The sequence below is a fragment of the Odocoileus virginianus genome, chromosome 12 (genome assembly GCF_023699985.2).
Source record: "Odocoileus virginianus isolate 20LAN1187 ecotype Illinois chromosome 12, Ovbor_1.2, whole genome shotgun sequence".
Classification (NCBI taxonomy): Eukaryota; Metazoa; Chordata; class Mammalia; order Artiodactyla; family Cervidae; genus Odocoileus; species Odocoileus virginianus.
In genome coordinates this window covers 49,551,138-49,615,143 of record NC_069685.1, presented here as the reverse complement: position 1 = coordinate 49,615,143, position 64,006 = coordinate 49,551,138, and the positions used below count along the sequence as shown (strand labels likewise).

At 41.5% G+C, this 64,006-nt stretch overlaps 2 protein-coding genes and 1 long non-coding RNA gene across 3 annotated transcripts in view; 1 reads left to right on the top strand and 2 right to left on the bottom strand.

The window, feature by feature from the left end:
• Positions 1–3,270: 3,270 nt before the first annotated feature.
• Positions 3,271–6,914, bottom strand: LOC139037778 (uncharacterized). The gene is made up of 2 exons (XR_011490679.1): positions 6,081–6,914; positions 3,271–5,461 (listed from the first exon to the last, which is right to left on the bottom strand). It is a non-coding gene; the product is annotated as an uncharacterized lncRNA (long non-coding RNA).
• Positions 6,915–8,137: 1,223 nt separating this feature from the next.
• Positions 8,138–39,380, bottom strand: BRAP (BRCA1 associated protein). The gene is made up of 12 exons (XM_020897490.2): positions 39,103–39,380; positions 37,218–37,379; positions 36,030–36,228; positions 34,405–34,594; positions 29,292–29,405; positions 27,209–27,357; positions 21,711–21,786; positions 20,902–21,040; positions 20,417–20,526; positions 18,395–18,484; positions 12,818–12,921; positions 8,138–10,581 (listed from the first exon to the last, which is right to left on the bottom strand). The coding sequence occupies exons 1-12, from the start codon at positions 39,182–39,184 to the stop codon at positions 10,218–10,220; spliced, it is 1,779 nt and encodes a 592-aa protein (XP_020753149.2). The 5' UTR covers positions 39,185–39,380; the 3' UTR covers positions 8,138–10,217.
• Positions 39,381–44,057: 4,677 nt separating this feature from the next.
• ACAD10 (acyl-CoA dehydrogenase family member 10) overlaps positions 44,058–64,006 on the top strand; it is a 34,299-nt gene continuing 14,350 nt past the window's right edge. Inside the window, 9 exon segments of the mRNA XM_070475171.1 lie at positions 44,058–44,257; positions 49,318–49,335; positions 49,338–49,462; positions 51,269–51,463; positions 55,536–55,694; positions 56,789–56,948; positions 58,287–58,428; positions 59,420–59,488; positions 61,428–61,609. Coding sequence (XP_070331272.1) covers positions 44,071–44,257; positions 49,318–49,335; positions 49,338–49,462; positions 51,269–51,463; positions 55,536–55,694; positions 56,789–56,948; positions 58,287–58,428; positions 59,420–59,488; positions 61,428–61,609 — 1,237 coding nt within the window. The 5' untranslated portion in view covers positions 44,058–44,070.

Sequence of the window (64,006 nt, the reverse complement as noted above, 5' to 3'; positions counted from 1 at the left end):
CCAGCCGACCCCTTTCCACCTGCCAATCTCTGCACTTTAACATCAAGGCTTGTCTCAAATTGCACTTCTTTTTTGTAGCTTCCCTTCACCCCCAAACCAAGTAGAATGAAGCACACCCTTTTTCCATTCCCAGAGCATAGCATTTTATGACAGTGACTCACAGTAGCTAGTTTATATTATCAGATCACTTGTTTGATCACTTGATCAGATCACTGGAAGCCTTTGAAGACTTTTGTTTGATCATTTTTATTGCCCCACGCTCCCAACACATAACTTGTGGCATTTAATAGAGTGCAAAAAATAATATTTGCTGAATCTAACAACTGCTAGTGAAATGCATTAAGATTTCCTAAGTTCGAGCTTGTAGAGGGATGGCTTTATGATGGATGTCAGCTGTTTCATCTACCCAGTGGACATTCCTAACCCCTTCGTTTGCATAACAGCTCCCAGCCAGCCTTCCCGTGGGAAACTCCCTTTCCCCACACAAGGTGGTTACAAGGCCCCACAGACCACAGCACACTGGCACATGGCATAGGTCTGGCCAGTCAGAGCCAGAGTGATCATCTCAGATAGGGGCGTGTGGTCCAGCCCAGGCTAAAGAGAATGAAATCCTGGGATTTTTCATGGAGGCTGGAGAGAGAAGGAGCCCGAGTTGATGTGAGCAGTGCCTGGGGCTCTCTGGGGCCCTGGGGCTCCCATCCGCCTCCACCTGGAAGAAGCCCAGCTGCAGGCAGAAAGCTGTGGGCAGTCAGTGAGATGGTGGCTGTGGAACAACCGTCCCGAAGGTCCGTCCCTGAACCTGGCCTTGGGCTTCCCTGGTGGCCCCGATGGTAAAGAATCTGCCTGCAGTGCGGAAGACCTGGGTTCAATCCTTGGGTTGGGAAGATCCCCTGGAGAAGGGAATGGTAACCCATTCCAGTATTCTTGCCTGGAGAATCCCATGGACAGAGGAGCCTGGTGGGCTACAGTCCACGGGGTCACAAAGAGTTGGACACAACTGAGCGACTAACGCTTTTCAATGCTGGTTTTGCCTCTGTAAGGCTTCATGATGTAATACTCCTCATGCTGTGGAAACCCAGCAAGGTGACTTCTCACTGCCCTGAAGTGCCAGGCATCTCCTCCTTCCAGCTCTCCTGACCTACTTTTGAGGAGGCGATACTGATGATACTGACGGGGGTAGCATTCAGAAGTCTGTAAAGCAGGGATGAGGAGAGAAAGTAGTGAATTCATCTCCCTGACAAATACTTTATGATCATCTGTGATGTGAGGGAAGGCCCTGAAGTGCCACTTCAGGGCACTGTATATTAATCAAGACTCTTTCAGTGACAGAAAATCAAGAGAACCTGGATTGAGAGAATAAATAAATAAGGGAATGGAATTTATTGGCTTATGTAACTGCGAAGTCCAGGAGTAGGGCTGACTTCAGGCACAGCGGATCAAGAGGCTCAGACTATGACATCAGGGACTGACCCCTCTCTCTCTGTCCCCTTTGCTTTTTTCTGCATTGATTTTATTATCAGGTGGTCTCTTTCCACATGGGAGAAAAGACGGTCACCACCAGCCCCAAATGTATTTATTACCAGCAAAGAAGGAATGTGTGATATATAGAGGGCAGTAAGTTTAGACAGAGAGTTGGAGACTCTTATCTATTAGAAATGCATTAGTCTATAAGTAATAGAACACCCTACTAGTGGGACTTAAAAGATCAAGGTTTGTTTATTGCATATGTTAGCTGTCTAAAGATAAGTAATTCCAAGCTTGGTTCTCCCTGCATGCCAGGGGCCCAGGTTTTTTCTCTCATTCTGCTCTGCCATCCTCAGCATGTCAGCAACATTGTCCCTCTGGGTCATAAAGTGGCTGCTGTGAAACCAAGTGTCATATCCTCACACAGAGGCATTCTCAGAAGGAAGGAAGGAAAGAAGGAAGAGGGCAGGAGCAAAAACCGCTTTCTCATTTTCATGCTTTTCATTTCAGAGGGTAAAATCTTTTCCAGAAATCCCGAGCAAATTTCCTTCTCCATCTCACTGGCGAAAATCAAGTCACATGACCATCTCTGACCATCTCTTGCACAGGGGAATAGGATTGATACCATCAACTAGGAGCAATCATGATTTATCTCTTTGCTAAGAGAGCAGCACAATTATCCAGATATTCACCCTGTTGGGAGTTTCTGGGCTGGTGAGGCCTACCCCCAATCTTGGGAGGTAAATCAAGATTGTCTTCAGGGAGTATGGGGGAGTCTCTTGGGAGGGCTTCTGTACCAGTTCTTTGGTGAGGTTGTTGAGCTGCTCATTAACCAATCCAGAACTTGACCTGCCTCCATCCTTGTTCTGTGAAATAATTAATCTCTTATTGTGTAAGCCATTTTGAGTTGAGATAGGCATCCTCATTCTCCTCTAACTCAGACAGAATTTGCTCAAGACAACACTTTCCACACTGGTCTTAGAGCTCCAAGGACAGGGGGTGCGGGGTAGGCCGGCTCTGTCCTTCCAAGGTCCATCTCAACTAAGGCCTTGTCCCTACAGCTTTTCCATGCCCAGTCACAGTCATCCTGCCCTCTTCTGAATCCCACGCCTTTTCTGTGTCTTCTTATTGCCTTTCTCAATTCATCTTCCTTTAAAAAAAAATGAAGTTTTTATTTTTATTTATTTGGCTGCCTGGGTCTTAGTTGTGACATATGGGATCTAGTTCCCTGAACAGGGATTGAACTTGCGCCCCCTGCATTGGGAGCACAGAGTCTTAGCCACTGGACCACCAGGGAAGCCCCCTACTTGTGTATTTTATTTATTTTTTTTTTTTTTATTTTTTTTTTTTTTATGGTGTTGGTGGTAACTTCTCTTTAATTTCTAATTTTATTGATTTGGATTCTCTCTTTTTTTCTTTTTTTTTTTTTTTTTTAATTTTTATTAGTTGGAGGCTAATTACTTTACATCATTACAGTAGTTTTTGTTATTACTTGTGTATTTTAAAAGAGAAAGCTCTTATTATTGTTTTATAGCACTTAGAATATATAGTTGTAAATAGGATAAGTAGAAATAAGTGGAGATGTGAGTTACATAACAAAAATTGGTATTGAATCTCTCAAATTAAATTTGACTTGTAATAATATAAAAGAAGAAATAAAGTTGGATATATAATAAACAACAAGGTCCTATTGTATATAGTATTGCACAGGGAACTATATTTGATACCTTGAGATAAACCATAATGGAAAAGAATATTAAAAAAGGCATGTATGTATAACTGAATCACTTTGCTGAACAGCAGAAATTAACACACCATGGTAAATCAACTATATTTCAATTAAAAAAAAACAGAAAAAGTTTTTGGAAGACATTTGTATACATATCAGTCTATGCTTGCCAAATTAGCACTGCTTTATAATATCCCTCAGTAGTTTATAAAAATCTTGTTCTAGGTTTTCTCTCTCTCCTTTTTATTCTGTAATAAATTGAAGCCACAGATTAAGCTGATCCCTCCAGAATCTAAGGTTTCCAGTTAGCCTGTTTATGCCTGTCTGACTGTGCCTTTGGGGGCAGTAACTGAGTCTACACACTGAAGGAAAGGACTCCTTAGGGTCTAGATAGTTTTGTTCCAGAAGCAACTTTTCCAGCTAGGGAAGCTCCATGTAAATGAACTGAGATGTCAGCTTACTTGCTTGGTGTGGCCTGGGCCCTGGGCCCCCTGGATGAAGAGGGCCACGAGAGGCAATTTCCCAGAGTCTGCCCTTGGGTGGAGTTGGGGGGAAGTACTGGTGAAGTTTCTTTCTCCTTTATCAGCTCTGGCTCAGGCCCGGCCTGAGTGGGAGAGAGCCAGAGAGAAGCCAGACAGTTCCAGGAGGAGAGGGCAAGGCTTGCAGAGGGTAGGCAGACAAAACTACAGTCCTCACACAAAAGTAGTCTTAAGTCAATACTCCGCTCTTTTCCCAAGGCAACCACAAAACAGGAACTGGGGGCCGTGTCCTTTGTCCCCAAGTTCCAACATTAGGGGAGCAGTGGAGAGGAGTGGCAAGGAGCCCAGATTTGGGGGTCAAACAGTGCTGAGATGGGGAGCTGCCCTTATCACGTGTATCAGCTATGTGACCTCATGTCAATGCTGAAATGTCCCTCGCTGAGCCCTGGTTTCCTGATTTGTAAAATAGGGTAACTAGCTACCTTACAGGCGGGTGCTGAGTACATGGGAAGCACTCGACACAGCAACTGTAATTTGGTACATGGTTTGGAATTCAACAAATGTGAGCTTGCCTTGGAAACAAACACCTCAGCAAAGACAGGACTTTCTTCCGCTTCTAATTCTTGGCAAGAGCAAGGTGACTCTGTCAGCTCTGAGTCCTACCTAAGAAAACAGATTTGGGGTCTGCCCCTCTGGATTGTCTACTTGGGGTAACAAGGGCTGGAAAAGAGGTCTCTCAGGGGGGTGTTGTTTTAGGTTTTTCCCTGTCTACTTGGGTTCACAGGAGCCAACAATAATCCAATCAGGGTTCTTTGACATTACTTACCTCCCTTTGTACAAGAATATTATCTCAGCAGGTGAAAAGTGTTTGAACAGAGTTCACCAAAAAGACAGCCCTTTCCTGCGGACTGCGTGGTGTGGGTTATCTTTGGGGGATTATTCTGGTTCTGAAAAGCAGCAGGACGTCCTTATTTACATAAAACTGTGAGAGGCAGTGGGATTGCAGGGAGAGAAGGTACCGGCATACAGGAAGAAAAGGAGCACGGGAGAGCCTTAGCCTGACTCTGGTCAAACAGCCAGGAATCTGGCCAAACAGAAAGTGCAGGATTGGCAGTGACCGAGCGATCCTGCAGGGACTTTTAGGAAAGATTCTGGGCCACAGCACGGGGCCTCCTAGGCTGGGCCAGGAGAAACTGGCGGCAGCCCCCGGCCCCGGGCCCGTTCCCACGTAATTGAAGTTGAATGTGCTGGGGGTGGGGAAGGCCGCCAGAGACTGCAGAAATCTCAGTGTCCGCAGCTGGCCCTGTTTGGGATCAAAGCCAGTCAGTGTTGATTTTGTGCAGCATAGAAACAAATGCAACTGAAAGGCTGTTTTCCTGAGGCGTGTGTTTCGAAAGCAGGCTTTTCATTTGTTTCCCCAAGGACAGGTGGAGCGGGGAGGTGGGGGGAGTCATGATGTGGCTCTTCTGTTGCGGTCACTTTGGCAAGCAGTTTTAGGCTCAGAGTTTCCAAGCATGCATAAACTAATCAGGATGTGTGAGTGGGCACAGCTACAACGAGGGCTAGGTTCTTCACAAAAGATTAATTCCTGGAGAATACTGCCACAGGACCCGCTGGCTTTGTGCGATAAGTTCCAATTTGCTGTCCGCTGGAGTGTCTCTAAGCCAGCAACTCTCCTGATTTCTTCTGAAATTTTCCATTTCTTCTTCTTCACTTCTAGGTCTTTCTCCATGATGTGTTCTGCCCAGAAATTAGTTTGCGTTCCTTCTTTTCCATTTAGTGCCTCAGCCTGCGGGTGTTAAGCACAGCGGTAATGATGTAAGTGATACAAGCAAGTTTCTCAAGTGGTAGAAACACCTTCTCTTAACGGCACTCTCCTTCTCTCGGCCCTCCAGGGAAAAGTCTGAACTTTTAGCCCGTTGGGCCACAACCAAAGAATGGAGAATTTAGAATCAGGAATCCATATAGCTGGAGGGATCTCAGTTCTTTTTAAATGAGGAAACAAATCAAGTAGGTTTGTTCTGGGACTTGCTGCTTCTTCCCAGCAGAAGACGGCAAAAGACATCTCCACAGAGGGCAAGTCAGAACTGTTTTTCCTATTCAGTGCCATAGACTCTTTTTTTTTTTTTTTGTCTGCATGGGAACTTGTTGCAGCAAGTGGGATCTTTTAGTTGTGGCTTGTGGGACCTAGTTCCCTGACCAGGGATCAAACCCAGGCCCCTGCATTTAGAGTGCAGAATCTTAGCCACTGGACCACCAGGGAAGTCCCTCACTTTGATTTTTTTTTAGAGTCAGTCGTGTTGTGCTAGGGTAGATCCATCCTAGGTGTCAAACACCTTCATGGCCCAAGATCTTGCTGGTGATTTCACCCTTTGATGGACCCTCCCTTTCCCCAGCCCCAGACAAACCTCTCTTCATTTATTTCAAGATCTGCTGGATCTGAAAGGAGTTTTGGGTCGGGGATTTAGAACACAGTCTGAAAAGAAGCAAAGCTGATTTAGTTCATGTTGTGTGCTTGGTAATTAGCCTTGTGAGGTGAACTTGATAACCACTTCACTACAGAAACAGTAATCAGCCTCAGAGTAACAAACGGTGTCTGCACCAGCGCAGCTCCGTGCCCAGTGCCAAAACCACATTTTGCTGCTGATTCCAGTGAGAAGTTTCTGCCCCAGAGAAGTTCAATATTAGGCCCCTAAGGCCACAGTCATTGTGTATAACACGACAGACTGTTCATCTCTTCCTGGCCTTCTTTAAGGCAGAAAGAATTCAAAATCCAGACTAAAAACCAACTGCAGACCACCTTTCAGGCTCTTATAAGCTTCCAGAATTACAGTGAGAGACTGCTCAATGTCCAGGAAAGGTACACTAGCTAAAATGGTTCTGAAATAGTTTTCGCTTCTGGAAGCCCAGCTTTCAAAATTCATGTCTGACAGAAACCGTTGTCCTAAATGACAGCATTCTGGGGAGGGCACGTAAGTTTCAGGGAAGCAAGAAGGGTTACTATCAGGTGGTAAATGATTACCACTACCTTCAGAAAATGAAAGTGAAGTTGCTCAGTTATGTCCAACTCTTTGGAGACCCCGTGGACTGTAGCCCACCAGGCTCCTCTGTCCATAGGATTCTCCAGGCAAGAATACTGGAGTGGGTTGCCATTTCCTTCTCCAGGGGATCTTCCCGACCAAGGGATCAAACCCAGGTCTCCTGCATTGCATGCAGATGCTTTAACCTCTGAGCCACCAGGGAAGCCCCTTCAGAAAATGAGAAGAGGGTATAAAGGAGTTATGACATTAATCAGGATAAAGAGACCACACTCTCTCCCCCTGACCCCCCAAAATAGTAAAAAGTCTTATATAACTTCCCTGAAGTGCTCTAATGCACAAATGCAAAGCATGATTTTTGCCTGCTGCAGGCTGACCGCAGTACTGCCTTCGGGGGAGATAACCACATCACAGAGGAGATTGGGCTTTGGCTCTGGGGTAGAACTCAGGGTTCCTCAGAGGACAGGCTATTATGACTTTACTCTGTCATTTAAAAATCTTAACTTTAAAAGCTGCATCTGTTGGTGTAGCCACTACAGAGAATTCTAGGACTCCCATTTAAGAAATTTTCACAGGCAGCAGTAGAGACTGGCCAGCAGCAGAGGCCTGCCAGAGAACACTTGGTGGCTTCCTAACCTCGCTTCAGATGCTGGCCAGGTCTCTGGGTGGTTTAGATGTACCCCCCAGCGCCATTAAAGAACAGGAGCTAGATCTCAAGAAAAGTTCCTGAAAATTTTCCCTTCTGCTGCCAAGAGGGAAGTTAACACAGCAGAATCACTGCAACAGAGTTAAATCAGCTTTATCCTGGAGGAAACAAAATAGCTTTCCTCAAACGTTGTAAAAGTGACTTTTCTTTTCCAGATTAGCCCATGGACTTTATCACAACGAGCCAAAATCTGCCACCAGCCCAAGCAATGTGGCATCATGCACGGCAGCCAAATCTTACGGGTAGTATTTGTAGCTTGTGTACCCTGACTGCATCAGGAGAGGGGTTTCCAAGTAGTGACAGAAGGTTGTTCATTTGTGATTTGCCAAGTTCTCCACATTCTTACTGACTGGCTGTTTAAATCCCTTTTTCAGCCCAGAGCAACTTCACTGAGCAAGCAGGGAGCGGGGAGTTGCTTCAGTGCTTTATCTTACATGGTGGATCCTGAACGAGTCACATTTATGACAGTTTTCAAAAACAAAACCACCCTAGCTTTGTAGAGGGCCTGGGAAAAAGTCTTGGGTGTAGAAACTGTTTTTTGTTTTTTTTTTTTAACCATAGTTTGCAAGAGAATGGTGCATCTGGGTCTTCTCTTAACCTAAGCCTCCCAACTCAGAGAACCTTCTTTTCTATCTGGTTCAGTTACTTTTTCTTAGATGATTCAGGTACAAGCTCCCAAGCAAAATAACCACCAGAGAAACAGATTTCACACATGGCAGAATCATTTCAAAGTTTGGTTATTTTAATGCAATTTCACTGTTCAAGGTAGTATGGATATGTTAAGTGGTTCATTTTCATCCTGCAGAAAACACTAAGAGTTTCTACCTTATGTAATTTTGTGAAATTCAAACATAACTCGTTGACTTTTTTTTTTTTTTTAAACATTTTCTTTACAGAGCTTGACAAGATTTTTTTCTGGAACATTTTTTTTTAAACCTTCAAGTAGTTTGGAAACATTTGCCTATTTGCTCCTTCCTCTGGGCACAGCCTTTCAGAGTGTTTATCTCACCTGTACTGAGAAAAATCTCTGTTCTCCCAGTGATGGCAGAGCTGCTTGACAAGAGGTGATCACAGAGAAATGAGGAGCAAGCAAGCTTTGTCAACTACTTCTAATTCTCTTAATTAGTATGCTACGATCCACCCCAGCTTCTGCAAGGTCAGACATGCACAACAAGTACTTGGCCAAAAAAGCAGGATTCTAACTAGTGTAAAAATAGATTTTAAATAAAATAGAATCTCTATAGGAAAGAGAATTAGGTTAGCTTCCCATTCCCACTTTTGTTTTAAGATACCTGTATATATATATATATATAAGTCCAAGGGGGACTTGTGGAATTGGTTTGCCCTAAGAAAAAATTGAGAATGTCTGAGTACATTCATGTTGCAGAGTTACAGAGAAGGTTCTTTGGGAAATGCTGTGGCAGACCCCACAGAAACTCATTGTGATTAGCCATACAGTTGGTGTGTGAAGAAGTGACACAGAAGACTTTTGGAGGATGAGGCCTAATCATAGGCTAAAAACCAGTTCTGAAGTGTGATCATTTGAAAACTTTGTCTAATTATAAAAACAGAAAAGAAAATCCATCATTTAACAGTGTGTCTTGTTAACCTATACAGCTACCTCTTTTGGAAGCTAAATTCCAACACAGGTCTTACTTTAATTTTGCTTAATTGCCACATATTACGAGGTTTTTTTTGGACATTTCTGTTTCTAGAAAAAGTACACAGACCTTCTGTTGGCCCATATAAGCATTACATGACTGTTTTAAAGGGGCCTCTGTTAAAATTCTAATTTTTGAATTTAGCAACAGCCTTTTGGATATATCTTGAAAGTGTAACTGCAGATCTGCCCAAGCTCCTCTAGTCACAATCGAAACATGTAGCCCAATTTTCTGTAAACACTCAGAAAATACTGATCCTAACAAAATACAGTCAGGCAGTCTGAGGCCTTGCTCATACCTTTTCACATGGATGATAAATCTGCCTGCTTATTCTTGCTGGATGTTAGGAAATCCACTGAGATTTGAGCAAAAATTAAGCCTCCTTCTCTGAGGTTCATAATGAGCTGTGGAGGCATCAAAAATAAACAAAGTGGGGACGTCACCAGATTTCCTACACTGGGTCCACTCAGTATGCCCGGGGGCTGTTTGTTTTTCCTGGCAAGGCCTAGAGCAAGAGGAGATGGCTGCTGGTGACAAGCCAGTGCTGGGTTTACACACCGAGCCTCTTTTCATGTAACATTTAACCATTTCTTCAATTCCCCAGAGGCAAGAAGTGATGCCAATGATATGAGACTAATGCTAGGGCGTTTTCATAAATCCTTAGTGGCCAACGGGAGCCTCTCTCTCAAGCAACTGCTGTGACTTCTGGCAAGTTTGGTGCCTTAGGGCGAGGTAACATTACCTTTCAGGGGACACAAAAAAATCCGAGCTCTTAAACTGACCCCAGAACTGAAAGTCAAATACACCAACTCAATAAATACAACGGAAAAATGCACAGCAGCATTGGGGCATCTATCAAGTAGGAAGGCAAAATGGTCATCAGAACGTCTGAGGTTAGTGAACTATCATGGTTGAGAAAAGCAGCCACCTTTGAAAACACTGCCTGTTTCCCTCAGCTCTCCTGGTCATCAGCCTTCTACGGTCGTTACACCACACGCTAGCAAATGAAAGATCCAAACAACTGTGGCTTGATCCTGACTTATACTTATTCAGGGTCCACCCTCACAGTTAGCTGAAGGCCCCAGCATGCCCTCGCTGTGCTAGGGAGAACAGTCCTGGGGAAGTGCACCTCTCTGGAGATCACTTGCCCCTCTTGCTGCGGCCCTTTCTGGAGGACAGCTTCCCACTGCCCCCAGAAGATGGGGGGCTGGAGGCTGAGGCCATGGCAATGTTGATCTGTCCCTCCTGGATTTCCTGCCGGGTCTCAGCGGGCAGGTGGTTGATTTTCTGCTGCGTTTCCAGGTAGAACATGACATCCCGCAGCTGCTCCTGGATCTCGGTGATCTGCAGGTCCTTCTGGTCACAGGTCTCTTTTAACACCCTCTCCTCCTCCTTTAGCTTGTTCTGCAGGAGGACTTGATTGGCTCGCAAACACTTGTTCATTTCCTGCTCCTCTTTGAGCTCCGTGGTGAGTTTGGCCACTTTAGTGTTTAGCTGAGTGCACCTTTCACAAAAACAAAGGAAGACAATGCATGTTTTCCATGTGCTGACAGAGTCCCCTTTCTGCTCTGGGACTGAACAGAGAACATGACCTCAGAATCCACTTATGGCAGACCACTCCCTCCCATGGCCAAGGGGACATTGCAACAGCCATCTGAAATCAGAATTCTGCTTCGGTTAACTCAAGTGTAGCTTCGGGACAATATTTCAGGATCAGAGATTTTTCAATAGCAGAAACTATTCTGTGATTCATGGTAAAATGTCTACTGCTTCTCTGAATTGTTTACATGAGTGGCTTAGAGATGATAACTGTGATAAAGAAGTTATGAGGAAAAGTGACATTCTTAAAGAGTCAAGTGCTCTGACCTCACTGCATTTGCTGGAGAAGAGTCTTCAAGAAGAGGGAGTGCCTTATTGATGCTCAATCCTACTCACAAGTAAAGAATGACAAATTAAAACACCACTTGAAATACCATTTTTATGTATCAGAATGCCAGAGAGCTCAGATGTGGGAAAAGGGGACACTCCCACATGGTGGCACTGGAGTTTGAACTGCTACACACCCAATGGAAATCAACTTGGCAACATCTATGAAAATCAAAATTTCACCTGCCCTCTGACATAGCTATTCGACTTTCAAGAATTTATCCTATAAAATAAATATATTCAGGGTTGCACTAAATGACATATGGAGAAAGATGCTTATTGCAACATTGTTTATAGTAGTAAAACATGTCCATCAAGGGGAACTGGTTAAAATTATGATTTTCATACATGTTACAGGATATAGATCTAGTTGTACCAGTCCAAAGGAAAAAAAAAACCCTCCAAAACAGAATATTTTACCAAACAGAATACCTAATATTATTCAATTTTGTAGAAAAAAGATGTATGTGAGATGTTTATACAGGTACAGTAAAAGACCTCGAACAAGAAGTATTCACTGGTGCCATTAAGAACCTCTAGATCAAAAAAGAAACCTCTAGATCAGTGGTCCCCAACCTGTTTGGCACCAGGGACTGATTTCATGGAAGACAGTTTGTCCATGGACCCAGGAAGTGAGGAGGGGCGGAGGGGACTGTTTCAGGATTATTCAAGCGCATTACGTTTACTGTGCACTTTTTGTATTATTATTACATCAGGTCTACCTCAGATCATCAGGCATTAGATCCTAGAGGTTGGGTACCCATGCAGGATTTGGGAGTGAGAGAAAACTTTTAGTTTTAACTTTTAAATTATTTGGAACAGTTCAATTAGTTAGGGCACTGAAAGTATAAGAAACTTTTTTATTTTTATTTCTATTTATGTTGTAGTGTTGTTTTCACAACAGTTAACCCCTTTGGTGAAGTTTCTGTTGGAGTGATGAAAAATAGCTGCACACTGTGAAGGTACCTCATGTCACTGACTGATAGACTTAAAATGATTAATATGGCAAAATCTATGTAATACAGATTTTACCACACACACACACCCCCACACTACTAAAAATATCCAGTTATTTGCTAGGGGGAAAACAGGTGAAAGGTGTATGGAAATTCTTAGAGCTATCGTTGCAACCTTTTTGTAAACCTTAATTTATTCCAAAATAAAAGATTTAAAAAAAACAAAAAACCTTCTTAAGGAACAATTATCCCCTTTATTTTTTATCCATTTGTCTGGAGGCAAAAAATCCAATTATTTTTGTGAGTCTAATTTACGCTAGAAAAGTAGTTTCATTTAGTAGCAATTATCTTCCCAAATAACAGTAGTAGAGAAGTACTGTTCTACAGTATTAGAGAACAGTAGTTCTTGCCATGTTGTTGATGAGTTTTTCGCTCCATATTCAGTATCTTTGCCTTTAATTCCCAAGCAAAGCCAGAAGACACACCATCTCCAGTTTAGATGTAAGTATCTTTCCTAACTGCCATTTCTCAGTCACCACGGCTCAGAGAGGCTCTGGGCAAAGGGAGATAGCTTTCTACAGGCAAAAATAGGAGACACTTGTGCACAGCATAAGCACAGTCATCAGGAGAGAGCCCTGTATTCCACATGGCATCCATCTGGCATGAAACACTGAATTTTTTACTAAACAGGAAGTCACAGTAGGTCTGCTCCATATATAGGGAGACCCTTGAAAACTTGGTGATACACACACACTTGACAATAATGAGTGCGTGTCCATGGGAATAAAGGAGATTCTCTGTTTATGGAGTCTGTTAGAATAAAATAGCTAATTAAAAGAACAGGTCAGTTATACCTACTTTCTTTCCACAGACTGCTTTTCTTTCAGGAGATCATTTAGTCTGTGCTCTAGATTATCACATTTCTCAATTGTTTCTTTAAATTTGGTCTTCATGTTGTTAATCTGAAAGAGTAAAAAGAGATCAGTTTTATTTCAAAGACAAAGCTGTGTGGCCTTTGGGGCTAACTTTACAATTTCACCCCCTGACTACTTGTCTTTAACTTTGACAAACCTAACTTAGAAAAGGTGAGACCATTATCTGAAAGAATTTCTGCAACAGGAGTAAATATTTTGAGAACTCCCTTTTTTCTTACCATTTCTCTCAACCAGGATGAAGAGGGATCAAAAGCTACTGAATGTTGAGTGAAATTGCTAGAAGGTAAAAAGCTTCAGGCTGCAGAGCAGGAGATGGTTTTGTCAGAAGCCAGACCAGAACCTCTCATTCTTTTTTTTCTTTTAACTGAAGTGTAGCTTATTTGTAATATTATGGTAGTTTCATGTGTACAGCAAAGTGATCCAGTTATATATATATATTTTTCAGATTATTTTCCATTATAGGTTATTATAAGATATTGAATATGATTCCCTGTGTTATACAGTACATCCTTCTTGCTTATCTATTTCAAATACAGTAGTGTGTATCAGTTAATTCCACACTCCCCTTCCTATCCTCTTTGGTAAATACAAATTTGTTTTCTGTATCTGTGAGCCTGTTTCTGTTTTGTAAATAGATTCATTTGTATTATTTTTTAAGATTTGGATGTAACTGATAATCATATAATCTTTGTCTTTCTTTGACTTACTTTATTTAATATGATAATCTCTAAGTCCATTCATATTACTGCAAATGGCATTTCATTCTTTTTTATGGCTAAGTAGTATTCTATTGTATGTATGTACCACATCTTCATCTATTTATCTGTTGATGGACATTTAGGTTTCTTCTGTTTGTATTGGATATTATAAATAGTGCTGCTATGAACACTGGGGTGCATTTATCTTTTCCGATTAGAGTTTACATCTTTTCCAGATATATGTTTAAGAATGGGATTGCATGATCGTATGGTAGCTCTATTTTTAGTTTTTTTAAGGAACCTCCATTCTGTCTTCCATAGTGACTGCACCAATTTACATTCCTATCAATAGTGTAGGAGGACAAGAATCTCCCATTTTTAACTCACTACTGTTTTTTACCTCTTGAGATCATATTCTAAAATTACACTTGACCCTTGAACGATGTGGGGGTTAGGGATCTCAACCCTCCTTAAAATTGAAAATCCGAGTATAACTTTATCATCAGTGCTCTGAGGTTCTGCATCTGCAGATTTAACCATCTGTGGTTCCTGTAGTACTACAGTACTACATCCGCTGAAAAAAATCCACATGTAAGTGCAGTTCAAACCCATGCTGTTTAAGGGTCAACTGTATTATCCAAATAATCCAAAGGTACTTGTAACAGGTGATTCTAGCTGTTTGGTATTCTTTCCCCTCCAAACTCACTATTAATATTCTCATGTACTCTGAAGTCACATGCAAGATAAGCCAGTTCTTATTTTATTGAGTTTATATAAAGGCAATTTACAGAAAGAATTCATATTACATTGTCTTAAAAACTTATGCCTCAATACCACTGGTCTAAAGACAGGAAGAAGATAGGTGGGTCATGAGGTATTAATAGTAGGAAACGGAAGTGACTGAGAGTTTAAATCCTATGGTTCAGGCATTGGCTAGGTGTCTTATAGGTAGTATCTCATTTATTCCCTTTTTTCCATTTATTCTTTATTACAAGCCTATGACTTAGGTGTATAAACTTTTTACAGAAACTGAGGCTTAAGAAAGGTGAGGCAATAGACCCCAGGGACACCCAGCTAGAGTGATGTGAGTCCAGGACTGGACCCTAAGTCTGGGTTCAAAGCGAAGTGCTAAAACTCTGCATCAGACAGTGGGCCAGAGCTCAATAACAAAGGAAAAGTGACCTCTGGGCAAGATTTAAACTCTCAGCAGATATTCATGCAACATCCATCATGCCAGAAAAAGGTCACTACTTTTAATGCTTTCTTTTTAAACATTTGCCATATGGCCTGCCTAGCAGGTCTCTAACTGCACTGCTCCCTTTTTAAAAAATAAGAATAACTGCTTTGTAGTAATTAACTTTAGAGCCAACGTTATTAAGTTGGAAGAACATGCAATTAAAGGGAGATTTCTAAAAGTTCTGCTGTGTCATAAAAATAAAAATAGCTTTCAAATTACTCAAATTCTATTTGATATTAATTTTTTCCTCAATACTGTTTTTAAAATAAGACCATGAGATCCTTTTGACCTTTTTCTCTTAAACTTACTCCAATCAGTTCAGGGAAACTGGAAAGGACAGAAATAACCATCAAAAGGAACCAAACTGTATGTTTTGGTGACTAAAGACAATAAGCCAAACACATTTAAATCAAGATGAAAAATACTAAGTGACCTCAAAAAGGTTTTTAATATTGCTAGAGACAAATGTTATGATGATTTAAATTGGAGGTTTAAGAAACATTTCTGACCATTAGCCCGCAGTAAGAAACACTGTGTACACACACACACACACACACACTCCTGAAACAGAAGTTTCACAAAGTAGTATTAAATGTGGTACACTCTGCTATCTATCCCATGCTGTTTAATAAAAATACCAGTTGTGGCCCACCAAACTCAGTTCACAATCCATAGCTGGAAAAACAGCAATTTATATATGGAGCTAGAGGCTTAAAAGAAAAGATTTATCTTTTTTCTTTAAGCTGTGTCATGCAACTTGTGGGATCAGTTCCCCGACCAGGGATTAAACCCTTCCCGTTTGTCAGTGAAACTGCAGAGTCCTAACCACTGGACCACTTAGGGAATTCCAGAAAAAAAGTGGTATCTAGGAGAATTCACCTGTATAGATGACCTACACTATGCTCTTCATACATGACCCACTAAAACTAGGAACCTTCAAGTGGGTATAAGCTTCATTTTCCAGAACAGACTCTGCTCACGTTATAATAACTGCACTACCTAAGGCATCGGGGGACTGAATAGTATTGCAATTGAAGTCCACAGTGAATTTCAATCTTCAGCCCCTCTGCTCCCCTACATTAACTTTTTATGAGGCCCATGACCAAGAATCTCTGCTCATGAAACCCAGGATCACTGTTTCTCCTTGCACGTGCACCATGGCTGGCTGTGCCAACGGACAGAGGACAGAGGCAGGAACAAAAGGCTTACATCACCATTAACTGACCTCTTTTACTAGAAAACAAAATCTCTTTTCCGAGCTTTGTATTTAGGGCTGCCTTGGCCGCCACCTTACCCCTACCTAGAAGTAAACACAGTTTCACATTTTTAGTTTTCCTGCCCTCTGATTTGCTTTCCATGGGCATATGTTAGGGAATGCAGTTAATCTTCAAGAATCTTAAAAGGCAGAGAGGATCCTGAGCTAAGTTCTCAAGGGCCTGTACAAAGCACTTTAGGTGGTCACACTGGGACAGCCCATGAAAAAACTCATTAGTGAGGCTGTATGGCATTGCTGGTGCTCCTCCTGCGGAGACCCAACCTTCACACTGAGTGGCAGCAACGCCTGCTCTGCCTCTCACGTGCTGTCAGAGGGACCTCCTTCTCATGGGGACTCCAATCAAGCCCCTCTAGAAAGGCACTGCCATTGCTTAGAAGGTTCTTGTAAGAATTTCATCATGAACTTTTCAAGAGAGATCATTTTAAAGCTGGGGGCATCCCAAGTGGTGCTGTGGTAAAGAATTTGCCTGCCACTACAGGAGACACAGGAGATGCAGGTTCTATCCCTGTATTGGGAAGATCCTCTGGCATAGGAAATGGCAACTCACTCCAGTATTCTTACCTGGAAAGTTCCATGGACAGAGGATCCTGGGCTACAGTCCATGGGGTTGCAAAGAGTCAGATACAACTGAGCAAACACACACAACGCCTTAATGAAAGAGACCTGATTTCTTCTCATTTGTAGGCATGTTTAGAAACGGACCCTTGAGCCTGGCATAAAGTGACAGGTTGGCCCTGCCTTCTAAGCTCCAGGATAATACCAGCTACCACAGAGGTGAGCCCCATCTGAAGACCCAGTTACTGGGTGTGGCTTCACAAAGTTACTAAGATAAGCATTTTAAAATAACTATTTAAATCAATGATTTAAATTTAAAAGCCTTTAAGACTAAGGGAATCACTGAATTATGACCATTGTCTCTAGATCCTGAGAATGGTTCCCAGAGCCCCAGTTATACATAAACACTCAGGCGCTCACTGGTTTTCAAACTCCTTTCTCTGGTGCCCTCAGGGTTCCTCGTACATGCTGCAGACAAAGGGAAAACCAAGTAGGTGGAGCACTGGGCCACTCTGGGCTGAGTTTCCAACAAATCACACCACTTTTCTCTTCTACCCACTGGAATAGTGAATGGCCTCTTCTTTAAAAGATTATCTTGTTAAATTTTCAAGACCACTGCCTGAGACCAACAAGGTACCATGCTGACTACTCTAGCATCTCTGCCTAATTTTATTCCCTTCAATTTTAAAGCACCATTTTGTTGCCTTAGGAGCCCATATTCAGCTCCCCAAAGCAGCTGTTCCTAAGTTGACAAACCACTTGGCTGACTCACATTACAAACCCTCATGCACATACTTCTATTTTTTAAATGGAATTGCACAAGCCACTAGAAAACCTGACTGAATGAACAAACAAACAACATCCCAACCTCAAAATACCAAAATACTTAAGGCTTTAAATCCAAGGTTTCTTTTTTTAAGTACATACCAAGTGTCTGATTTCTTCCTTAATTAAGTATAGAACAGGGCTCAGCACACAATAAAATCTTGATTTACTAGTCCTAGGTGAGAATATATGTCCACTTCCCTTCTCTTCAATTATGCTTAGTTGATTACATTTGCAGTAAGTGTATTTTTGTGTCTTCCTTTTCCTCTTTTTGACTAATTTCACTCTCACTGTTGTCTGGAAGTTTCCTGATACAGCCTTCAGAGGGGTATAATGGCAAGTCAGGTGTTTACTGGAACCTTGATCAAGAGTTAGGTCACTGGAGTGAGCCAAGTCAGAGAAGGCAATGGCACCCCACTCCAGTACCCTTGCCTGGAAAATCCCATGGACAGAGGAGCCTGGTAGGCTGTAGTCCATGGGGTCGCTAAGAGTCAGATATGACTGAGCGACTTCACTTTCACTTTTCACTTTCATGCACTGGAGAAGGAAATGGCAACCCACTCCAGTGTTCTTGTCTGGAGAATCTCAAGGACAGGGGAGCCTGGTGGGCTGCCATCTATGGGGTCACACAGACTCAGACACAACTGAAGCGACTTAGCAGCAGCAGCAGTGAGCCAAGTGATTCCAAATCTTTTCTTTTTTCTACCTTTACTAGCCTCCAGCTTTGTTGAGATTTAACTGACATAAAACAAAGGTTTCTTTTTTAGAGATAAACCAGCTCTCTACCTATAGATGAGACTAAAAAGAAAGACTATAAAATCCATTTTCCCCTGTGCTCTGCCTTCTCTCACCCAACAGCAGGTGGTCCTAGCATGTGGCATTTTAGTAGTCATCAAATGAGAAACTTACTTCCTCTGCTGTGTCCTTCTCTATCCGGACTATCTTGTTTTCCCAGTAGATTCGTTGTGACTCCAGCTGGCTTGTTAGTAAATACGAATACTACAAAAACACAGAGAATTGGACACCAAAATATAAGTTAATGTTGTCAGTCTCTGAAAGTCAATTAAAATCTGATTTTCAATGACCTGCAGAAGAGTAAGAGGAACATTCAGAATGTATATTACACCCTGGTTCCACTCTACTCAGTAAATTAGGGGAGCACAGAGATGACAGTTATACTTCAGTCCCCTCTGGGGGCTTACAATCAATCTAGTTAGCGACAGAGAAATGTACAATTTAAAAAACTCTTGTTTCTGTTCAAGCTGGCTTCAAGAAGAACCACATGGTTTTAAATCAAGTATAACTCAAATCAACTCATCCAGCTACCCCTTCAGAAAGTTGTCCCTGTCACTTCCAGCCTTGGGTTAACTGCCCCTCTTGGCTCCCACTGTGCCTATCATTAATAGCACTTATGATATTAGCACTTAATCAGCCATTTACCAGGCTCTCTCCTTGACTGGACTGTGAACTCTTTGAAAGCAAGGCTCTATCTTTAATTTTGTGCCCTTGGTGCCTGGCACATTCTGGATGTCAAGAAAAGTTTGCTACCCAAGTGCAAGAATGAATGAACAGTGCTGTGTAACTACAGAGAAAGGACAGATGGCTTATGACAGTAGGATCTGATAGGGTTTCTGACAGAAGGTGAGATTTCAGAGGACCCTTGACACCTTGACAGAGAGACAGGAGGAGGAGACAGAAAGATTCCAGAAAAATGTGATGCTGCGGACATTCAGGATTATCTCAGCCATGAAGTAAGACCAGTGAAGCTGGAGTGTAGGGTGTGGTGAGATGGGGCCTATGCAAAGTTCTGGGGTATCACATCTAGAAATGTGAGCCAAAGAGTGGCAAGATCACATTTTGTATTCTGGAAAAGATCATTCGAAGAGACTGGAGATCTACTCATGTCTGCAGGCCAGAGAAGAAAATGAAAGAGCCACAGAAAGAAGGGACAGTTTGGGAGAATGTATGTCACTAGAATGTATGCTCCAGGAGGGCAGCGAGTCCATTTAATGCTAAGTTAAATGGAAGAGTAGCACATGGAAGAGTAGCTGACAGACAGCAACCCTCAACAGGTATTCACTGAATGAACATACTTAATTTGTAAGAGTTACTAAAAACTTAACACTAAAGATGGGAACTTTTTTCATGTCAATACAATATATTAATGGTAACAACATTAGCTCTATTTTATGCCATTTCACTGACCTTAAACACCTAGAGATGAGCAAGTTTTCAAATGTCCACTTCTTCCAATAGTTAAGGTATTTGTTTTAAAAGTAATTGTTTTGAAATTTATTTAAAATAGGACTCATGTTAAACTTTTCCTTCCTTAACATAAAATTTACATATCAAGTTTATAGTTATATAAAGTTTACCGCTATGAGAAAAGCCCAACTGTGCTAATTTTGTTGTTTCTTCACTTATATGAATATCCAAAATGGCTTTATCTATATAAGGCTTTATCTTTATCCAATTACTAAATGCCAACTCAACATATACAAAAAAGCTTCTTGGCATGGAAAGATGCTATTGGGGATTCCTCATCCTGACCAAGTTTGCTCCATTTCTGCCTGCTACTGTGATGCCAACAGGAAGATTCTTAACTTCTAGTTTTATCACAGCTACAGAGGATAACCCTAATACTGAATTTGAGACAACTAGGAACATAATGTTGAAAATTATAAGGCTCAATGAAACTTAAGATTTCCAAAGAAGAAAATCAGATGAAAAAAAAATAAAATTAAATTAAAAAAAAAGAAAATCAGATGAAATAAAAGTATTTAAAGACTCCTTCAGAGCAATATAGATCTTTAAAACAAAAGCTAACATGCAGGGCAAATGGCAAAATTAAAAGCCCAAACAACCTTCCAACTTAGAATAGTAAAAAGCAGTAGACATAGGTATTTAGTAATTACTAATAAAATATCTTACCTCTAACTGTAAGGCATCTATTTTCTCCTCCTGGCAAGTATCACCTTCACATTCATACTGTACCAGCTTTCCATCTGTTTTACTTGCAACCAGTCGATGGACATAATTATCTAAAGAAAAGAATAAGTCAACCAAGGCATGGTTTTTCAGAATGAAAAGGGTCTCCATAAACCTTTAACTTGGGCAAAATTCTTGTTTTCACAAATCCAAACTAAATAGTGTGCAATATTTCTTTAAAAGTGGTTTAAATCACTTGAATTTTTTAAAAAAGAGTGAGAGGGCAGGAGTATAAGTATTAACTCTCTTTAACTTGGGCAATGCAGGCCATTCACATATGAAAGAGAGCCCTATGGGCCACCATGAGAATTGGAGTTTGCCACAGCTGTCAGGAAGATTTCAAGCTGTGAGAAAGGAAGTGGAGAGGTTCTGCCAGAGATGTTTTTAGACAGAATGAATCCAAACTAGAAAATAGGAGTGGTGTTCACCTCCAGCATAGTCCCAGACTCGATGGTTGGTGGGCTGCATGGCATACGTGTGTTGGGTCTCCTCTAAATGCTTATAGGCATGTCGACTCACATATCGTCCACATCCTATGTGGCCACATATTAAACAAATCCAAAGGTTCTGCCGGGAAGGAGGTAAGATCTTCATTAGAGATGTAAAATTACATGACCTGGTGTATGAGGTATATGATACTGGGGTGTATGAGAGGCCTGACACGGGATGAGATTTAGAGATGTTTCTACAGGAGTTCTGAATAAGGGGACTTATTCAAATTATTTCAAATTCAAATAAGTCCCCTTATTCAAACAAGGGGACTTCCCTGGTGGTCCAGTGGTTAAGAATCCACCTTCCAATGCAGGGTCCTCAGGCTGGATCCTTGATCACAGAACTAAGATCCCACATGTCTCTGAATAACTAATAACTAAGCCTGAGTGCCACAACTAAGACCCAGTGCAGCCAAATATTTTAAAAAAACAAACCAACAAGGATCCTTTTATGGGTCAATTAGTTTTCACTCTGGATTCTACGGAACTCTATGTAAACAAGGAAAAATAATTTATCAACAAAAATCTCAGCCCTTTCAAACACCAAAGAATGAAAGCATAAAGAATTTTGCGTAGGAGTAAAATAGTTTGTGAATTTTAATTTTTTTTTTTTTGTCTGATCCTCAACAGAGAGAAAAAAAAAATCTGTCTCAAAAAGAATTGAGAATTTAAGTCACATTGGGCAGAAGAAAATCCCAGACAATTAAAGCTGTGTACATTATTATTTTCCACCACTTGTTACTTACTTCCTGAACACCACACTCGAAACACTTATTTTCTTCTACTGGCTCTGGCGTTTGACAATATCGGCAAACAGGACATCTATAAAGGGCACCAAAAAAATAATGACACAGATTAAATATAAAAGACAGCTGTAACAGAACCCCAAAGTCAAAAATTCAGTTTTATATACTCCCTGTCTTACATAATATTTTTTATAACAACTAAGGCTATCATTCAAAAGACAAACACTTCCAAGCTATTCTCAGACAAAATGGAAAAAAAAAAAAAGATCTTGATAAAGCTGAAGAAAAAGGAGAAATCTTTTTCTTCATATGCCCCATACCTTTCTCCACTCTTCTGCCTAAAGCTTAGGTAATCAAAGAATTAAATATTTACAGATTACAATTAGAGACTTGAGACAAGTTATTTTTTCATGTCTGGTTACCCATAATGTATTTTTACTTGTAATCTACCTTATCTCCACTTCCTAAAGTTTTAATCATCCAATATGTACCCCTGTCTTCTCAAGGTTGCTCCTAAGAGTTGAAACTAAATTCTGTAGTAAATTTCACTAAATTAAAACAAAAATGTTAATGTACTCATGAAATGCATATGACATTTTATCATACAATGAATTTCACCTAGAAGAAGGTATCAGTGCTCTGTGAGTACTGTTCTGATTTACAAAAAGCCAAAAAAAATGGCACTCATAGATACAGAGAGAGGAAAGGTGGCTACCAGGGGCTGGGAAAAGGGGGAAATGGGCAAATATTGGTCAAGAGTTATTAGCTTTCAGTTATGCAAGATGAATAAGTTCTGGAGAATTGATGTACATCAATGTTGACTGTAACTGACAGTATTATTGTCAGTTGCTGACAATAATTTACTATTGTCAATTAGTAAATTAACAATAATTTACTGAGGACATTCCTGAAATTTCCTAGAGGGCGGAGCTTTGTCTCACCACAAAATAAAAATAGAAAGAAAAGTAAAAAGAAAAAAAAAGTAAAATGGTAAAGGTGTGAAGTGATGGATATGATGACTTGCTTGGTTGTGATGTGTATTTTACAATGTTGATGTATATCTGGTCGTCCAGTTGTACACATTAAATACATAAAATTAGTTATATTTTATTTTTAATTGTAGGCTAATTACAATATTGTGATGGTTTTTGCCATACATTAACATGAATTGGCCATAGGTATACAACTGTCCCCTCCCTATGTACCCCACCTGCTGTCACAGAGTACCAGCTTTGGGTTCCCTGCGTCATACAGTAAACTCTCACTAGCTATCTATTTTACATATGATAATGTGTATGTTTCAATTCTATTCTCTAAAAATCATCCCACCCTCTCTTTACCCATTGTGTCCAGAAGTCTGTTCTCTACATCTGTGTCTCCTTTGCTGCCCTGCACGTGGGATCATCAGTACTACCTTTCTACTTCATATAAGATCAATAAAACTAAAAGCTGGTTCTTTGAGAAGAAAAACAAAACTGACAAACAGGTAACCAGGCTCACCAAGAAAAAAAGGGAGAAGACTCAAATCAATAAAATTAGAAATGAAAAAGGAGAAGTTACAATGGACAACACAGAAATACAAAGGATCATAACAGACTACTATGAAAAACTGTATGGCAATAAAGTGGGACAAGTTGGAAGAAATGGACAAATTCTTAGAAAAGTATAACCTTCCAAAACTGAACCAGGAAGAAATAGAAAATATGAACAAATCAATCACAAACCTGGAAATAGAAACTGTAATCAAAAATCTCCGAACGAACAAAAGCCCAGAGCCAGATGGCTTCACAGGCAAATTCTACCAAAAGTTTGGAGAAGAGCTAACAACTACGTTGCCATAACTCTTCCAGGAAATTGAAAAGGAAGGAAAATTCCCAAACTCATTCTATGAGGCCACCATCACCCTGATACCAAAATCAGACAATGATACCACAAAAAAAGAAAATTACAGGCCAATATCACTGATGAACATAGATACAAAAATCCTCAAAATTCTAGCAAAATTCCAGCAAATGGAATCCAACAGCACATTATAAAGATTATACATCATGATCAATTGGTCTTTATCCCAGGGATGCAAGGGTTCTTCAATATATGCAAATCAGTCAACGTGATACACCATATTAACAAATTGAAATATAAAAATCATATGATCATCTCAACAGATGCAGAGAAAGCTTTAACAAAATTCAACACCCATTTATGATAGAAACTCTCAATAAAGTAGGCACAGAAGGAACATACCACAACATAAGGCCATATATGACAAACCCACAGCAAACATTATCCTAAGTGGTGAAATACTGAAAGCATTTCTTCTAAAATCAGGAACAAGACAAGGGTGCCCACTCTCACCACTATTATTCAACATAGTTTTGGAAGTCCTAGCCACAGCAATCAGAGAAGAAAAAGAAATAAAAGGAATCCAGACTGGAAAAGAAGAAATATATACAATTTTGACTGTCAATTATACTTCAATAAAACTAAAACCATTTTTGAAAAAAAATCTGTTAACCCTTAACTCAAGACAAAGTAATACTAAGTGCCAGCCATGAATATTTGTGTCTGATGGGCAAATATGATAGAAAGAGGGTTACAGCTGAGGATAAGTGAACTAGCACCACCAATGCTCAAGATATAACTAGAATCAATCTGTTACTTAACTGAATAAATAAAACCAAGGAAAGGAAATATGCCCGAAGAACAGTAAGTTCTTGTTACAGATAAGGACTATGTTTGTTAAGAGAAAACTAAAGGATTTAGTCTGTTTCTTTTTTTAGGATCAAAAAAGAAGACAGTAGAAATCTGAAAAACTAACAAAAGTTGCAGGTAGGATCTCGCAAGCATTCTTGTCAAAGGTAGGAACTAGCTCTGTGTCATCCCTTTGGTCCGGGTGGTGGCTGTAGTAATTGTGGATAAGAAATCAACAATTGGGGCTTCCCTGGTGGCTCAGTAGTAAAAGAATCCACTTGCCACTGCAGGAGACACAGGTTCAACCCCTGATCCAGGAAGATCCCACATGCCACGGAGCAACCAAACCCACACACCACAACTATTGAGCCTGTGCTCCAGAGCCCAGGAGCCTCAAGTATTGAGTCCACACGCTGAAACTACTGAAGCCCACGTGCCCTAGAGCTCGTGCCTTACTAAAGAAAAGTCCATGTGGCAATGAAGACCCAGCACAGTCCAAAATCAATATAATTAAAAAAAAAAAAAGAAAACAACAAATGAATTCTGAAATCTAACTTTCAACGCTGTGCCAGAACAATCTTTCAAAATATATGATCCTGAGAATCAAAAAGGAAAAAAGAAGGGAAATTACAAAAATAAACTTATTTGTACCATACAATTAGCACTCCATGATATATCATCCCATCTGTCTATTAAAAAATAACAGTTCATTAATTCTTCTTGCTTTCCCTTCAAAAATAATTACGAGTTGTTACCTTATTTTCCTGAGGAGATATTTGGGGAAACCCTCTCAGAATGTCATTTGCTGACAAGAAAGTACCCTTCAAGGCCTGGTACCAATACTGTCTTCTGTAAGCAGCCCTTCTGGACCAACCCAGAGGAAGAACCAGCTTGATCTCTCATCTCTACCTTGAACTGTACACATACATGTGTGATTCTCCCTTAGGAGACTCAATGTCCTTAAAAAGGGTCTGTGTTTTCATTCTCTGCCCCTCAGCACTGTGCATGTAGAGAGGCTTAAACCCACTTGCTGAAGGCATTGTATGGTTTGGAAGGCAATCTCCCAGTGGGTTGAATTCTGGTCCCAGTTCTGGCATTCTCTGTCCTGACACTCTAAGCATGCTGATCACCTCTGGGCCTTAAGTCTCCTCCTCTGTAAGTAACGAAGAGGTTGGACAAGATGGTCCCTGAGGAAACATGAAAATGCTATGGTTTTACAAAAATTAATGTGGGACTTTCTGATGGTACAGTGGATAAGAATCCGCTTGCCAATGAAGGGGACACAGGTTCAATCCCTAGTCCAGGTGGATCCCACAGGCCACAGAACAACTAAGCCTGGGTGCCACAACTACTGAAACCTATATGCTTAGGGCCTGTGCTCTCCAATAAGAGAAGCCACCTCAATGAGAAGCCTGCATGCGGCAACAAAGACCCACTGCAACCAAAAAAAAAAAGTTAACGTGTACTGAGAGTAGAATTGGAGTGGTGGGAAACAAAGAAGTATCCAGAACTTAAATGGGGTAGCAGATGGACACAAGTTACAGACTAACACTTTATGGAATGCACACATCTCAGAGTGGCTTTATTCAAGGCAAATTTAAACCTGGGCAATTCTCTGAAGAACTCCTAAATGATACCACAGAATTGCCCAAGGATTCTACAGAACTGGGGCAAAATTATTCTCTGGTTAAATAAGCCACAGGAAAGCCAGCGTCTATATATTTGTTCAGAGATATTGACTGAGCTCCTCCTATGCACTACGTCTCCCCCTAAGTATGGAGGGCACTACAGAGAACAGCCAGACAAGGTCCCTGCTCTGGAAAGCTGGCCACATGGGGGCAGAGCACCGAGACTCCTGTGGACTTTCACCCCTCCTCACTCCTGGGCTTTGGAACGTGACTTTTTGCTTCCTGGGTACACCCCTCCCCCACACCATCTTCTTTTGGGTTCCACCGGTCACCTGGCTAACTCCTATTTCTCTTCCCTGAGTGCTGCCTCTAGGACAAGCCTGGTGGGGTCAGGGCCCTATTCTCTAGTCACGGTGCTGCAATGCTGTTCCTTGTGTAACCTCGTTTATCTGTGTGATTATTTGATTCTGCACCTTCTTCTCTACTGGGAGGCCAGCGTCTGATCTACCTTTCTAGCTAAGACTCACAATGCAGTTTGCAAAGGGAACAGCAACTTTTGACTAGGGGAAATAAAAGTACAGGTGACACCTCAGTTCTTTGCACAGTGATCCCTTTCATACAAACAGGGTCTGTGCTGCATTAGGAAACAGGACACCATAGGTGTGCGTGAGCCTCATACTTAGTGACTGTTGTTACTACTGGCCACCAAGCCATCGATAATGATAAACCCAAAATGTCAGATTGGTATAGCCCGGCACTCTAATAAGAAAGCCAAAGTCAATGGCAGACATAAAGTGCAAGTGATAAACAAGATTTTAGACCTAGATGCGCTTTACGTAGAGGAGCCTCAAAGCTAAGCTGTACTCCCCCACCCGCTACTCCTTTCATTCTCTGGCTCTAGGAAGGAGAGAACGATTCATGCTGCTTTGGGACATTCCACAAGGATATTAGTCAGCATATTAGAAAGGAACTGGTCTACAGATGCTGACCCCATGTGAACTGAGGAAAAGCAAAGAAGAAATACAGAAGGCCCTTCCATGTGACCTCCTCACCACTGTGGTACCCAGGTTTATAAAATCAAATACTTGGAGTGGTCCTTTCTGTGGGGTGGCTGTTCTTAATTCTGGGAAAGGGTAATTACGAGCTCTGACAGGGAGGGGGATGAGCCCCTGCACTCACGTCGTGTCATCCCAGCGCTGCAGACACTGGCTGTGGAAGCTGTGGTTACATAAGGTGGTGAGGATGCCGTTCACGGACTCGTCCATGCGCTCCAGACACACCGTGCACTTGGGCAGCTCTGTCAGGTCCATCACAGGGAGGCTGGCGCCCTACAGGGAAACACCTTGAATGAGTCTCACTCGTCATCCACAGGTTCTCATTTTTCTTTTTTAAGGCAATAGTTTTCCTGATACTCTTTGACTCCTGGTAGGATGTTCTCAATATTATTACTTTGTGAAAACAACCTAATTTGGTGAGGTTTTCATCCATGCAACAAATACTAATTGGTCGCCTCCTGGCATCCCAGGACTGTGCTAGGCACTATGATACCAAGGGGACAGAGCAGACAAAGACGCCCGCCCTCACAGAGCTGACACTGGAGGAAGCGAGACTGCTGCAGAGTCTCATGTTACCAGACTCCCAGCTCTAACTCTACATGGCTATGACCATAACAGAACACAAAGGAAAAAAAGCAGGAGTGTATCTGAATGATTTTCCAGAGTAAATGAAAACTCAACACTTTCTACTAGGTGATAATAGTATCAACAACAGTGATTTTTATTTATTTAGTACATACTTATTAAGTCCCTGCTTTGTATGCCAGACACTGTTCTAGGTGTGGGACTACAGTGAACAAAAACAGATTCAGTTAAGTTGTAAAACACGAAGTCTGTCCCTTTCCTCACAGAGCTTAGCCTCTAGTAGAGCGAGATATGAAATTCAAATTTTTCATTTATTATTATTTTTAAAAATATTTATTTATTTATTTGGCCATGGCAGGTTTTAGTTGTGGCATGTGGGATCTAGTTCCCTGACCAGGGATCAAACTCAGGGCTCCTGCACTGGAAGCACACAGTCTTAGCCACTGGACCACCAGGGCAGTTCCCCAAAACTCGAAACTTTTAAAAACTGTTAATTACCAATGGTTGTAAAATGGTTGTAATTACCAATGGCTGTGAAAGAACAGAGTGTGAAGGGCATAAGGATCTAGGTGGTCAAAGAAAGACACCTCTAAATGCAGCAATGTCTGACCCAAGCCCTGCCAACTAGGGGACTACTGAGGCAAAGGTGAGGCATATAAATAAGAACACACTGAGAAAAGTCACATTAATCTACGGTCCCAAAGAGCAGATATTTGAAAATCTCTCAAGAAGCCGTGTTCATTTAGAGAAAGGAATTCGTAAAGCTGAGGCCCTGCACAGCACCTGGCAAAAGAATAGACTGATATTTTTTTTTTTTTTTTTTGCCCATGCCACTCAGCCCGTGGGATCTTAGCTTCCCAACCAAGGATTGAACCCCCAGGTCCCCTGCATTGGGAGCAGTCTTAACCACTGGACCACCAGTGAAAGTCCCCTTTGCTGATTTTTATTTTACCTAATCTAATGACAGAACAATCTAATCTGAACTTATTCCTATCAAGTGGAATTCAAGGTGAAAAGTCCTTTAGGGCTACTTTAAAAGAGGAAATATTAACAGTATAACAGAGCTGGATCTACTACTTTATTCAAATGAGCACATATTACAGGAATGCTTCCCACGGAGGGTGGGAGATCAGAGCAATTATTGATACAAATTGCTATCAAAAGAGAATTAAGTATTAGGATAAGGATTAAAGGTTAATATTTAAAACAAAAATATTCATTTTTGGGCTCTAGGCACAGTTTCATCCATCAGGAATAGACACTCAACTTCAACAACACAAATAATATTCTTTATTTAAAAAAATACTTTGGACAATTTTTAAAAGTTGAGATAAAATTCACATATATAAAATTTGCCATTTTAAAGTGGTTTTTAGTATATTCACAAAGTTGTACAACCATCACACCACTATCTAATTCTAGAACACTTCTGTTACCCCCAAAAGAAACCATGTGCTTGTTAGTTGTCACTTCTCACCTCTCTCTCCCCTAGTCTCTGGCAACTAACTTATTTTCAGTCTCTATGGACTGGCCGATTCTCGACATTTCCACAGGTATCTTAACTTTCAATTTTATACCATTCTAATACATTTATATCAAATATAGGAATTATTTGCACTTACATCCTCAGATTTCAACACTTCTGCCCTCTCCACATAGACCAGCTGGCAAACATCATCTTCTATTGAGTTGAACTGGCGGCCATTGCATGCCGTGTAAAAACTATCTGCATCAGCCTAGGTAAACCAGGGGGGAAAGGGAAAAAATTAAGAGCGCGATTGTGGTAATGTGCTTTCTATTCAATATGGCTTCAATTATTCTCTTCATCAGCCTTTAAAAGTTATACTTAGGAGAGAGAACCACCACCCAAAGTAACATCTGTGGTAGCAGGTTCACAGGCTAAGTGAACCCTGCAGGTCAATATCCTACTCTACAATTTTTTCTGATATGTGGTAGTTTTATTTGAATAATCAGAAGCTATTGAAGTGCAATAAACCGATGGCTACTACAATTTTAATATATAGTCAACCAACAATGGCCAATGTTTCCCTTGATATCATTTTTTTTCCCTTTTGCCTCTAGTTAGCACTTTCACAACAGCTGAGGTCAGTTCTATTTGGAACCAAATCATAACTGATGACTGTCAATGGGAGAGTTTTTTTTTCTTTCTGGCTGCACCTTGGGGCTTGCAGGATTTTAGTTCCCACACCAGGGATTGAAACTGCGCCCACTGCAGTGAAAGTGCTGAGTCTTAACCAATGAACTTCTAGGGAATTCCCTATGAAGGAGCTTTTTAAACAAATGTCAGCATCTAGGTGAGAAAAAATAGAGGACCAGTGGAAATGGTAGGGAGTGAGAAGCCAATTCCTTCTTTTCAATAAACCAAATAATAACAATAATTAAAGACAAGGATCCTGTCAGGAGGTTTTAAACAACCTAGTGTATAATACCAAAAGCAAAACTCTTGGCCAAGGTCAAGAGGTCCAAGATGAACTAGCCTTTAAAATTCTAACAGTCTTGTCCCCTTGGAGTGGAAGACAGAAAATCCAGGGGAAATCAGTCCCCTGCAGGTAAAGCCATGAAAATACATGTGCATTTGTGGATAAGAACACAAGTAAATCATATCTTCAGACTAGCCTCAGTAGGAAGTAACAAAGAGACAATTGCAGCTTTTAAAGCTCAGCAATTTTTAGAGGCAGCTGAGAGGCTTCGGCTTGTGTGGATTTCACTCCCACACAGGCATTAGCCCCAACATAGGAAGTTGCGTGCTCTGGCCCTGCCAGTACAGACAAGCTGCCTGAAGAGAGGAAGTGTGTTCTGCAAAAGGAAATGCCGCACCATCAACCTTGAGGTCGAGATTTGAGCTGTATCAGGCAAAAACAGTCACCTGGCTGTCTACCCTCACAGGGTCTTGGATCTTAAGAGCCACTGAAAGCTTTTCAGTAGTTTTTCACTGCACTTGGATGATGTAATTCAAGTGTGGATTCTCGGATTATCTATGCTATCTTAATATGACCAAGTGAGCTAAGCCACTAAGAAAGGATGACCAGTTCTGAACATAGATTCTGCAGGGACTTTTTGGCGGAGAAGGGGAGGCTTTTCCTTTGGGCAACAACCTGTGTATTGGGTAAAGGGTATTTGAAATTCAAAATGTTACAAGCCAGTTCTTGGATAATAAATGTCTTTAACACTAAGAAGCAGCAGCCCCAAATGGCTTCTCCCACTTTTCAAGAGCAGTGGCTCTGCCTTGAAATGCTTTTGGATGAATAACCAGCACAGTGAGCCGCTGGACTCAAGCACCAAGGGCCAGTGGGCCATGACCAGCTCTTCAGGGCCGCCGGCACCACCAGGAACTGCTGCAGATGTGGCTGCCGAGAACAGCAGACCCGGCCAAAGACCTCCAGCTCTGCAGATGCCCCCTAAGCGTCCAAGCCTCCTCAGGGGAAGGGACAAGGTTTGTGATACTGGGAATGTGACAAAATCTACTCAATCCCAGATAAATCCTTTCTTTCTTGGGGGAGTTACCTGGACCAAAGGTGTATACTTTTTGAACACACTGCTCTCTTCTTTAAAATCTTGGTATTGGAAATGTAGCTCCACTGGCTGGGATATTTACTGAGCACCCAATGCATGCCAGGTACTGTATATGCAAAGGACAAGAGCAGGGAGCAAAATCCATGTGGTTCCTGCTTCAACCCAGCACTGAGATGCACTGAACAAAAGCCTGAAGCTAACTGCAAAAAACACAGAACAAACAACTCATTTAAAATGCCTGTACTGTACAGAGCCCCAAACTGAATGAAACCCAGCTTCTTTTTTTTTTCTAGTCCTTTGATTTGATTGTTCTCTTCTCAGGATTAACTTAGAAAAAGAAAAATCTATTATAATCAATGTTTCTTTACTGTCACGGTGATCAACTAGTGCTACGAAAATATTTTTTACTTCTCAAAAGAAAGTAGGCTGGCCTAAGCCTACAAGTGATAATGAGCCAACATACTCCATTGACAGGTTATCTGTCCTTTTCTGTTCCAAAGAACTACAAAACTGAACCCCCTTCTGCCTCCCTGTACCTTGAATTATAAATTAATTCCTCATCAAAGGGCACAGTACAACTTTGTAGGCACATCTGACACCTCCAGCATAAAGAAAGATGAGGCTAACAGAGATTCAAGAAATGTTAGAAGGGGTAAAAAAAGGCCTATTAGTTCTTAATAAAAATTCTCTGGTGAGAAACAGAAAGGAATAAGAATATAGTTACCTGCCCAGGCCATGAAGTCAGGCTGCCTTGTTTGAATCATAACTCTTTGACACTAGCTGTGTACCCTTGGGCAAGTGACTCACCCATATGTGTTTTCTCAATTATAAAATATGAAAATAATGACACCTACCTCATGACATATCTCAGAGGACTCGAGGAGCTAATGCATGCGAAGCTAATACCTGGCATCTGGTAAGTGATCCAGAGTTGGTGCCTACTGAGTGTACTCTCATTAGGGCCCAATATTAATTTAACATCTTTGAGACCTATACTAGGGAGGGTGGTTTAGACCTTAGAAAATCCCTGAATAGAATGAGCCTTGGACCTTAAGATCTAGCATTACAGATAAAAAATACAACTCACGATACCAAGGTCAAGGGTTCTATCTTCAGAGAGCACTAAGAAAGCTGTATTACAGTCCTAGAAAACATCTGTCAACTTAAGCAACTTACACGTGGTCAAAAGACAGAGGTGGAGAAACAAGTATTGGATTGGTCAAAAAGTTCATTTAGATTTTTCCATAAAATCTCACAAAGAAAATCCATTAAGAGTGGCAGAAAATTTCCACAGCATCATCTGCAGACTGCGAAGGGTGGCATATGCTACAGAGAAGTTTATGGGGTTTTTAGACAAGTTAGTGTTGTGGGCTTAATACACTTCAGACTAAACAGAAAGCCTAATATGTTCTCAAACATTTTTTCCCAATCCCTTTCTGTGAGGTTATGTGTGTTACCTGCTTACCACCCTTGCCCATTCAGTAGAAGCTAAAAGTGAAATACTGTCATGACACAATTCTTTGCAAACAGTGAGTACCTTCCCTTGCCCACATCTCGCTTCTGCCGGACAAGGACTACACCCTAGGGATTAAAAGTGAGGGCTTAATTCCCAGCTCAGTCACTTATTTCTAGCTGTATAACTGTGGCCAAATCACTAACCTCTCTCTGCAGCCGGTTTCCTCATTTGTAAAACTAGGATAACAACAATACCTGTCTACCTCATAGGGTTATAGTAAGGATAACATCAGCTAATGCCCATTAAGCACTTAGCAGAGTGAATGGTACAGAATAAGCAGTCAATAAGGTTGTGTGTTATCACTATCCTCATTATTACATTTAAAAGATTTAATACACCACTTGCCCACTATTTACAAATTGTCTCAGTGACCTTAGACAGTGTTCTGACAGTCAGTGAAAGCAGCTGTTAGGTGCTTTTCAGTTCTCAGTGTCAACGTGTGAAGTCTAAGCTCACAGGGCCACTGAAATATGTTTTAAAGGTCTCCCTCAAAGGTGCGGTGCTTTGTAAAGGTTAAAGATAACTGTGTACTCTCTTGGCCTCGGAAATCCACACTAAGTTGTTTTTTTTTCTTCTGGTGGCCCAAAGAACAGGTACACATACAATTCAACTCTTATTTCTCTTAATTTTCTATCTATGATCAATGAATGGCCACTATTGCTGTCAACTCTAGCTTTTCATAATGAGGAGGTGACAAGTGGGCATTGTGTCACGAGCTTCTATTATCCACACATCTTGGTGATTGGTCAGACTCAATGACAAATGACCCTACAGGCACATTCATTTCTTTGCCAATCTGCAAGTTGGAACTGCTTATCTGGGGTAAACTCAGGAAGGCTATTTATCAGTGAGGTATGAAAGAACTAACTTTGACAAAGCTGCATTTCACAATCTAATGAAATTTCAAAATGTAACAGGTTACTAAAAAATACAAACAAATTAAAGAAAACCTGTGGACAAGGTAGTCCTCTATTAACCTGCATAATACCTAAAGCTTACCTCATTTTTATATTCACATAGAAACACGCAGACTCCTAAGAATGAAAATACAAACCCAAGAGAATATCTAACATCTTTAGAACTGAGGCACATGCAAAATTATACTTAATGTGACAAGGGAAATGGACTGGATGGCCAAACCTTCTTAAAAGACTGTTACAATGCACAAGTATACTTTTAAAAGCTGAAAATATCACCCTTCTTTCAGAGTTTGTCTTTCTATTGCAGTGATTTCCAGTTAGCACTCAAAAGCATATTTAATAATTCAAGGAATGTCACAAAACCCCTCACCATTAAAAAAATTTATTTGATTTTCTAGAATGTGCCCAAGAATATCTACTAAAAAGAGAATGACAGAAGCAGGGGCACAGTTTTATAATGGCAAATAACAATACAGGGTTAAGAAAGGTTGGGAATTACTGTTCTACTAAAATAGTTACTACTGGATAAACAAACACACACAACACTAGATTTCACACTCAATTTGATTTATAAAAAATAACAGCTATGAATTAGAATTGTGTGTCTGCTGATGAATTCAGCAATATTTCTGGAATTACATTAATACTCTAGAAGATATCAAGACTTCTAAATTTAAGATGTAGTAAATTAAACATGGCTAGTATCAAACACTTTCAAAAACACAGTTTTTGTGGCAAACAGATTTTTAATATCTTAACTTTTACCTGTGCACTAAACTTTATCAGCACCATATATTGATTTGGAGTAGAGTCTCTGATGATTTTCATTTGTTCAATTACTTCATTAAATGGGGCGACAAACTTCATAAGGTCATGACTGGTCATTGTAGCAGGGACTGTGAGAATACACAGCATGGCACTACGCCTCACATCTTCTTTTAAGGAGGTCATCTTACTAATAAGACAATAATTAGACTGTCTTGAATAGATGAGGTATGGTTAGTTCAAGCAACACTAATCAGACAACTTTTATGTCGAAGGAAAAACAAAATGTAATACTTTATAAATCAATTTCAACAGTTTGTTATTTTACTGGAAAATACACACCTGGGTAAATGGAGAACCCTTTAAACACATCTGCAATGGAGTTTAAGGTAACCTTTGAAATGTTCTACATGATACCCACCACTGATATTTTTTAATCTTCAGTTAAAGGCTTTTAATGGTTATAAACCTCCATCAGGCAAATTGGCAGTGTTTTGCTCTCATTCATTTTTTAATAATAACTACCCTTAGATAATAACTATACCTAATGGAGCCTATAAAGCTCCATTAGGCAAATTTGCAGGGTTTTGCTCTCATTCATTTTTTAATAATCATCATCCTTCAGTTCAGATCAGTTCAGTTCAGTCGCTCAATCGTGTCCGACTCTTTGCGATCCCATGAATCGCAGCATGCCAGGCCTCCATCATCCTTAGATGACAATAGAACAACTCTAACTGTAGACTTCTCTTGAAGGTTTTTGAGAAAAGACCTCTAAATATAAGAAGGAGAATTCTGAACCATGAAGATGTGATTCTGAAGATTACAGGAAGTGTTGTTCAATTAGAATAGCTGGAAGAAGGGAAAGAAAAACCGCCCACCAATACAATTTGCTTTTTCCTCAAACTTTAAACTTTTTATTTTGTATTGGGGTATAGCCAGTTAAGAATTTTGTGGTAGTTTCAGGTGAGCAATTTGCTTTTGAAATGCTACAAACTCACTTCAACAACTGTATTCCAAAATGGCTACCTGAGTATTCTGTTTCCCAGTGGGGACTGAGCAAACAATTTAGGACAAGGACAGTCTTTAAAGAAATCAGCGACTAATTATCCGAGGAGCTGGTGGTCCAGCTATGTTGATTATATAGCAAAATCTTTCTTTCCTTTGGCCTCCAGAAAGCCTTGTTTGGACCACAAAAAGGAGTTCAAAGGTATGATGAAACAGCAACCCATTAAGTGACTTCATAGCAGCTTCTTTAGTAAAGACTTGGTGGGAATATGAGACTACAACGATGTTATAGATCACTTAGAATTTTTCTTTTGTCTTCCTTCCTTTCAATTTTCCAATCACCTGCATGCCTACTTTCTCAGGGAATATTTTCCTGGGTATTCTCTCAAGCGAATCTACATGATTCATTCATAAGATGCTTTTACCCAATTTATGAGATTTAACCATAAATAAAATATCTAAGAATTCTTAAGAAAATATTTAAGAATTTAACACACAATATATGAAAGTACTATTCCTTTGAACAAACCTTAAAATAATCCTTCTCTTCGGGGCAAGAACATTTTCTCCACCCTATGGCAAAAAACAGACAAACTCAAAAGAGAAAAGGATTTTCTTACTTTGTCTTATATAGATGCATAATACCGTGAACTATTTCAACTGAGGGGTTTCCACTGAAGAAGGAAATCTGATCTGGAAGCTGCTTGGATGGAGAATCAGGAGCAGCATTTACACCTTCTTTACTTGGATCTTTACTTCTCTGTGCAGTGGGGGATGCTTCTGAAAATTTCCTTTCTTCCACTGTAGCTTCTGGCTCATCTTTCACAAACCAAAAAGTTAACAGATTACAAACTGATATGAAATATGTGGAAGGATTCCAATTAGATGAGAATTTTAAGTCAGAAGAATAAACTTTGAAAGAGAAATTGCATTAAGAACTGCATTCACAGAACAGCAGAGTTCTGGGGATAGCACAACTTGAAAGTACTCTTTGCCCCGCTGCCCCCATGTCATTAACACCCTCAGAAACTGAAGGATGTCAACTTTACATTGAGAAGTACCATAATAAGGCAGGTGTCTTCCATCATGCACTCCTGAAAGTGTAAGTCGCATAGTCGTGTGCAACTCTTTGCGAACCCACGGACTATACAGTCCCATAGAATTCTCCAGGCAAGAATACTGGAGTAGGTAGCCTTTCCCTTCTCCAGGTGATCTTCCCAACCCAGGGATCGAACCCAGGTCTCCTGCATTGCGGGCAGATTCTTTACCAGCTGAGCCACAAGGGAAGCCCAACAATCCTGGAGTAGGTAGCCTATTCCTTCTCCAGCGGATCTTTCCAACCCAGGAATCGAACCGGGGTCTCCTGTATTGCAGGCAGATTCTTTATCAACTGAGCTATGCACTCCTAAGTGGGACAAATATTCAGGGCTATCTGAAAGTTTGAAAACCAACCTACCAGTTCTCCACACTGGAGATGCAATACACATCCACCCCCCTGGATGAAGCGAGCTGGCAGAGCAGGGGGGGTCACAACGTGCTTATCTGGATTCAACATGAACCGCCACAGACTTACGTGCTAAGTAGCTCTCCTCACTTGAGGAGAGTTGTCAACTTAGCTTGTTACAAGTAATTTAGAAGAAATATTTAGAGAAATTGAAGTCCACCCTGACAGCTTCATGTAAGGAACATAGGCAGTAAAAGTTAAAGTATGCTAGGGGTCTTAATCACAGGCTCACTGAACAGCACTGCAATACAAGCAACCATTAGTTTACCTTACAGAAGATAGCCTACGGTTTTGGAAAGCATACCTCGGTTGGCCTTCATGGTCTCAATGATCACATCTGTCATTTCTCGACGACCGAGATGCTGATGTATGATTGCTGCTTTCTCCCCTGGTGACTTCCCTTCTAAACAGGCTACAGCTGAAGCTAGTGTCTTCTTTTGGATCTCCTCATCAGACATTTCCCCGACTAAAGAATACATGAATAATTAATATCTGACAATAAAACAAGCCTCTTTCCACTCTCAATGTATCCATCCACAGGTTTCCTTTTTCTCTCTGCTGCCTTCCCCCAAGACTGTAAGATGCCTTTTGCAGGATCCTTCTCACTCATCTCTGGGGCTCCTGCAGTACTGACAGTCAGTTAATGCCCAGGGCAATAAACTAATAAATGCAGGGTGGTCCTAATGGAAATCATGCATTCTAAAGCAAATGAAGGAGATAAGAGCTTGGATACTGATCCTGCTCATATGAACCAAAATTTTAGTAACACTTTACAGTGAAACTGTGTTGGACCCCAAATGAGAGCATCAAGTCCACTAATCAACAAAATTTTTAGGGTTAGTCTTCTTAAACAACCTACATTAGCCTAATGCCACCATGTCCTGAAAAACTGTGATCATTTTCTTACATCACTAAAACACACAAAAATGAAAAATAAATTCAGAGATTTGACAGAAATATCCTTAATATAAGCTTTATGTGAAGAGAGATCAAGCCTGTTTTGCCCATCACTGTATCCTCAGCACTTACATCACAGTGCCTAGCACACACTGGAAGCTCTTTAAAGATTTGTTGAATAAATTAATGACTCAATGACTGATCCATTTAAAAATGTATATGTAATTTATGTCAATTAATTTGACTTTCAGAACTCAGTAGCCTATTTAATTGTATTCAGTCTTCAGTTTGCAGCCCAAAAATTCACACACTCAGGGAAGTTTCCCACAAGACCATCCTACCAGCCCCAGGCCTCTTCCCCAAACCAACCAAACACATCCTCTCATAATAGCTTTCCACCTTCCTTTCTAGCTTTCTACCTTCCTTTACTGTACCACATTTGTCACCACTGTATTCTACATTTATGCTGTAATTATTTACTTAATCTATCTCCATGAACTGAAGTGAATTGCTGGTGCCCTTAAAGCAGGGACCATGTCTCTTTCCGCACACAACTAAAGCCCAACAGAAAGTGAGCACTCATAAAGTATTCCCTGAATGAATGTTGCTTTGCTGGCGGTTCAAGGAACAGAGCCACACCTGCATTTCCCAGGAGGAGGCTGTGTGACTGGGAATGAACAGCTCAGACTCTCAAGTCCAGCTCTCTGAGGTAGAATTCCAGTTTTGCCACTGATAGATGATCCTGGGTAAGGCACTTAATCCCAGGGCTTCAGTTCCCAGTTTGTAAAGGCCTCATACACCCATAAAACTAATTGGGTTGTATGAAGATACAGAAAAGTGTGCACACAAAGTGTTTAGAACAGTGCTCGGATATAGGAAGTGTACACATTTCAGTTATAACTACTGCTACAGTGCGCCCAAATGGATGGTTTTTCAATAAACCAGGAGCCGTCAGCGCGCTGGGGATTCCCTGCCTGCCTTCACAAAGCCTAGAGAAAATCAACTCGCACAACTAGGCTCTCACCCAGGTTGGAGAGAACGACGCGCCAAATATAAACAGAGTCCCGGTGGGAAGGCACCAGGAAGGAGGGACCGGAAAAGACTTCCCACAGGTGACACCTGGGAAGACTTCCCAAGGATGGTGGGGACATGAGAGGGATCCCAACCACTTCTCGGCTTCCTCCTGAAGGGAAAGCCCTCGCCGAGGCCCTTTCCCAGACTCAGACTCTGAGAAGACGCGCCCCGGGGCCCAGGCGCGGGCCACGGGGGAGGCGGCGAGGCCGCGGACTCACCCGCAGCGCTGAAGCCGAAGCCGGCGGGGACCGGCGAGTGTTCTGCGAGCTCCAGGCGGATGACAACCAGTGACACACTCATAGGGCAGCCGCTGGCCGGCGAAGGCCCCGGCGGGCTCAGGCGAGGCTGGGAGGAGGGCCTAAAACAGAGAGGCCCGGGGCGGGCAGTGCCGCCACCGCCTCAGCGCCGCCGCCACCGCCTCAACAGCAGCAGCACCTCCGCGAACAACGCTCTGAGCTACAACCACCTCCACTTCCGCTTCTCGGCCGCCGTCGTTGTCCTGTGAGGTTACGCATGCGCGGGCCAGCGCGCTCTTTAATTGGGTGTGGGGGCAGCCACGTGACTGGTGTGTTTTCGCTGAGGTGAGCCTGCACCCCGCTTACGGAATCTCACGGGAATCTCGGGAGCTGGGCTTTCATTAGGCGGATCGGTGGGTTTGCGCCCAGACCTGAGTTAGCCTACCTGAGAGACTTCGTTCTCAGCCCAGCTCATCTGACCGCGAGGGGTCTCTGACTCCGCGAGGGCGCCCAATTGTCCGAGCAACCTGCACCCTGCAGAGAGCTCTGGCCTTTTTTTGTCCTGTTTGATCTCTCGCTCCAGCTACAGGCAGGGTTGCTATGTGTCAGCCACGCTTTACATATCGGTGCTCTGAGGCATAGAGATGAATCCGCTTCTTTCTCTGAGGGCCAATAGGGAGTAAGGACTGTTGGGGTGGTGGGGATACATTGGTGAATAAGATGAACACCCAATTCCTGTTCTTATGGATTTGACCTTGTTTCTAGTTGTGTGACCTTGAGCGAGGTTTTTCATAAAATTGTGTGATATCCTTATACAGCTATGAGGATGAAGCAAGTAGAGGCTGTGACTCTGTTTACATTAATTTTTCTGAGAGTCCGCATTCTTTTCAATACCCCAGACTTGAGATTGAGGACAGGAGCAGAGGGAGCCAAAGAGGTTGGATGGCATCACCGACCTAGCGGACATGAGTTTGAGCAAACTGTGAGATAGTGAAGGACAGGGAAACCTGGTATCCTGCAGTCCATGGCGTCGCAAGAAGTCCGAAACGACTTAGCCACTGAACAACAGACTTGCCTTTGGCACGTGAACATGGAGAGCCACAATCGGTACATATATAGCATATATGTGACAGGATGCTACTCTAGGTATATGTTATGACATGTAAGTGTGTCTTAGCACACACTGTGTCCTGGACATACGTAGATGTGTGGATTACAAATCCATATCATGACCACCTGACGTTTATACCTTATGACTGCACACTATGACTTTATATCATGATTTCTCAACCTCTGCACTGTTAACATGATTAGACTCACTAAGCCTTTGGGATGTGTGTATATCCTACACTTAATGGAATAGTTAGCACGATCCCTGGCCTGACCTACTAGGTACCAGTAGCACCTCCAACTGGTGACCACCAAAATGTCTCCAGACATTCCCAGATGTCCCCTTGGGGCCAAAATTCCCCGCAGTGGCAGTTCCTGATTTTTGTGAAACTGTATATGCCATATGCATCCCACTATATGTATATAATATATGAGATCTCATGTGAACTTTTTTTTATAGTATATTACAGTAGCAGATAACATTTAATGGTGTGCCAGGTACTAACTTGAGTGCTTTATTAATATATACTTTATCTCTATGTAGTAGTAACAACAACTTCATGAGACAGGTACTATAATTTTTCCCATTTTACGGAGGAGGAATCTGAGGCTCAGAGAGAGTCAGTTGCTTAGGATCTCACATGTAAATAAGTGGCAGAGCTAGACTTTTGAGTCCAGGCAATCTGATTCCAGAGCCAACACTCAATCTCTACTAAACCATCTCTAATATGCAGCAACTGGCCTTCTCTGGTGACTCAGATGGTAAAGAATCTGCCTGCAATGTGGGAGACATGGGTTCAATCCCTGGGTTGCGAAGATTCCTTGGAGAAGGGAATGGCAACCCACTCCCGTATTCTTGCCTGGAGAATCCCATGGACTTAGGAGCCTGGTCCATGGGGTTGCAAAGAGTCAGACACAACTGAGCAACTAACACTTTCACTTTTTTACAGTGTGCATGTTTATGAAAGTATAATTTAGGTAGGACATCTACATTACACATACTGATCTCATTCTGAGAGGCAGAGAGAGAGAAGATGAATATTGTTTATGGTGGAGAAGGAAGATGCCAGTTCCAGAGAACTAGAATTATTCATTAGAGATGGGCAAAACGGGCTTGTTACAGTACTCTGTAGCTGCCAAATGCTATGCCTGCCACTTGTGTTCCCCTATTTTCTGATTCATCCAGTTTATTCATCCTTTCAACTTATATTTCTTTTCTGATTTTTGGCCTTGTCACACACCTTGCAGGATCTGTTTCCTGACCAGGGATTGAACCAGGGCCACAGCAGTGAAAGCCGGGAATCCTAACTGTTAGGCACACATGAAGTGAAAAGAAGTGTTATTCGTTCAGTCATGTCTGACTCTTTGCAACACTGTGGATTGTAACCCACCAGGCTCCACTGACCATGGAATTCTCTAGGCAAGATTACTGAAGTGGGTAGCCATTCCCTTCTCTAAGGGATCTCCCCAACCCAGGGATCGAACCCAGGTTTCCTGCATTGCAGGCAGATTCTTTACTGTCTGAGGCACTAGGGAAGCCAAGGGAATTCCTCCAACTCATGTTTTTACTGAGCACCTGCTGTGTGTCTAGATATTGTGCCAGGTCCTAGGGGATGGATAGACATGAAAATGAAATAAGACAGGCCTTTCCTTAATGAGTTTACATGGAGAGGAGTAGGTAGATTCAAAAAGAGGAACTGTGATGGGGTAAGTCGTCTAGTGAAGGTATGGATAAGAAGCAGTGAAAATGGAAAAAAAAAATTAGTACCAGAGTCTTCCAGGAAAAGAAAGACTAGCCTCTCTAGAGGAGATAAAGCTGATGCTGTGATGTAAAAATGAGTGGAAATTTACTAGCAAATAAAGCAGACTTCCTGTAGCTCAAATGGTGAAGAATCTGCCTGCGATGCAGGAGACCAGGGTTTGATCCCTGGGTTGGGAAGTTCCTCTGGAGAAGAGATTGGCAACCCACTCTAGTATTCTTGCCTGGAGAATTCCATGGACAGAGAAGCTTGGCGGGCTACAGTCCGTGGGATCACAAAGACTCAGACACAGCTGAGCAACTAACACACACAAAGCAGGCAGAGGCGTTCCAGTCAGTGAGCAGGTGCCATGGAGTTACCAGGATGTATGGTATGAGAAATCACAGCCTTTTCCTGCTCTGAAGAGAGCACTGGGAAGTGAGAACAGACCATCATATCTAGTTGGAAGGACGCAGCAGCTAGTTGTGGGAGCAGTGCCCACTCACCCATTAGCTGGAGTATGAGGAGGACAGTGTCTTCAGTGAGAATAAAAGTCACCCCTTCAGTATGACAGTCAGCCTTTTCATCTCTGTTAAGCCCTCGCACAGAACGTGTTGACACTTTTGGAGCCTATAAATAAATTTCTCCTTCTGTCACTAACTTTGGCCTTGGCATAGGAACATAAGTAAAACCCAAAATGCAAATCAATCTACCTTTTTCATTTCAGCATTCATGCCCCAATCCAACAAATTTCCAATTACATAAGAAACACGTTATATCATCTTGAACATTTACTTCCTAAGCATTCTTTCTTTAGATTCCTACATACTTTACTTAGTCCTTATGGTGGCACTGAGGTGACTCCCATGAACGTGCAGGCTGTCTTACCAACCTGTTTTGCTCTAACTTGATTCTTAGCTTTTAACCATAGACATAACATGAGAAACTTCAAGATTTTCAAGTGGAACTGACTGCGACTGGAGTTTGTTGTTGTTTTTGTCCTTTTTCCCAGTTTTTATTTCAGACCTAAAAAACATGGAAAGAAGAGTACGAGGATCTCTCATACACCTTTCATCATGTGCCTTTCACTGATTATTAACATTTGGCACATTTATGGCTATTCATGTGGAAATGTTTGTGTATCTATATATACATGTACCTGTTGTGTGTGTGTTTTTGTTTCCCCTGAACTTGTTGAAAGTAAGTTTAGAAAAGAGGCGGTGACGATCAGGAGGTCATCGCGCTGCTCTGTAGCAGGGATGATAGTGCGGTGGCATCGTGAGTGCTAGGAGGTGGTGAGTACGGGGCACCCTGAGACAGTACAGCAGAGACTGCTCATCTGCCTCTTCTGGTGGCCGGAAGAGGTTTCATGAAGGAAGTGACAGGCAAACGACAACCTGAGGGACAATGGGCAGTTGTCCAGGGAAATAGCATATGCTAAGGCCTGGCCACGGGAGGAGCGCATCGTGTGTTCAGTGAAGCTGCTGTGGACATGAGTGTCGAGGTCACCCAGGCTAAGGTGAAGTACAAAGGAGAGCTGCTGCCCAGAGGGGAGAAGTTCTCAGAGGGCCTTTTCAAGCAGCTTAAGGAGCTGAGAGTTTATTGTGAGGACGATGGGGAGTCACTGGGTTTTATTTTATTATTATTTTTTTCACTGGAGATTTTAAATGGGGGTAGGACATGATCAAATTTGCAATTTTGACTGACGAGGCAAGGGGACCCACTTAGGAGGCTGCTGCAAAGGTCTGTGGGTGAGATCATGCAGTGGGAGTGGAGAGAGTAGATGGAGAGCTTTGGGAGGAATGACCGGTCACACCGAGCTCCAGAATGGAGGTGTCTGGCTGGAAGACTGAGGGGTGAATCCAGTTTTCTAGCTTGGGTAGCTGGGGGGACAGGGGAGCGCTTTCCTGAGCCAAGGACCTTAGGAAAGGAGTTGTCATGGAGGGCAGAGACACTGAGTTCAGCTCTGGTTGTGTCTGAAATGCTGCTTGGGAGTCAGAGTAGACATGCTGGTGGCGCCCTGAGTGCCAGGACGGAGGTCTACTTGGAGGCGGTGACGGCTAACCATGTCCTGTTTCTGCTTCACAGCCTTGGCCCCAACATGTGCCTAAGGCGGCTTCTGCAGTCCTCCCAGCTCCAGCGGACTTGGAGGGCGGCCTTCCTGAAACATGTCCAGGGCAGGCACCCGGGAGCCCGGAGATGGACGCATTCTGGAGGTGGCCCCTACAGAGCAGTGATTTTTGACATGGGCGGAGTTCTGCTTCCTTCTCCAGGGAGCGTGGCCACAGGTGAGCTCTTCATTCTCCTTCACCTTTGGAGACTGGTGTGCGTGGGGGTGGGGGAAAGGAGGGTGTTGAGGGGAGATGACAGTGTGTCTCAGTGGGTGCTATTCTTGCTCTTGAATCAAATTTCAAGCAACAGTTAGTGCTGCTGAGGATCTTGGGCAAATGATTTCACTTCTCTGAGTCAGTTTCCTCATCGTTAGATTAATGCTAATGATAGTGCATACCTCTTTGGGGTTTGGGGACCATTAAGTGAGATCATTCATAGAAAGCATTTGATTAGCAGAATGAGTGCTTGGCTCATCTGAAATTCTCAATAAATGACGAGCTGTCATTGTTATTGTTATGGGTAGAATTTAATTACCTTCCCCTGAGAACTGCTTCTGAATGTTGTAATCTCCCCTCCCTGATTTGGTCAAAGTCTTTCCTGTTCTACCAACCTCCCTCTACTCCTGCTTTTGTTACTATAAAATCAAACCTCTAGGTTCTGATCATTTCTTTATCTGCCCTTCCTAACAGAACAGTGACTGAAGAAGGCAGAAGTTGATTTATTTTGTATATGAAAGCTAGGTATGTGGTCTGGGCTAGTATGTTGCTATTGATATCAGAGCCGTGGGCTCTCTATAGTGTCATTCTGCTATGGGTATTGTTCATGTCCAGTCTCACCTTATGGTCTCTGCTGGCTGCTTCATCTTTTGCTGTCACATTATCATTCCAGCCAGCAGGAATCAAGAAGGACCTTTCTTTTTAACTGTACTGCTGGCTGGTTGGGCAGTTCTCCAGGCTAAGTCAACCTAAGTTCAGGTTTTCTGTGACCTTGGTCCAAAAATTACCTGGGTATACAAACTGCTAAGGTGAGCCTTTTTTGTTTTCTTTTAATTGCTTCAACTCTGAGCTGAGCCCTCAGCTTTTCTTTTCCTCATATTCCTCTTGCATTTACGTCGGGCCTGTTCGACACTCCCCGAGTCATCGTATTTCCCTACCCCAGTCCTTCCTGCTTAGAAACATAAAGATCACTGGGCAGGAGTTGTCTTGACTTTCAACAGAATATCTTGAAAAGCTACTTGCTTCTTTCCACTCCCACGGCCTCTATCCAAGTTTAAATCCCCGACTTGTCCTACCTTTAAAATCATATCAGCTACCTGCATTCTCTCTGTGACTCTGGTCCTTTGGGTTTTTTGCACCACCCTCCACACAGCCCCCAGAATTAGTTTTCTAAAACACGGGTCTGGGATTTCCCTCGCCGTCCAGTGGTTAGGACTCCATGCTTTCACTGCAGGGGGTGAGACTTTGATCCCTGGTCAGGGAACCAAGATCCCACATGCTGCCAAAAAAAACCCCACACATACACACATCTTATCCCTTCACTCTCCTGCTTCAAATCCTTGAGTGCCTGCACTTTGTCTCTTAGATTAAGTTGGGAAGCTTTTGTCTGACATTAGGGGCCTCTTACAATTAGCCCACATACCTTTGTGCCTCACAACTTCCCACATGTGCCCACATCTCAGCTTCGTGGACCACTTGATGTTCTTTAAACACATCTGCACCCCTGCACCTCGGCAAGTTCTGTTCCACCTCCTGGCAGCTACTCTCCTCTGTGTGCTCAAATCCTACCTATACTTTAACAACAAGTTAAGTGGTATGGTGTTCAGCATGGTGCCTGAAATCTTTGAGCCCTCAGTAAATCAGATGATGGTTGTTATTATTGACTTCTCTTCTGTCAAGACTCCTCTGACCTCCTTCCCTGGCAGAATGTCCCTGGATAGCAGCTTTCCAGTTCAGCTTAACACCAAGGGGTGTTTTAGCTGGCTATGGGATGTGTTCCTATCTCCTCTGTGGGGCAGTTAGAATTGGGGACCGTGGGTCTGGGATGTGTTAACTTCACTTTTCCAGTGTCAGCTCAGAGCTGGTTCAGGTGTTCATTCAGTAAAGGTTTGTTGGATGGATAAAGAAAGAAATAATAACACCTTCAACTTTCTCCTTATTGTTTTTCTTGACTGGAATTCTTAATGTTATTTATTCATTAAAAAGACCTATGGGACTTTCCTGGTGGTTAGTGGTAGTTAATAATTTTCCTTGAAATGCAGGAGATTTGGGTTTGATCTCAGTCAGGGAACTAAGACCCCACATGCCTCAGGGCAACTAACCCCAAGTGCCGCAACAGATATCCGCCCGCCGCAAGTAAGACATGATGCAGTCAATAATAAATAAATAAATATTAAAAAACTGCCATCCCAGATAAAACAGAATGACCCCATATAAAGGGTCACTGGAGCAACAAATACTAGAATTCAGGCGTACTTTTTTTACACTTAAGCCAGAGGTCAGTTAGTCAGCTACAGCCTGTGGACCAAATCTGGCCTGTTGTATGGTTTTGTACAGTTCATCAGCCAAGAATGGTTTTTATGTTTTGAAATAATTTAAAAAGTCAAAACAAGAATATTATTCTGTGGCATGTGGAAATTATACAAAATTCTAATTTCAGTATCCAAAAAATGAAATTGTATTGGAACACAGCCATGTTCATTCATTTACATAGTGTCCATCTGTGGCCCTTCTCAGAAAGTTTGCAAGGCCCTGATTTCAGCTATTAGTTTACTATAAAATCACTGTACACAAAAAATTAAGAGTATACAGCCCAAACATTTTAGCATAGCATTCAGGAAGTGTGATATGATCAGACTGCTTAATTTTTGTCAGCGTGACAGATAAAAGGCTATCTCTGTGTGTTTTTCTTCCTCTGTATGTTATTTTTATTTTTTTTTTGTATGTTATTTTAATATTCAGGTTGAATGCTTTTTTTGTGTATTAGTTGGTCAGTTTTCTCTTTCTATGAATTGCTCATTTTTATTATTGATTTGCAATAATAAACTTTTGTCATATCACATGCAAATATTTCTCTATTCTGGGACTTGTCTTTTATTTTATGATAATGTTTTTGCTGTACAAGAGTTTTCATTTTTGATATCAAGAAAATCATTTGTGTTTTTTTCTATGTCTTGAGTTTTATGAGTCTTGGCTAAGAAAATTTATTCAAATAAAGATATTCTGTGTTGTTTTGGAGTTTTTTTCCGATTTGGGTATTTAATTTGTTGGGAATTTTTGTGGTGGTATGATAAAGAGATTTAATTAAATTTTTTCCTTATAGAAACTCAATTATGGCAGTCTCATTTATTGAATAGTCAGTTCTAAAAGTATATAAACTATGAAGATAAATTTCCTGCTTTCTCCTCCACTACTTTTCAGTCAGTTCCAGACTTCATTAGTTATCACTGTGAAAAGTTTATATTTCAAAAAATTTCATTTATGTATTTGAGAGTGTGTGTGTGTGTGTGTGTGTGTGTGTAAAACATGCATACCAAAACTGAATCGTACTGTACAAACTGTTCTGTACATTTTCTTTTTTCTTTTGACTCAGTATAATATCTTTGCAACTCTTCCACATCAGTAGGGGTCTAGTTCACATCGGTCTAGTTCAGGAATTAGCAAACTCTTTCTGTCAAGGACTAGATAGACTTTCAGGGCCATAATGGCTCTATCACAACTATTCAGCTCTAGTGTTAGAACCAGAAACAGCCCTGGACAGTAGTAAACAAGTAGGTGTTGTTGTGTTCCAATAAAACTTTTATTTACAAAAAAACAGGTGGGAGACAGATTTGGCCCCCAGGCCATAATTTTCTGACCTTTGACCTAGTTTTTACATTTTAACATCTACGTGGTATTCCATTATATGGGTGTACCATGGTTGATTTAACCAGCCCTTTATTAACATACATGTAAGTTTCTAGTTTTTGTTATAACCAGTTCTGCCCAATAGCCATGTACATAATTTTTGCTTACTTTTATAAATACATCTGTGGGAGAAATTCCTGAAAGCAGAATTACCACATCAAATGTAAATGTACATTTAAAATATTATATTCGGGACTTCCCTAGTGGTCTGGTGGCTAAGACTCTGTGCTCCCAATGCAGGGGACTCAGGTTCAATCCCTAGTCAGGGAACTAGATCCCATATGCCACAACTAAGAGTTGACCTGTTAAAATTAATCCTATCTGCCACAATGAAGATCCTGTGTGCCACAATTAAGACCTGGCGTGAATAAATAAATATTTAAAAATAAAATGTTGCACTCTTTACACCCCCATCAGCAGCATAGGAGAGTGCCCCTTTCCTTGCGTGCTTGCTAAAAAAAATTGCTCTAACTTAGTTCTAGAATTAAAGAGGTATTATTATTTGGATTGAGTTTTATAAGCTATGCTGTTCTCAAAAGACATTCTGAGTTGGTCACATTGGTGATTTCTGAAGAATGGGATTGCTTTGTCATTTTACTTTCTTTTTTAAACCTTTCTATATTGTCTGAAATAGTTTCAGTGCAAGGCACTGCTTTATCAAAAGAAAATGTATAAAGTGTACTAGGTCTTAGATATCATTATGAATGCTATATATATTTTTGCCCTATAGCAGCTGTGTTGTAGAAACATCTTTGTTTAAAAAAAAAAAGCAACTCCTATACAAATGCTCACAGTAGAAGCAATACTGATTCACCACCCACTGCCTCAGCTCTCTGTGGACCAAAATTTTCTTCTTTTTTCTACAAAACACCACCCCCAAGTGAGTGTTTCAGTGTGCCGGCTACACTGCCCTGAGGGATTAATACAGCCTACGAAATGAAGGGCTTGTTTTGGAGTGCTGTCAAAATCTGGTTTATTCCCTGATGTGCTTCCTTACCACGTGCCAGGACCATGTGAGTGACCTAATATATATGAGCCAGCCAATAAGAGACCAGGGAAGACAATTCATAATGTAGTGTCCAGCATCATCTCAAGCTGGTGGCATGGACTGATGCTTGGCAGCAGTGTCCCCTCAGTCACACATATTGTTACTGCTGTTCCCTATGAGGTCTAAAGCTGAGATTTTCCATTTCCTGAATTTCTCTGAATTCCCAATAGAACCCACCTGGCACCACAGTGATGCCACAGAACCTGTATGGTAATTACCCTGCTCCCCAGACTTCAGCTGTTTGTCCATATATCATTTCACTTACCGTGTGTTTTACTTTTGGTAGAATGGGAGGTACAGAATCATATTCTGGAACTATAGTGAAGGCCTTGATCTCAGGTGGCGAAAATGGGCCCTGGATGAAAGTTATGAGAGCAGAGATAACAACAGAAGATTTCTTACAAGAATTTGAGAGACTTTGCTCTGAAATTGTGAGTGTTAAACATACTTTCCATATTATGTTTGTCTAGAATAGTGGATGGAACACTAAATTTAACATCCATTAAATTGGTTAAACTAAAAATAAAGAAGGGAAAACCTGACAACCCCTTATAAGATTTTAAGCTATTTCTTCCATCCCTAGGTACGCAATTTTAACTGCATGAGGAAAAATAAAAATAATATATACTCAGCCCCTCCACCAGCTATTGTTTATATGAAGCTGGAATTGTTACATAATGGTTTTGATCAGAAAGCTTATTTAACGCAGTGATAACATTGAGCCTTTCTCTGGACTATGCACTGTTCTAAGCTCTTTATATTAACTCACATACTTTTGCAATAACCCTGCTAAAATATAATTTAAAATATATTCAAGTTCTGTGGATGGATGGTGGGTTTTGATTGCACAACAATGAATGTATTTAATGTCACTCAGAGGGCTTAAAATAGTAAATTTGATGTTATGTATTTTTACAATTTAAATATTTAAATAAGCTTGTATTTAAATATATAAATATACATAGAAAACCTTATGCCAAGTGATAGAACGAAGCCAGTACAAAAAGACCATATAATATACAGTTCTACTTATATGAAGTATCCAGAATGGGTAAATCTTTAGAAACAGAAAGTAGAGTTGTTATTTTCTAGGTCTAGGAGTATTGGGGTGGTGGGGGCACCAAATGGGTAGTGACTGCTAATGGATATGGGTTTCTTTTTAGGGTGATGAAAATGTTCTAAAACTGACTCTGGTGATGGTTGTATAACTTTATGAATATATTAAGAAGCACTGAATTTTACAGACAGTTTAAGTGGGTCAGCTGTGTGATACATGAATTGTATTTCAATAAAGCTGTTGGGAAAGATGAGGACAGGAGGAGAAGGGGACAACAGAAGTTGAGATGGTTGGATGGCATCACTGCCTCAATGGACATGAGTTTGAGCAAACTCCAGGAGATAGAAAAGGACAGGAAAGCCTGGCATGCTGCAGTCCATGGGGTCACAGAGAATTGGATATGACTGAGTAACTTAACAACAACATGAAACTGTTGTGAAATGTGTGTGTGTCTATGTATAAAATAGCAGACTTGCCACTGCAGATTTTAAAATATGATAAAATAAGAGTTTTCAAAACCCAAACAGATAGAATTTGGAAACACAAAAAATGATCAGAAATTGACCTTCAAAACAAACAAAAAAAAAGAAATTGACCTTCAGTGCATAATGGTGAAGCTCAGGCAATGCAGAATCATCAAATAACTTCTGAATTCCCAAAAGGAATCAAATAAAAATTAAATTACATCTGCTTAATTCACTTTTAGAGTTTAATGTATCTTCTTAGAGTCTTCTGAATCTTTTTAAAAATTGACAGTGAGTGAGTGAAATGAAGAACTCATTTAGGGACTTCCCTGATGGCCCAGTAATAGGGAATCTGCCTAGCAACATGGGATGCAGGTTTGATCCCTGGTCCCAGAAGAGATTCCACAGGCTGCAGGGCAATTAAGCCCGCACCCCACAACTAGACTCAATACAGCCAAATAAATAAATACTTATTTTACAAAACTCATTTAACTGGAATGTTGATGTAAATAGCTCCATCCCCTAATGACTCATGTTTTACAACCTTATATGAAAAGTTCTGCACCAGGGCTGAAAGAGAAAATTCCTTTTAGCAGCAAGCCAGAGGCCTGGGGTAGTGGCAGGAAGCCTGGAATCTGTGTTTTTCTGTGTTGGTGATAAGCTGTTCTTACTCTTAATGATGGCTGGTTCTCTTCTCTCCCTACCTCCAATCTTAGTCAGAGACCTCTGTGCCCGTGGACTCCTTTTTCTCTCTGCTGACCAGTGACCGAGTGACGAAGCAGTTTCCAGTGATGACTGAGGCCATAACTCAGATTCGGGCTAAAGGGCTTCAGACTGCAGTCTTGAGCAATAATTTTTATCTTCCCAATGGGAAGAGCTTTTTGCCCTTGGACCGGAAACAGTCTGATGTGGTAAGCTGACAGGGATCCAGAACTATCTGAATCAAGTCTCTGTCTTTACTTTAGGATGCAACATTAACGCTACCTCTCAGTAGGTCTTGAGTGGATGGGATGGTTATTCACACAGTTGACTGAGTTAGGATTAGACATGATAGGTGGGAAAGAGGACTTGCAAACTATTACTGAGCTGTGAGCAAGGTTATTTATGGGCTTTGATAACTGGGTGAAACCTCAGCTTCAGAGATTCTTTTTCATTCTGGACTTGAACCTTAGTCATTAGATAAAACATGCACTTTATCAGCCCTCACCCTTTGACGTTTTCAAATACCAACCCCCTTGCCCTCTATTTCTGTGGCATTAATCCTTAGATCAGTGCTGTGCAAACAAACTTACTGCAGAAAAGGAAACGTCTAGTATGGTTGCTACTATCATACATGACTGTTAAACGCTTGAAATGTGGCTAGTGGCTCTGAGGAGCTGAATTCTTTTTCATTGCAATTCAAATGTAAATCATCCCACCATATGGGACAGTGCATAAAGGGCTAGACTGTCAAAGTACCTGAGAAGACTCTGAGTCAGGAGATGGTCTTCTGTGCTGCCAGGAGGTTACTTCTATGAAAGACTCTCCATTTTCCTTAAGGGAAGTATATGATTATTCTGGGACAAGTAGGAATTATTGATAGATGATGGGCTTAAACTTCATTCAGTCAGAAAACACATTTCTTACACAGCAGTGACTCTGTGCTGGGCACCGGCTAGGTGTGAAAGGCTACTGTGTTCAATGTGACTGACATAAGCCCTGCCCTCTGGAATATATGTTTGCCACATTTTAGGTGGTCAGTTGCCCCATGTGGCTAGTGGCTACTATGGCGGACTGGGCAGTATAGCATTTCCATGGTTTATAGAAAAAGTTCTGTTGGATAGTGCTGTTTTAGAACATGAAATCTAGTCGGATGACAGGCAGATAATTCAGAGCACAAATATGGGAAATTAAGCACCCCACTTAATACTTTTTCACTTCCCACTTCTTCATTCCTCCTTGAGCACAGCCTGCTGAAATAGAGTCTCTTCCCTGTACATCCCTGCCTGGCTCCTTACCCCCTTCAATTCTTGGTTTCCTAGCTTGTCCATGGCACAACCCTCCAACAGCACCCTTCCCTTTCCCTAAAGGGACCTCAGTCAGATTTGAACCCTGTCTCTGCAGCTTGCTATGGGCAGTAGATTTGATTCCCTGAACTGCAGTTTCTTCATCTGTAGTTCATAAGCAGCAGTTTTGTTTAGGGTGGCTGTGTGGATCCCACAGCATAATACATGCAAAGCACTTTACAGAGTGCCTGGCAGATAGGTAAGTATTCAATACACTGTGATTATTTTCAGAGATTGCTCCCCTCCAGCACGGCTACGGGGATAAATAAGTTGGCCAGGCTCACACTGGGCCTTTCTACTATTTAAGGACTTGTGAGCTCCTTTAACACAATGGACTTCATTCAGACTTCACAGACGCCCTGGCATGTGCTTTCCAGCAGCTTTTCTGATGAGTTTTCATAATTTTGTTCTGCAAGAGACCTAGAGTGTTGAAAATCCTTTTTCTCAAGAGCATGGTTAATGTTTTTGTTTTCTAAAGCTATAAGACAAAAAAAATTTTTTTTTCGATGGGGGTAAAGATAGTGTAACCACTCTTATGATCTGTGTCATCACTGGGGGCTGTTCCTGACCTCCCCAATGTTATAGGAATATATATGTGTGTATATATATATATATATATATATATATATATATATATATATCTGCTGAGGCATATATGACATTCAAAAATTTTTTCATCTGTTTTCTTTCTTTTCTTAAAAAATATGTTATTTATTTATTTTTGGCTGTGCTGGGTCTTTTTCGCCATGTGGGCTTTTCTCTAGTTATGACTGGGGCGGGGGGTGCTCCTTGAGGTACCGGGAGCGGGTGGTGGTGGTGCTGCTGGTTCTCATTGCGGCAGCTTCTGTTGTCGCACAGCATGGGTGCCAGGGCTATGGCACAGGGCTTAGTTTCTCTGGGGCACGTGGGATCATCCCAGATCAGGGATTGAACCCATGTCTCTGGCACTGACAAGTGGATTCTATATCACTGAGCCACCAAGGAAGCCCCATTTTCTACCCCCCCCCCATTTTCTTTAAATTAAAAAACTTGAGGGGGACTTCCCTGGTGGTCCAGTGGCTAAGATTCCACCCTCCCAATGCAGGGGGCCCTGGTTGGATTTCTGCTCATGGAACCAGATCCCACATTGCCACAAAGAGTTCATATGACACAACTGAAAAAAAAAAAAAAAAAAAAAAAAGGTCCTGGGTGCTGCAGCTAAGACCTGGTGCAGCCAAAGAAATAAAAATAAAAATTTTTTTAAATTCAACATTTTTTTTAATTGTGAAAGAACATAAGATTTACCATCCTAGCAATTTTTAACTACAGAGTTCAGTTAGTGTTAAGTATATTCGCATTGTGATGAAACTCATCTCCAGAACTTTTTCATCTTGCAAAACAGAACAAAGGGAAGGCCAGGGATCTCATCCAACTTAAACCTCAAGAGTTTTTTTTTCACTTCCCCACATGTAATCACCTATGGAAAGAGGTGTCTGTTTGTCAGACATGGCCCAGGGCCCCTGCGTTTGCTCCCCTTTCTCCTCTTCTCTCAAGGCTACAGCTGTGCTCCTTTCCTGCCAGGTCGGCTGTTGATTAGAAACACTTGGCTTCTCCATGGCCCATGGTGGACATTTTCTTTAGAAGGAGTGGTCTTTGTCTTTTTTTTTTCTGCTCATTCAAGTTTTAAGGAGATGGGGAAGGGTAAGTAGAGAGGTCCAGTTTTTTCAGGACATTTATTTACTTGAAAGAGCAGTTCTCCTCCAACCTTGAACAGTGGGAATTTGGAGGAGAGGGAGGGGCCCTCAGGTTTGTCCTTGATCTTGGAGAGCAAGGGTCAATTCAGGAGTGAGTGAGGGATTTAGTTCTATTCTTAGGACAGACCAGAGGGTATTGGTTACAGGCCTCTATGGCTGTTTTAGACCTACTCACAGGAGATCAAGCCCTGGGGACAATGTCAGAGGACTTCCAAGGGTTGCTGGATCAGAGGTAGCCTGACACTGAGATAGCTTTTCAGGGTTCTCCTGAACCCTCAGCTGCTGCTCACCAGTTCTGGACTGGATACAGTTTGAGGCAAGGCTGTCAGGATAGAGGAGGCTCTTTGCATGAAAGGAACTGTGTTGGGACTTCCCTGGAAGTCCAGTGATTAAGACTTTGCCTTCCAATGTAGGGGGTATGACTTCCATCCCTATCAGGGAGCTAAGATCAAACATGCCTCTTGGCCCAGAAACCAGAACATAAAATAGAAGCAATGTTGTAACAAATTCAATGAATACTTAAAAAATGGTTCACATCAAAAAAAGTCTTTTTAAAAAGTTCTTTTAAAAAGAAAGAAAGGAACCATGTTTCTGCCACTGAGGATCTCTTTGGTGTCAGCCCGTCTGTCTGTGGGATTTATCTGTCTAGGTTGAGTATAGCTGTTTGTTTTTCACTTCTGAAATATGGACATTAAAGTCTTGTTTCTTTTATAACAGTAAACATTGCTTTCTTTTTGAAAAACCATAAAATACTTTCCCTAAATCTGAAATGTGCAGCTTTTCTTTTGTCCTGTGCAGCCACAATACCTAGTTTTGGAACACCTTCCAGTTTCACTAAGTTTCCCAGCTACTGTTAAGATGGGTAATATGAAAAAAAAAAAAAGATGGGTAAGATGGCTATCAGTGTTTTCAGTTTCCTGACGATGAACCTGCAGTCCCTCATCGCCTCACTGCTCGTACAAGGTCACTCACCATGTCTGAACCAGAACTTTGGTTTTCTGAGTCTTCCCTCAGGTTGCATCCCAGTATTTCCAAATCACTCCAGTTAAAAAAGCAACATCATTTTATATCATGACACTCTTAAGTTATTTGTTATAACAAACCTCCACTGTCTTTCTTCTGCTCTTTTCAAAAAAACATACCAGGGTATACACGGGAACACCAATTTTAGGGACATTTATCTCTCCTTCCTGCCCCTCCCTCAGGTAGTAGAATCCTGCCTGGAAGGTGTCTGCAAGCCAGACCCCAGGATATACAAACTGTGCTTGGAGAGGCTCGGCCGGCAGCCTTCTGAGTCCATCTTTCTTGATGATCTTGGACCAAATCTAAAAGCAGCTGCCAGCCTTGGTATTCACACCATTAAGGTAATGGTCACTGTTTTTTGAACCCCTTTGTGCTTCAGGCACTAGTGTGAGCATGCTTCAGACAATAGTGTAAGTATTTCTTTTTTAAAATTTTTTATTTATTTTATTTTTGGCTGTGCTGAGTATTTGTTGCTGTATGTGGGCTTTCTCTAGTTGCAGCGAGGAGGGCTCATCTTCATTGCCATGCAGGGGCTTCTGATTGCTGTGACTTCTCCTGTTGTGGAGCATGGGGTCTAGGCACGCAGGCTTTGGTAGCTACAGCATATGGGCTCAGTAGTTGTGGCTGCCCCGCTCTAGAACACAAGCTCAGTAGTTGTGCCACACCAGCTTAGTTGCTCTAAGGCATGTGGAATCCTCCCTGACCAGGGATCGAACCTGTGTCCCCTGTATTGGCAGGCAGATTCTTATCCATCGTACCACCAGGGAGGTCCTAGTGTAAGCATTTCTGTGCAGTCCTCTTACACTCAAGAGTCAGAGTTGCTTCTGGTGGTTTTTGCCCTTGCTGCCACAGTCTTTTTACCTTTTAATTATGAAATTTAGGTGATTAGTCACTTGTATTTTCAATAAGAAGGTAAGACACACACATACTAAGAAGGCAGTCAAGAAAAAGTCACACAGGGAGGTGAATGGCAGACTTAAGATGGTTCAGATGACAGGCTGATCTGGTGATGATGTTTTGGGTGGGGACCCAGAAGCTACCAGCACCCAGACCACCCCAGTGCTTTGAAGCAGGAGAAACAGTGTGAGAAGGGGTCTCCATCCAGCTTTCTACGTTTGGGTTTTCATTATTAACTGGACCGTAGGGACAGAGTGGAATCTACCGTACAATATTCTGTCCTCCTGGCAAAAGGAGTATCATGGACATTTAATCATCACTCTTCCCAGCAGATAGGAAAGATTAACATGGTTAGGTAGTAAATGGAAGGAGGAAACTCATTCTGAGGCTTTGTCATCAGCTGACTTTCTGGCTCCCAAGTCTTTGCTCAGGCTATTTAAAAATATTTCTCTCGAAAAAAGTACCCTCTTAGAGAAAAGGCAGGAGGAGCGGTTAGGGTTGTCTGGGGATCCAAGCTCAGTATTCTCTTTGAAACCAGGTTCATGACCCAGAGACTGCAGGAAAGGAAATGGAAACTCTTTTGGGATATTAATTGAGAATGGCTGTTCCAAACATTTGCCTTGTGAGAAAGACGATGGAAATTCCCAAAGACTCCTTGGAGAAATACCTCAAAGACTTACTGGGGACCCAACCCACAGGTAGTTAAGTCTCTGCATTTTGGTAGAGGCTAGGCTTTCAGCCTGGCTCTCACTTTCTATCCTAGTGGAATATGCTGGAGATAAAGATGCCATGTGGTGAAGAAAATAGCCATTGGGCCCTGCAGACCTGGGTGCTGCTCTGTTTGGCTTGGGAGGAAGCACCGACCTCCTTTTCTATGGGTCCCTAGAGCGTACATGGCCCTTGTTCCATGTGAGACTGTGGCGTGGCAGCAGTCACCTGCAAAAAGCTGTCCTGGGGGAGAAGAACTTGCAGGATGTGCCTGGGGTGTTTGGGTCTTTCTGATATTTTTGAGATGACAGCCTGTTTTGTGAAGGTGACTTAAAAGTTGCAGGAGTTTAAAATGAGAAACCATCTCTTCATAGGTTGCTGTCTCATTTTTCACATTCCACCCTCAGAAAAACAGGTCATTCACGAGCTTTTGAAGAAACTTCTACCTGGGCATAAAATTTGGCCTCCCCTGTTTGATCCTTGAAAGTTCTCTTTCTTTGCATGTAGCTTCAGGTGAGGATGTTTTCTAGTGATCGGATTGTTCCTAGAGCCTCTACAGAGCTGAGGGACCATTTTGAATCAGACCAGAGTTTGGGTAAACTCCGCGAGTTGGTGATGAACAGGGAGGCCTGGCATGTTGCAGTCCATGGGGTCTCAAAGAGTTGGATACAACTGAGCAACTGAACTGAACTGAACTGAGCCAATTCAGACAAACTACCATTTCTTGCTCCTTTGACCAAGTGAAATGAATCTGTATGTAGAGTTCAAATCATTGTAAGACTAGGGTCAATTAGGCTGTTTCTGCAAGGGAGCCTCAGAGTTTAATCTTTGTGGCGGGAAATCACATCTCCCCAAAGCTGCTTTGGTTTGAGCTGTAGCCTCTGCATAGCTCCTTTCCTTGGTGTAGCCAAGTATGAGGTGAGGGACACACAAGGGCATTTTTCATCCTTGGCTTAAATTATTCCAGTTAGCAAGATGGGTTGCCATGACTGTGCTTGTGGTTGATAAACAGAACTATAAGGCTTTTCTTTATGGTGCAGGAGTTGGCAAGACGGACAAAATTGGATACCTGTGAAAGTGAAAATTGTTGTGGTGTAAATCCAGTGGCCTTTGCCACACTGCAGCGTGACATCCTGGACCGAAGCTGGGGTGGAGGGTATGCCTGGGATGCAGTCCTGTCTGGTACCCAGGAAGGAGATGCTTTCCTTACAGTGCATTCCAAATCAGGATGCTCTTTGTCCATGTGCAGTACTCTTAGAAAGAAAGAATCTCTGTCCACATCTGTCCTCCAGAGCTGGTTTGAGTTTTCCTTTCTTTCAAACTTACAGGCCCATTGGAGTGCCTTCAGTTTGATCACGGGCAGTCAGATCCCACCTACTGTGTCAAGTTGGCTACTCATCAGCTGATTCTGAGGAAGAAACCCCTGGGGACACTTCTTCCATCCACGCATGCAGTAGAAACAGAGTTCAGGTAAATTCTCAGGGTGTGTGTGTGGGGTGGGGTGTGCTCGCCATCTCCAGCCTCCACAGCCCCACCCCTGGGCTGGCAAGTCAGTGCCCCATCAAAGTGCCTTGAGACATTTAAAATTACAAGTATGACTTTCCAAAATTATTTTAGATAAGAACATGTCACCTAATTATATTCAGGAGATTGTTTTTTCTCTTTTCTCTGTCTAAACCACTAGGAGGCTAGAAATTTTTGGAATTCTGTTAGTGGGGCTTTAGCCCAAAGAAGCATGGCCTTTAATTGACAGTTATTGATACTGGAGGATTCATTATGTGAATACCTCTACGTTTTAAAAAAAAAACTGAAGTATAGTTGATTTACTTGTGTTAATTTTTGGTGTACAGCAAAGTGATTCAGTTATTCAGTGTATATACACACACACATAAGTATTTTTTATGCAGTTTATTTACTTATTTTATTATTTTTGGCTGTACTGGGTCTTCGTTGTGGTGCACGGGCTCTTCGTTGCAGTGGCTTCTTCTGTTGCAGAGCGTGAGCTCTATCTAGGGCACGTGAGCTTCAGTAGTTCTGGGGTGTGGGTCTAATTACTCCGAGGCATGTGAGATCTTAGTTCTTGGACCAGGGATGGAACCCCTGTCCCCTGAGTTGGCAGGCAGATTCCTAACCACTGGACCAGTAGGCAAGTCCCTAAAGAATGTCTCTTATAAACAGTACCTATTAGGTCTTGTGTTTCTATCTGGTAGGACAATTTTCGTCTTTTAATCAGAATGTTTACTCTATTAAATTTAATGTAATTATTGGTATGTTTGACTTAGGTCTGTAAATGAACCATTTTTTGTCTCATCTGTTTTTTTGTTCTCCTTGCTTTCTTTGGTCAATTGAATTTTTTAAAGAGTTCCATTTTAATTTATGCATTTATTAATTTTTAAATCAGAAAGTAATTTCAAGAAAATTTCATCACTTCAGCCAGAAGTTCATACATTTTTCTTGGCAGGATGATGGAAGCCCTTGTAAATGCTGGAGCCCATGTGCCCAAAGTTCGTCACCTCTGTGAAGATTCAAGGTAATGTCCAGATTTACTTTTTATGTTGTATACTCAAGGTACAGAAGAGAAAAGCCCATATAATAACTCTAATTTCAGTTTTCTAGAGTAAAGAAAAATAAAATTTTGGTAGAAGAGGAAGGAGATTTTATAGGAACCTCCCGTTTGGTAGAAAACATCTTTTTTTTTTTAAACATTCTAGAAATATATTTCCATCAAGTTGCATGTTATTTATTTTTCTTAGTTTTTTTATTGTGGCTTTCTAAGCGTCTAAAGTTGCTTTGTAATATGCTTTTAAAAATAATTTTGTTGATTTTTGGCTGCACAGGGTCTTCGCTGCTGCACTGTCTTTAGTGGTGGAGAGCGGGAGCTACTCTCTGGTTGTGCACAGGCTTCTCATTGCGATGGCTTCTCTTGTTGTGGATCACAGGGTCTAGGGAGCGGGCTTCAGTAGTTGGGTCTCTCAGGCCCCAGAGCATGTGAGCTTCAGTAGTTATGGCACATGGGCTTGGTTGCTCCATGGCATGTGGCATCTTCTAGGACTAGGGATCGAACCCATGTCCCCTTCATTGGCAGGCAGATTTTTAACCATTGCACCACCAGGGAAGTCCCTGTAATATGCTTTTTAAGTCTGTGTCTTTTTTCTCAATTTTTAAATTATGAAAAATGTGAAATTTACAGAGTAGTTGAAAGAAGAAAAAATAGCATAATAAGCACCCATTTACACTTCAGCTAGATGGAAACATTGTTAACATTTTGCCATATTTGCTTTCTATATATGTGTATGTATGTATGTAAGTGTATTTTATATATATAAATTATAGAAATAGTAATAATTACATAGTAACAAAATAATTTTATAAAGTAATATTGTCTTATAACACTTAACAAATTTTGTTAAATAATTATAAAGGATTACTTTGTAAAATATATATATGTATGCATATATATACATATATTTTTTTATTTTTGTTTTTATATATTTAATTTTTTTTGCTGTGCTGTGTGGCATGTGGGATCTTAGTTCCCTGACCAGGGATCAGACCTATGCCTCCTGCATTAGGAGTGTGGACTTTTAATCACTGGACCATCAAGGAGGTCCCAATAAGTATCTTTTTAATAAATTTATATAAGTAAGATTGAACCTTTAGAAGTAAGCTGCAGGCAGCATACATCTCCTAAAAATAAAGATATTTTCTTTCATAGCAGTATTACATTTAAGATAATTAAAAAGAATTGTATAACCTAATATCTTGTCCATGTTCAAGTTAGGATAAACAGTCCTAATGGTAGAATTTTCAAAACAACTTTTTAGAGTACTAAGCTGATTTCTAGGAATGATGAAGAGATGGATTAACGACATTTTGGTGTGACACCTTGATATTAGAGTGGTATGTATGCCATTCAAACCACTGGATAATGATGAAATTATATCTAACGGGAAGGGATACTTATAGAAACTTCACTGGAGCCAGACACATTCCAGATACTCCATATATAAATTTTCTCCCTTAATTCTTATAACTGCCCCTTGAAGATTAAGAAAAACAAGCTCAGAGAGGTTTACTATGTTCCTCAGGATCACACTGTTAGGAAAGGCAGAGGTGGGACTTAAGCCTGGTTCTGTGTGACTCTGACCCCCTCTCAACAGCTGCTTTCCTATATTATCACACTTAATCCCATTCTGATGCCTTCTACAAGTGGACCAAAGAGAAGAGAGGCATGCTGGCAAGGGAGTGTAAACAGGGATATGTGTGTGTCTGTGTGTGTGTGTGTGTGTGTGTGTGTGGATTGATTTGGAGAGGGAGTACTTCTAACCTCTGCTTATATGCAGAGGAAAAAGGAAGTTTCCAGTACTCCCACCCAGCACTCAGAACTTACACACAGGACAGAACAGTGCCCTGACTAACAGCCTGCCACAGCACAGGCCACTGAAATACCCTGTTTTTGTCCCTCCCAGCATGGTTGGCAACCCCTTCTATCTGATGGAATACTGCCCAGGCCGCATCCACAAAGACCCCTCTCCACCAGGCTTGGAGCCCAGTCAGAGGTGGGCCATCTACACTGCCATGAACAGAGTCTTGTGCAAGATTCACAGTGTGGACCTCAAGGCTGCAGGCCTGGAAGACTATGGGAAACATGGTGAGCACGAGGCCCCTTGTCTTCTGTGCTGATGTTTCCTCACTGGTCCTCTGCTTTCTGGATTTGGATGGTATCAAGGTATTAACGCATCAACCTTTGCTAATTGTGAGGTGGGCTTGTTAGTTTCCTGCTTGGAAAGCCCATTTCATTTTGTGGAGGTGTTGCTTACCTAGACATTTTGTCCAGGGATAAATACCTTCATGAACTACAGAATCTCTCCTCCCTGCAATTTTTATCTCACTGTATCATTTAAACCTTTCTTTTTTCTGATTGCCCAAAGGTAGTTAAGATACCTACTTTCTTCTCTGTTTTCTGCCCTTTCCCATAAATATTCTTTTTAACAGGGATAGATTTTAAAAACTTCATTGTGCCAAATATTTGTTTATATAATTTGCTTCTACTTTTTTCTTTTCTTTTTTTGTATCTCAATTTGAGTTCCTACTCATTCTTGTGAGCATTTGTTATCATCAGGTTTTTTGTTTTCTTTTTTAAAAAATCAGATTTATTGAAGTGTAGCATTTTATGAATTTTGACAAATGGACACGATTTGTAGGTTTGTTTGTTTTTGGCTGCATTGAGTAGCATAGAGAATCTTAGTTTGCTGACCAGGGATTGAACCCATATCCCCTGCAGTGGAAGCCTGGAGTCCTAACCACTGAACTGCAAGGAAATCCCCCACAAATACACATAGTTTATAATCAACACACAATTTTCCCCGTGCTTTTGCATGTTGAATCTTTATTGTGAGCCAAAAAATTGTACTTCTGCCCTGCAGAGTTCAAGATTATCTAACTCTTGACCAGTTTGCAATCCTGTGGCTATGGGTAACTGCTCAGTCATGTCCGACTCTTTGCAACCACATGGACTGTAGCCCTCCAGGCTCCTCTGTCCATGGGATTTTTCAGGCAAGAGTACTGGAGTGGTTTGCCATTTCTTTCTCCAGGGGATCTTCCTGACCCAGGGATTGAACCTGTGTCCCCTGTTTCTTCTGCATTCAGGATTCTTTACCATTGAACGACCTGGGAAGCCCATGCATTCCTAGCTGTGGTCAGAAAGAATCTCTCAGCTAAGCTGTATTTTCTTCTTTCTCTACTTTTAACCAAAACACCTATGTTTTCTGTAGGATCATATCAAGGGCTGCAGTATGTGTTCAGTGTATATCAACTTCCTGACATACTTCTACCAACTTACCTAAAATTCTTTCACTCTATAGACACATAATCTGAATCCTCAAAACTGACAATTTGAGACACTTTGCTACCACAAAGCAGGCTTGCCAACTTCCAGCCCCAGTTGAGGGGGTTCTCCACACCTTCCAAGTACATCCAGACCCATATCATCCTCCCATATTTTAACCTGTTGACCAGAGTTACAAACTTTGTCAGTGTTGCCTCTGTTTGGTGGTCTCAATGGAAAATTTTACAATAAAACTTTATTATTATTTATCTGAAATTCAAATTTAACTGAGTATCCTGTATTTTATCTAGGAGCCCTAGTTACTAGTAAAATAGCCATTAGGCAAAGACAACAGATGTTGCCTATATTGATATGTTGTTTCAGGATGGAAAGAGCCCTGGAACAGAAGTTAGGTGCTGATTTGTGGGCTGACCTTGGGCAAGCCCCATTACTTTGTCTGTTTTCTCAAGAGTAGAGGTTATGTAAAAAAGCCCTGCCCTGCCCCCCTCACAGAGCTGATGTGAAAAGCAAGGGAGATGGCAGCTGTCCCAGTGCTGTGAATGGAGATAAAGCCTCTGTCACATGAAGCAATGGGCAGTGTGACATTGCATCCTGCAATGGAAAGAGAACAGTTTAAGGAGGGCCCTCCCACATGCTAAGTGTATCCTTTGCCTTTTAGTTTTAAAGTGCTTTTTACAGTGACCTATTAGTGTGACAAAGAGACAAAGTAGAAATAAGGTATCATTTTTTGTGACTCAGGACCAGGCTGTGTTTTGAGCCTGACAGCATAAAGCAGCTTCCTCAGATTTCACATTCACTGATCCAGCTAAAGGGGCATCAGATCTTCCTTTTCAAGAATCCTGCAATCTCTAGAGTTACGTCAGGAGCCCAGCTGCTGGGCAGGGCATTGGCTATATATAGCTATTCTGCCATCTGTGTAAAATGAGTGTACTTAAAATTTGAATAAATATAAATGTTTGTTTGCTGAAGTGAAAAAAAACCTCTGAAAGGACACAAAAGACTGGTCATGTTGGTTGCCTTTGGGGAAATGAGCTGAGTGGCTGAGCAAAGGGGTGGGAGAGCCTTTCCTGCACCCGCTTTGTCACTGTAATTTCAAGGCATGTGAATGTATCATTTAATCAAGAGAAAACATTTAAATTTTTTTTAGGCGCACGAAATGATCTAATCAAAAGGGACTTTTGATAAAGATGCTTTAGGTCC

What these genes read in the sequence shown, in the direction of transcription:
- BRAP (XM_020897490.2), bottom strand. Translation starts at nt 39,184, where the DNA reads ATGAGTGTGTCACTGGTTGTCATCCGCCTGGAGCTCGCAGAACACTCG. An exon ending in TGATAAAGTTTAGTGCACAG is followed by an intron (nt 29,406 to 34,404) that starts GTAAAAGTTAAG and finishes TGGTTTACCTAG; the next exon opens with GCTGATGCAGATAGTTTTTA. An exon ending in AAGCAGTCTGTGGAAAGAAA is followed by an intron (nt 10,582 to 12,817) that starts GTAGGTATAACT and finishes TTTTTGTGAAAG; the next exon opens with GTGCACTCAGCTAAACACTA.